General features: G+C 45.2%; 3 protein-coding genes across 3 annotated transcripts; all 3 read left to right on the forward strand.

Moving 5' to 3' along the window:
- Nucleotides 1-31,711: 31,711 nt before the first annotated feature.
- On the forward strand, nucleotides 31,712-38,463 carry LOC146619545 (collagen alpha-2(IV) chain-like). The gene is made up of 8 exons (XM_085370235.1): nucleotides 31,712-31,781; nucleotides 31,854-31,979; nucleotides 32,200-32,298; nucleotides 34,322-34,534; nucleotides 34,703-34,880; nucleotides 34,986-35,103; nucleotides 35,242-35,414; nucleotides 38,382-38,463. Exons 1-8 carry the CDS (start codon nucleotides 31,712-31,714, stop codon nucleotides 38,461-38,463), a joined length of 1,059 nt encoding a protein of 352 aa, XP_085226361.1.
- A 7,479-nt stretch (nucleotides 38,464-45,942) lies between these two features.
- Nucleotides 45,943-47,482, forward strand: LOC146619546 (somatostatin-2-like). Its single transcript, XM_085371126.1, has 3 exons — nucleotides 45,943-46,144; nucleotides 46,223-46,401; nucleotides 47,288-47,482. Exons 1-3 carry the CDS (start codon nucleotides 45,943-45,945, stop codon nucleotides 47,480-47,482), a joined length of 576 nt encoding a protein of 191 aa, XP_085227252.1.
- A 12,733-nt stretch (nucleotides 47,483-60,215) lies between these two features.
- On the forward strand, nucleotides 60,216-63,201 carry sst1.1 (somatostatin 1, tandem duplicate 1). Its single transcript, XM_085370577.1, has 2 exons — nucleotides 60,216-60,356; nucleotides 62,983-63,201. The coding sequence occupies exons 1-2, from the start codon at nucleotides 60,216-60,218 to the stop codon at nucleotides 63,199-63,201; spliced, it is 360 nt and encodes a 119-aa protein (XP_085226703.1).
- Nucleotides 63,202-71,493: the final 8,292 nt, after the last annotated feature.

Consider the following 71,493-nt stretch of genomic DNA (forward strand, 5'->3'; position numbering starts at 1 on the left):
CTCTACCGTGAACATCGGCGGCGCTCTCCTGATTCAGTAAGTGCGGCGCTGCAAACCTCCTCTGGCATCAACATCAGCTCATAAGCTGTCTGCTGGGAGCTTCATGAGCTCGGCTGGTTGAGCAGCTCCTGGAACGTCCTGGACTTGTATCCATGTAGTGCAGCAAAGACCTGGATCGTGGAGCCGTGACCAGCCACCAGTCCACCCAGATTTATTTATTCAGACAGAGATCTCGACCTCCCCCCAATGTTCAGCACAAAGTTACGCCGATGCTTCAGCTGGATCAGAAATGCTCAACAACCCTCAGCCCTGACGAGTCGTTTGTTGAATTTGGCTAATGCTAACACGAGTAACATTATTTGATTGGAAGCCAAACATCCATGTTGGCCTACTTCAGTATCACGCTGGATGTGAGCGAGCAGCAGCAGGACCGCAGCTCCCGATGCTGCAAAAAGGCTGTCAGTCACACATTAGTGTCACATGATCAGGTGTGCCCTGATATTTTGCTTTCCCACAGGTACAAAACCTTTAAAAGCCGTTGCTGTAAGGGAACAGAGAGAAACTGTCTGTGACCTGAGAACTTCCTCGGACTGTTACAGGAAGCGGGTCGTGTTAGAGTTAGCCGACAGGTTTCTCAAAGTGCTTCTTTATTTTGTTTCAGACACGTGCGTCAGACATACAAAGCACCGACACGGGGCCACGTGACCTCGATATTGCTGCCACGATAAAATCACGGAGGAAAATCTTCCTGAAGCGCACAAAAAGCAGTCAGTCAGATTACCTGTGAACGTCTGTCGGTCTGCCGTGATAAGACCGTGCAGGTGGTTCAGGTTCACCTCCAAATGGAAATAATCTGATATATTTTCAGACACTTAGTCTGCAGCTCTGCGTCTGATCGCGGCGCTACAGGACATTACCCACCATCCCCTGCTCCAGAACGTGTCGAGGCATCTCGTATGGAGGCAGTCTTGTAGATGTGAGACAGGAATGAAAGATAAGATGATATCGGAGCTCCCCCCTGCTGTCTGCTAGTTCGGGTTATCACAGGAAGACCACAGTTACACCTGCAGGTTACATGAAGGTGTTTGGGTTTAACCCCACAGAAATATGTCTGACTGATAAAGAATCAGGCGGGACATGCTCAGCAGAAAGACAAAGGCTTCAACCCGAGTTTAAGGTCAGGCCAGACTAAACGATGCCGAGCTGCAGGACACATGATGGAGATGTTCCTGAGTGTGTGAGTCACTCAGGAATCACTGCAGACAAATCAAGACGGTGACATCACAGGTGATGGGTTTGGCTGCGGGTGTGACGACGTCCTGAAGAACAGTCACAGCTGCACTTTATAACACAGCTGTTTACCCTGTTATTAGATTATTACCTATAAATACTCACTGAATACAAGCTGGTAACAAGAAGACACACGAGGCTGTGGCAACATTTTATGTAGTATTAGAAGTGTAACTGAAAGAAGAGATGGTTACACTGTAAGCAGTTTAAAGTACTGAGTAATTTCTGATGTTTCCCCTTTCTTACCCTGTAAGTACGCTGGAGTCGACTAACTTTGCCTAACAGTGACTGTGAAAGAAAAACCGCAGGCCGGCAGATTCTCAGGGTAGGAAACAGAGATCAGGCCTTCAAACATCGTTAACTACTCCTCTCATATCTGTGCAGGTGTGCCACTGCAGCGGGAAGGCTTTGTGTCACTGCGATGGGGTCAAAGGTCAGAAGGTGAGGTCTCCACCTGAACACACTGACACAGAACCAGGACCAGAATCAGTCTCTTGTGTTTCTGCCACATGCAATTTAAATGAAGGTGTTACTGAAGTGCATTAAGTAGGTTTAGCCGTTTTTACACTGAGGCTCACAGGTAACATGTGACCAGCAGGTGTCCAGCTGAGGGCTCTGCTCTCATGTAGGGATGGGTATCGTTTAGGTTTTATCCGATACTGGTACCAAACCGGTACTTTTGAAACGGTGCCGGTGCTTAAACGGTGCTCAAACCGGTGCTTAAAGAATGGAGAACACAAAATTGGTCCAAAACCTCTCATGTTTAACTGTTTTCCACTTTTTCTTTGGTCATTTTAGCCTTTTTGGCCAGGGTGAAGGGAGTATCTGCCATCAAACAAGAAGACAGCCGCATGTAGCTATGATGATGTTTGCTAGTTCACCTTACATGCATTAATGTAATAACGTGGTTAGCCTACTCAACGTAAATTACACACGAACAACATTAAGCTACTCACGCAGAGAAGAACGGCTGCTGCTGCATCATCATCCTCATCATTTCTGCTACACTGGCAGGGCTAGGGGCCAGGACTCTCCTCTTCGGGTTTTTGGGGATGTTGCTAACTCCGGGTCCAATAACAGGCACCACACCCGCAGTAGATGTGCTCGGTGTGAGGTCTCGCAGCAAGCTATCAAATACGGCGCATTTCTGGGCTTTTAAAAAAAACGCTATGCGTCGCCAGGTGTTTCATCAGATTCTTGGTGTTACCTCCTTTGACAGTATCACAGTATCAGCTTAAAGCACTTGTTGCTGCTGAGTTTGCATCTTTTGCTGTGAAGTACAGCCAGACTTTGACCGCTTCGCCTTGGACATTTTTAATCTGTAGCTCTGCTCTAAAAGAATGTACGTACCTGGACCCGCCTACTATCCTTGGAAACGTAAAATGATTGGCTAGAATCCAAAGTGTGTCACAGCTCAGGAAATAAAAGCACCGAAATAAAGCACCGAAATGTGCGCTGCTTTTCGGTCTGGTTACTACCGTTTATGTCAGAACACCGGATACCGGTACCCATCCCTACACTCATGGTCTCGTGGCAGATTAACTCGAACTCAAGTCCAAACTGTTTAACCTTGAGTGACGACCAACAGACTGAAGGAGGCCGTCATTAGGCTGAAAACCTAAAAGAATCCAGTCAGAGAAACTCTGGGAAGAATGAGCGCTCTGAGCAGCGACACCAGAAGATCTGGAAGATGACAGAAGGGATGCAAAACAAAGTGCACAAGTATCCGCAGAGTTTTGCGAGGTACAGAAAAGACGGCCACGTCAGTCAGCTGATCCTGGAGCAGCCTTTCAGCCACAAACACGCTGCAGCTGCTGCAGGACCTGCAGAGCAGCTCAGGAAGCAGCGGTGATGACTGCGGGTTTAGATATAAACTTTATATACTGCATATAGATATAAAGTTTGATCTAAAGTGGCCATACACACTTACAATAAATCCACACCTGAGCACACACCTGTCATATTCAATCATTTTATGAAACTGATGCTGACCAGTCTGACGGGTCTTAGATCTACATCCCTGCTGGTTCTTGCAGCTCTGAAGTGGCTTCATTTTTCATCTTTGGTGAAGTTTTGTCTGTTGTTTCCGACCAATGAGTGCAGCTCGCTCTGTGGTTTTTGTATTCCAGCTGCGTGCCACGCCCCTTTTCAGTGTCCATGTTAGAACGACCTGCAGATAGGACACACTTGTGCATCCTCCTGCGGCCTCCTCTCTCCTCCGGATGCATTTTGGAAACCGGGACGTTCCCCATCATGGAGCGCCGATGTCAGATTCACAGAGGAGGCGTCGGCCAATCGCTGATGAATATCTTGCAGTAGCCCCTCCCTCTGATTATTATGGAGGAAAATAGAGCGGAGCTGATGGATGTGCCAGGTGATGAAGGGCTGCTGATGTGGTCTCTGATCCTCTGATGTGATCAGTTTACCAGTTCCAGCTCGGATCGGGTTGTTTTTCATGATTTTGTGATTTCGCCTGAAACAAACTTTTCAGTTTTTGCTGCTTTAAATGGCGTCAAGTCTCCGAGCTGCGGCTCACCAGAGCGTGCAGGTCGGAGCCGGGCTGCAGGGAACTCTGCGGTCCTTTGTGTCTCACGCACCTGAGACCACCCAGGTGTGAGCTCTGCGATCACGGGCGTGTTCACGAGGAGAAAGAAAGAAAGGCCGGTTCCTCTCTGCTGAGCGTGAAATGTCCCTTTGTTATTCCCGGCACCTGAGTGCCCGGAGGCCACAACCAGGATCGACTCTGCTGCTCTCTGCTGCCCCTCTGTGGACAGCAGGTGAGCTGACTTACCTGAACTCTCTGATTCTGTCAACAGGGTGAAAAAGGTTTCCCCGGGGAAACTGGTCTTCCTGGAAACGTTGGCTATCCTGGAAAAGAGGGCGATCAGGGCAAACTAGGAGAAAAGGTAACAGACATCTCCTCTTTCTTCTTCTTATTGTCATATCGAGTCCCTGCACAGTCCTCTTTACACTTGTTTTTATTATATTACATTTTATCACAAAGTTTCTTTTTAAATGGAAATCCCATCATTAAACATCCAAGTTTGTAGGTTTAAAATCACATTTCAGTACGTGGTCAGTTTCACACTCGTGAAAATAAACGCTGTGTTTTAGTGTAAAACTGAGGAGGAGGTGAGAGTGAGTCTGACTCAATCACTACTTTCTGTTTGGAGCAGTCACATGACAGCTCAGTCACATGACGTGTCAGGTCCTGATGCTGCTCTGATTCCTGATCATTGACCATGTCACAGCTTTCTCACTGTGAACCCAGAGTTGAATGGAGATCATTTAATGTTTTCTTCTTCTTTTGCTTAGGGTGAACTGGGACCTGCAGGAAGTCCGGGTCTGAAGGGTTCCCGGGTATGACGGCCTTTACTGTTTATCCCACTGAACCTTTCCTGTTTTGGCTGCTTCCACGTCAGAGTCATAGATGGGACCGTATCTGGATGAAAGCTCAGTTATCAGATAAAACAAGCTGGCACAGATGCTAATGCTAATCAGAGCTCACTACCATCCAGATAAATGCTCAAGCTTCACCTAAGCTCTCGCTCAGCCTTCGTAGACGGTCTGTTGCTACAGTAACCTCACAGCGGCCGAGTTATTGGTCATTAAAAATGCTCCGATAGGTTCCAACAGCACAAACACGGCCCAGAGGTTCAGGTGAAGCCAGCTGGCAGCTAGTAGTGGGGGAGGTCATTTTGATTTTTTTAAGCCTAAACTTTCCCTGATTTTAGCATCATTTCAGACACATTTACCAAAAAATGTCCTGCTGACGTTGTTCTGAACTTCTCAAACCATCAGGGTTTGCAGGGAGAACCAGGTTTCCCAGGACCTCCGGGACTGCCGGTACGGACGCTCACCACACACAGAACACATTAAACATACAGCACAGTAGACTGTAGGCTCCATACCTATTAGATCCTAGTACGTATGGAAGTAACATGAAGAATATGTAATGATGATAATAAAGTTTAACTTAACATTTAATACATTTCTGGATGCATTTATTTCTCAGGGACTGCACGGACACGAAGGACCGCTCGGTCAACCAGGAATCCCAGGATGCAACGGGACGAAGGTAGAAATGATGGCTTGGCAGAAGGCAGATCGAATAATCTTTTTTTCTCTCATCTCCGGAGTTTTATATTCCTCTCTTCCTGTGCTCGCCGATGTATAACCGCCTGAGCCTCACACTCTCATCCCTGCAGCTAGTTATAGACCAGCTGTGGAAAACTGTAAAAAAACAGTGATTTGCAAATGTTACAGATGCACATTTTATTCACAACAGAGCAAAACTAAGAGAATTTAGCGTTTTCATTTTGAATTTGTCTGAAAAAGGCAATAAAAGTCCGTCACAGCCGCTGATACTAAAATGAAACAGCTGGAGGGACAACAGGCAAAGAAGAACGTTTTGCAGATGCAGAGGTGCATCAACCTGCAAAAAACTAGATCTGCAAACTATTTCACAATGTTTGAATGTCAATGAAAACAATGATGCGGATGTTAAATATCTCGTCAACAAAACGTTAAAAGATTCTAAGGCTGAGAATCAGTGTTGGATGTGCGTGATCGTCAGGCCTTCACGCAGCACGGCATTAACTGCAGACACGATTGTGCGCTGGAAATTAGTGCACGCGCTCAGAAACGCTTCCAGAAATCAGCCACCATCCACACATGCAGGTTAAAGCTGCAGAAAAGAAGCCGCGGTGACCATGATTAATCCTGTGGTGGCTTATTATAAACACAGAAGCTGGCTTACCCAGTATGTTCAAGGCTGTTATTCTGAAACCTTTACAGGAACTTGCCAACAATTAAATTGAACTTTTTCATCTTTTTGACAAGCTGTTTAAAAAGCTAGTTACGGCAATAACACTGGGCAGGGAGATATACTTGTGTAGAGTCACGATCATTTTTGAACAACACATATCAAGGACTTTCAGGTTTTCCAAAGCTTTCCAGGCTGTGATCAGCATCAAAAGCAGTCTCGGAGAGTGTTTCCTATCAAAATGAATCATCCGATCGTACCCACACACACAAATGTGACTCATGTCTTTCAGGGGGATGCTGGTTTTCCAGGGCATCCTGGACTTCCTGGACCTGCAGGCAGGCGGGTGAGTCACTGTCTATACACAGTTAAAAATAGGCTAAGCTAACTGTGTGTGTGAAGCTAAAGCTGTGAGTGTTCACGTGTTTCAGGGGCGTGATGGTCCTCGGGGCATGAAGGTAAGCATTGACACCTGAATGCTGTAATGAAGAAGATGGATTTGAAGATGGCTGATTTGATCTGTGATGGTTTCTTTTGACAAAGGTTCCTCTGACTCTGTTTCAGGGAGAGACGAGAGTGTTCCCCGAGACTCAGGATATAAAAGGAGCACGAGGACCACCGGGACCAAAAGGCGCCACAGTCAGATATTTGATTTTTATGAAATAAAGAATAAAATCAAGTGAAGTTCATCGTTTTCCAAATGAATGTCTCCACCAAACCCTTTATAGCAGGGGTCAGCAACCTTTCTGATGACGAGTGCATCTAAAATTTGCTCAGCAGTCAGTGTGCCATATGATGCATTAGCAACAAATTTAATAATGCTCTATATTAACAGTTACACACTATATAGAACAACTATATAGAATCATGTTTGTTCGCAGATGTTGGCAGCTGTCAGCGAATAGTTATCAGCTATTTTGAAACAAAAAAAGACTTTTTATCCATAACAGCAAATGAACTGAACAACAGAAAATACAAATGCTATTTCTGGTCTCCTCACAACAATGATAAGAAAAATAAAATGAGCCAATATGGCATGTTTGTTAATACAGAGACACACATGTTACTGTGATCTGTGGTCTCCGAGTGTCCAGCATTCAGAGGCTGCCTGAAGAAGAAGAGGCAGCTGCAGCGTAACGACAGAATAACTCCAGCTCTGTGTCTGTTCCATTGTAGCTGAAGTTCGGGACAAACTGTTCCTTCTCAGCTCAACACAAAACGCGTAATAATTTCTCTGAATACGAGACGATTCCGTCTTTTTACAGGACGGTTGGCAACTCTACTAACTGACCTTATGAATAAAATAAAGTTCACTATCAGTGACATCATAGCACCCACCCAGCTGTATAAAAACTCGTCATGCTAGCTCACGCAGTACGAGTTATTGTAACTGACTGTAAAAAGTCAGCACAATGAAAATAAACTAAACTTGGTTTATATCTGACCCAGACAGACTGCAGGTCATAACTTCTTACCTGAAGTTCAGTTCACCTGACACTCAGAGCGGCGGCCGCCTCGGGTCTCTCCTCCTCCTCCTGCCTCCCCTTCCCTCATCCACCTGTTGCCTCAGTGGAAGCTCCGCCACAGCCACCAGCAAACAACTGAGTTATTGTTACACATCGACCAGCATCTGGCCAATCCACCACCTCTCACTGTTACAAAAATAAAATAAAATAAAAAAAGTCATCGGCCCATAAAAACGAAAAATCACCGTCGACCCACCGAGCAAATACCCGGTATGCCTGATGGCCAATCCAGCTGTGGTCATGCCATCAGTTAACCCTTCGGCAATCCTGGGCACGCGTGCCAGGGCTGCCGATCCCTGCCTTGCTTGATCATTTTGAACAGTCTGATCAGTTGGTTCGCAGACTGAATCCAGCCGGCTGGACCAAATTCTGTTCAATCTTAAGATGCTTTCTATCATGAGCATTATCATCAGATTAGCTGGTATAAAGTTTGCTCTGACTGGCTGTGGAACTGTTTGTGTGTTCCAGGGGCTCAGTGGGGATCCAGGTGAACCCGGCGTGACAGGATCACCAGGATTCGATGGATTTCCTGTATGCTTTGAACATCCACCTTATTCAAACATTAATTGTGCTCAGTAGTTCAGGGAGCTGACATCTCATGTTTTTTTTTTTCCAGGGAATTCCAGGTCTTCCAGGGTTGAGAGGAGAAAAGGTTAGTGGGGTAACAGTAAACTGAACTAGGAGCAGTTTCTGATTCAGAAAAACGATTCTTACACACTTGGCTTGACGTCAGGATTCGCTTTTGGTTTCGTTTTTGTTTTTTGGGAGAAGCTGCTGTGGTGGTTCATGTGACAGCACCAGTCATACGTTAACACGGAAACCATGAAGTAACTTCTGTCTCTGTTTTTGGTTCAGGGTCAGGAAGGTCCCAGTCCAGTGATCCCAGGTCCACAAGGACAGAAGGTGGGGATGGGAGTATGGTCTGCATTTACAAACTACGACGTGCTCTGGTTTTATACTGTGTCTAACCTGTGAAACGCCATCATCTTCATCACCATCCCTTTCACCTTCACCACCATCAGCTGTGTTTGGTTTTAGGGTGACCGGGGACCTCCAGGAGTTCCTGGGCCAAAAGGAATCAAACTGTATGCCGAGGGACCCAAAGAGCTGAAGGTCTGTCTGTCTCTGAGGGGGTCTGTCAGTCTCTCTGTGGGTCTGTCAGTCGCTCTGTGGGTCTGTCTGTCGCTCTGTGGGTCTGTCTGTCGCTCTGTGGGTCTGTCAGTCGCTCTGTGGGTCTGTCTGTCTCTGAGGGGGTCTGTCAGTCTCTCTGTGGGTCTGTCTGTCTCTCTGTGGGTCTGTCTGTCTCTGTGGGTCTGTCTGTCTCTCTGTGGGTCTGTCAGTCGCTCTGTGGGTCTGTCAGTCTCTCTGTGGGTCTGTCTGTCTCTCTATGGGTCTGTCTGTCTCTGTGGGTCTGTCAGTCGCTCTGTGGGTCTGTCAGTCGCTCTGTGGGTCTGTCTGTCGCTCTGTGGGTCTGTCTGTCTCTCTGTGGGTCTGTCTGTCGCTCTGTGGGTCTGTCAGTCGCTCTGTGGGTCTGTCTGTCTCTGTGGGTCTGTCTGTCTCTCTGTGGGTCTGTCAGTCGCTCTGTGGGTCTGTCAGTCTCTCTGTGGGTCTGTCTGTCTCTCTATGGGTCTGTCAGTCTCTCTGTGGGTCTGTCTGTCTCTCTGTGGGTCTGTCTGTCTCTGTGGGTCTGTCTGTCTCTCTGTGGGTCTGTCAGTCGCTCTGTGGGTCTGTCAGTCTCTCTGTGGGTCTGTCTGTCTCTCTATGGGTCTGTCTGTCTCTGTGGGTCTGTCAGTCGCTCTGTGGGTCTGTCAGTCGCTCTGTGGGTCTGTCTGTCGCTCTGTGGGTCTGTCTGTCTCTCTGTGGGTCTGTCTGTCGCTCTGTGGGTCTGTCTGTCTCTCTGTGGGTCTGTCAGTCGCTCTGTGGGTCTGTCTGTCGCTCTGTGGGTCTGTCTGTTGCTCTGTGGGTCTGTCAGTCGCTCTGTGGGTCTGTCTGTCTCTCTGTGGGTCTGTCTGTCGCTCTGTGGGTCTGTCAGTCGCTCTGTGGGTCTGTCTGTCGCTCTGTGGGTCTGTCAGTCGCTCTGTGGGTCTGTCTCTCTGTGGGTCTGTCAGTCGCTCTGTGGGTCTGTCTGTCGCTCTGTCTGTCTGTCACTTTGTCAGTTTCTCTTGGGCTTCTCTGATGTGCTTTTGTTTTACAGGGAGAACCAGGTGACAGTGGAGAAAAAGGTTGTCCTGGTCGTCGCGTAAGTGTCAAATTGTTGGCCTGGGCTAATCATAAACTTTTTTTAAGCCAAAAAAACTATAAATTATTATTCTGTGAATTTTTATTTTTAAGTGATGAGCGCTTTTGTTTTCTCCTCCAGGGTAACCCTGGGAGGTTGGGGATTAAAGGAGAGAATGGGGAGAAAGGTGACACTGGCTCCCTGGTAGGAACAACAAAGACATGTAGTCCCGTCTTCAATTTTAAGTCACATTTCTTTATAGGAATATAAACCTGGAACATGTTTGTGTTTCAGGGTAAACCAGGGAAGGATGGACTCCGTGGAGAGCTTGAAGAACAGGTAACAACCCGCTGAGTCAGTTTGTTTTCAACATTTGGCCCACTTGAGACTATCAAAATAAAACAGGAAGGCCTCCATCTTCATTATACCATCCACTGTGTGCAGTGTACCAGAAGCACTGGCAGCAAACAGCCCACAGCGTGATGCTACCGCCACCATGCTAATCCTGTCCCTTTATCTACCAGCTCTAGTTAATTTGCTGGACTTGTCATGATAAAAGACATCAGAACTTTCACTTATAAAAACATTTAAGTTTATATATCTGTGTTTAAATCTGTATGTCTACAGGGAGACCCGGGAGATCCTGGGTTTCTCGGACCTCCAGGTGTCGATGGAGACATGGTGAGTACTGGATGAGACACAGAATGCATTACTGCATTACTGCAGTGCTGCAGCCAGCGCGGTGTCATTTTACGGTACTGTTTATGTTTCCAGGGAGAGAAAGGTGACCGTGGTCCTCCGGGCACTCCGGGAGATGTGAGTCTCTTTTTTCTGTACATATCACAGGAACAGTTGCCAGATCGTCTAAAGTTAGTGCAGTCCTTCTCAAATAGTGGGGCAACCACCCCCTCCACCCCCACAGGTGGGATGCCGGTGTGATGATGCGTGTGCAGCGCTCGCCTTCACTGCCAAACTGATGCACGTTAAATGTAGTTTAGAGAGCTGCAGTACTAGTACATGCACTTTCTAATAAAGGTACAGTTTGTTTTAAGTTGATCAGTTTTTCTTTCCTTTTTCTTTTTTGTTGTCTTTAAAGTTAATAAGGAAACAATGTCATGCAGAGATGTACTTAAAATAACAATTCAATAGAGAAATGATACTATTTCAAGTCGCGGGGGTGGGGGGTTCCTCTTGCTAAGGGGGGCGGGGCCTGTGAAGCACTAAGTCTTGAGTCCATGAGGACTGGCTCCGTTTTGGAGTCAGCCCCAAATGGACATTAGAGGAACTGCAGGTTTTCAGACTTCATTTTTCAGCCCTGAAGGTTGATGCTTGGTTTTGAATCCATAATCTGTGTTTGTGTTACTTTTAACTTTTTTATAAACCAGATGGTGTGGAAGAGGATTTATCTGAAAGGCCAGCCTGGTTTTCCCGGGCCCCGGGGGCCCCCAGGAGCTTCTGGAGTACAAGGTGAATTTAATTTCCCAAGTAATGTTTTACTTATGAAATATTATATTTATATTATACTGTATGTTATATACTTATATTCTGTGACTGTCAAAGCAACGACCTGAGTTGTGTTTGTAATCAGATTACATTGAGAGGTTCATGCCGCTATCATTTCAGACTTTTTCTCTCACCTGTTTCAGGATACATCGGTTTACCTGGAGAAAAGGGCGAGCCAGGTAAAGTCTGACTATTCTCTCTCTCTGTCCCTCATGTAATCCATCATGGTGTTAATCCAGAGACCACCTTTGTATCTAAGCTGCGTTAGTCTGGCTACAGCTTTGCTCTGCTGGGGTCTCGCTCCAAAACAGGCCTGTGCTGCCGAATATGACTGATGGTGAAAGTAACAGTGTCTTTTAGTTCAAGCTGGCTAAACTGCAGTGGATGGATTACACCCGACATCCACCAGATTTCCTGCAACTTTATTTGATTGCTGATATTTTTGGAATGTTTTGATCAAAATGAAAAAGGTTTCAACAGAGAAACCGTGAGACTTCACTTGGTGGGAAACATATATTATTATTATTATTATTATCTATTATATATATAAAATGAAAATTTATTCTGTTTTCGTCAGTCTTGTCTGATATTGTCTGTTTAGCTGCAGCTGAAAAAAAAATAGCTGCTGGTGCCCGTTTCCAAAATAAAAGCCTTTTTAAAGGCTGACACTTTACTCAGGCACAAAGAAATATAAATTATATAATAATTTATAATATTCAAGGTTATCAGAAGCTGTTCTTTGGTGACAGTCTGCCATCCTCCACTCCAGGTGTTCCTTTACCTGGTCCTCCGGGGATACAGGGACCACCTGGATCATTTGGACCAAAAGGAGACCGAGGAGAAGAGGGCCCCTCCACTGCTGGCCCCACAGGCCTGACTGGAAAGCCAGGACTTCAGGGTGCTATCGGAGAGCCCGGAGAACCAGGAATACCAGGTGATGTTTCATTTTAAACATGTGGTGTCCCTCAGGGAAGCATCCCGGACCCTCTGACGTTTGTCTTTGAAGCTTAAAGAGAATAAAGACGAGAAATTAAAAGAGTACATTACTGAACCGCAGCACTACCAGCTGCTGAAAGTCCGTCTGGTTTAATGTGTCTCTTGTAACTGCCAGACTACCTCGAGGGAGGCGCAGGACTGCCAGGACCTAAAGGTTTGAAGGGCTCGATGGGACCTCTTGGAGAAAAAGGCACGAGAGGACAGAAGGGTGAGAGAGCTGGAGTTGTGCATCATGTAGGGATGGGTATCGTTTAGGTTTTATCCGATACCGGTGCCAAACCGGTACTTTTGAAATGGTGCCGGTGCTCAAACCGGTGCTTAAAGAATGGAGAACACAAAATTGGTCCAAAAACCTCTCATGTTCAGCTGTTTTTTGTAAAAAGATAACAATGTTAGCCTTTTCTGCAGCTATGGGGCATATATGGTATCACTCTTGGCTGGAAGCAGTGCTTAAACAATGGAAAAAAACACAAACTTTGTCCTAAACCTCTCATGTTTAGCTGTTTTCCACTTTTTCTTTGGTCATTTTAGCCTTTTTGGCCAGGGTGAAGGGAGTATCTGCCATCAAACAAGAGGACAGCCGCATGTAGCTATGATGATGTTTGCTAGTTCACCTTACATGCATTAATGTAATAACGTGGTTAGCCTACTCAAAGTAAATTACACACGAACAACATTAAGCTACTCACGCAGAGAAGAACGGCTGCTGCTGCATCATCATCCTCATCATTTCTGCTACACTGGCAGGGCTAGGGGCCAGGACTCTCCTCTTCGGGTTCTTGGGGGATGTTGCTAAATCCGGGTCCGATAACAGGCAACCCACCCGCAGTAGATGTGCTCGGTGTGAGGTCTCGCAGCAAGCTATCAAATACGGCGCATTTCTGGGCTTTTTAAAAAAACGCTATGCGTCGCCAGGTGTTTCATCAGATTCTTGGTGTTACCTCCTTTGACAGTATCACAGTATCAGCTTAAAGCACTTGTTGCTGCTGAGTTTGCATCTTTTGCTGTGAAGTACAGCCAGACTTTGACCGCTTCGCCTTGGACATTTTTAGTCTGTAGCTCTGCTCTAAAAGAATGTACGTACCTGGACCCGCCTACTATCCTCGGAAACGTAAAATGATTGGCTAGAATCCAAAGTGAATCACAGCTCAGGAAAAAATACAGCACCGAAATGTGCGCTGCTTTTCGGTCTGGTTACTATTGTTTATGTCAGAACCGGTGCCATCATGGCACCGGATACCGGTACCCATCCCTAGCGTCATGTGATATAAACGTCATGTTTGTTTGGCCCGATGTGGACACGTGTTTCACATCAGGGTTTAATGCGAAGAATTTCTACATGGAGGTGGGAATGAGATGTTTGATTTTTGAAGACCCAAAATAAAACTTGAGAAATCTCTTCCAGTACAGCTGAGCCAAACCAAAGACATCAAAGTCGTCCTGTTTATGTTGAGACAAAGCCAACCACAAAATAAACTCGGGTTTTTCATCCAGACTCATCACAGCTTCATTACTACTGATACAATAAACCTGTTTAAATAAAATCCAGAAATATTTTCCATAGTACAGTTTTTTCTTTGTTTATTTTCTAAGAAGTTTGACTTCCTGGTGCGTTTGTCATGATTCATTTAAAAACCGACTGCTTGGTGTTTACTAGGTGAGAAGGGGCAGATGTGTTTTACCTGTCCTGTTAATTCCACTGAGCCTGGACCCCCAGGTACAAAAGGAGAGAAAGGGGATATCGGGCTGCCAGGTAAGAACAGCAGCACCTGTGTTAGCCAAGTTAACAGATGAAATGTTAGTTTTTAGTTGTTTGATATAATCCTAGCTGCCACACAATGGAAACCATGATATTTTAAATACATAATAATGTCATAAATAACTCATCTTAACTGTCTACCTCTGTGATGTCTGGTTCCAGGCTCAGCTGGTTTTCCTGGATTTAAAGGTGGCAAAGGAGTGAAAGGTCCTGGAGGACAACCTGGTCCACAGGTGAGGGAAGCATCGCCTCAGCGTGTACAGATTTCATCCCCTCATATGGGCTGAACCCAAACCTTCTGGGACCCTCAAACTTTGACTGTTGCCAGTAGATCCTGTAATTATGAGTAAGTGTGAGTCAGTTTCACATACTGTTTGAACCTCACTTGTTATCAGGGTTCACTGGGGTTCCCTGGCTACCGGGGGTTCCCAGGACCTCCTGGTGACCCAGGCATCATGACGAGGGTGGGGCAGAAGGGTGAGGAGGGATCACTGGGAGATCCGGGACAACTGGGATCCCAGGGAAGTGATGGACCTCCAGGAGTTCAAGGATCAAAAGGTCTTCAGGGAGCAAAAGGAGACGATGTGAGTAATCACGGTTTTCTTCAGTCTGCCGCAGACTCGAATGTATTTACTCAGTACTGTAAGTAACTGAGGGAGTTTACTTTACTTTGTGTGGATCAGATGTACAAGTCTTGTGCCTCAAGTCTCATTTCTTTTGATTTTGTTTGCAAGGATTCAGACTTGTACATTTTAAGCCAGTCGTGTTGGAGGTTTGTCAGAATTGATGAAATTATGAGTCCAGAAAAGTACCATCAGGTTTCGATTCACCACAAAATACCCTCTGAACCATCTTTATGGCCACAGCTTCATTGTTCAGCACGTCAATGATCCCAAACCACAGCAAGCTGATTCAACAAGACATGGATCGGCCTCCCCAGAGCCCGGACCTCAGCATCATTGAAGCAGCGTGGGCTCATCCAGACAGGCAGAAACATCCAAAGATGTGAGAATGTCCTGGAGAAGCCTGGAGAACTATCGGGGCGACTGTGGTTCAGGGGCTTGGGAAGCTCATCTTGTAACCGGTTCGATCCCCAGCTCTGTCTGTCCTGGTCGTTCACCTGCCGCCTGCTGGTGCTGGCCAGAGGGGCCGACGGCGCGATATGGCAGCCTCGCTTCTTAGAGTTCACACTGCTGAAGAATAAAGGCGGTCATAACAAATATTCACTTTCAAGCTCGTTTCAATTATATTGGAATTTTTTGTATGTTTGCACAATTCAATAAATCTCTGCACGTATTTTCCATTTTCCTGCAAAAACAAGGAAAACAACAGGGAGTGACTCAAGACTTTTGCACAGTACTGCTTTGCTATATATTACAAAATAATGTATCAGTTAACCAACTGAACTGATAATAAGACTGCGTCTGACTATGATTCTCTCCTTGTTCCACATTCACAGATGGATTCATAAAATCATAAAGTTAGATCCCAACTACAACACAGGCGTCCTTCCTGCAGGTTGCATGAGGGAGAATATAGCCTCCACCCTCATCTAGTTTTACTTGAAACACTATTTTATAGTAAAACTTTATTCTGACTTAGAGTATGAAAATCATTGGTGTGTAAAGATGGCAGAACCAATAACATTTGTTGTATTTAGGCTGCTAGCTGGCAAAAAGGCTCTTTGTGGTGTGAGGGGAGAGCCCACAGTTTGGTACAAGTCAGTAAATTTGGATTAGTCGTGTGCGTCTTTGATCAGCTAAAACATTTGTTCTAAAATCCGGAGCCTTAACCACAGCGCAGAGCGCAAACACCTGCTGTTTATAACGTTTTTACATTTTATTTATTTAGTGCCGACTCACAGCAACTGTTGCCTCAAAGCACTTTATGTTGTGTTGTTATGTTCAAATTCTACCACTAGATGGAGCCACAGTTAGTGCCTTGTTGATGGCGGCTTTTAGGAAGAAACCATCAAGTTTTAACCGTTTCTGGGGTCAAGTGTGATTCTGTGAAGATGGTTTGTTGTTCTCTCCTTCAGGGACCGCTGGGGCAAAAAGGAGACAGGGGCTTGTGTGGGTCCCCTGGTCCCAGGGGACCCACAGGGCAGATGGGACCTTCAGGACCTCTTGGTATTGGCGAGCCAGGGCCTCCAGGAAGTAAAGGCAACATGGGAGACCATGGAGAGCGAGGACAACCTGGACAAAAAGGTAAATCTGCCCAGGAATAGTCTGAATTTGAGAGGAGGGGGATCAGATGCAAAGCTAACAGTCTGTTTCTTGTTTCAGGTGAAAAAGGTGCACAAGGAAATATGATCGCCTCTCCAGGAGATCCAGGTCAGAAAGGACAGAAAGGTTTATCTGGAGTCTCTGGACCAGAAGGTGAGACAAACAAATGTGTCCATTTATGTTTTAGTGACAAACCCAGAGAGCTTTATATAGAACCAAATCACCACAACTGTTACCTCAAGGTGCTTTGTGTTGGAAGGTAAACGCCCTACAGTAATTCAAAGAAAACAGAAAACCCCAACAATCATATGAGCCAATGTATGCCAGCGCTTTGGCAACAGTGGGAAGGAAAAAACCCTTAAAAAACAGGAAGTAACTGGGAAAGAAACAGACACGGAGACACGACAGACTGGGGAGACGAATGAATGAAACACGGGAACGTGAAGGGAGGAAACACAGGGACGAGGAGAAACCAAGGAACCGGGCTCAAGGAACGCTAACACAGAACTTAGAACATACGTCAAGAACGATCTTACAAAGGAGGAAAACGGGATAAAGACATGCTGTGGAAGAGAGACAGAGATCAAAAACCGATATGATTCAATGCAGAGAGGTCTGTTAACACCCAGTGCATCATGGGAATCCCCGGCAGCCTACATCTATTTTTCAGCAACAAATCACAACAACAGACTGAAGGCTCTGCCTCCCATTCTACTTTTAAATACTCTAGGAACAACAAGTAGGCCTGCAGAGCGAGAGCGAAGTGCTCTAATAGGGTGATATGGTACTACAAGGTCATTAAGATAAGATGGGGCCTGATTATTTAAGACCTTGTATGTGAGGAGCAGGATTTTGAATCCTGGATTTAACAGGAAGCCAAAACAGGAGAAATCTGCTCTCTCTTTCTAGTCCCTGTCAGGACTCTTGCTGCAGCATTTTGGATCAGCTGAAGGCTTTTCAGGGAGTTTTTTGGACTTCCTGATAATAATGAATTACAGTCGTCCAGCCTGGAAGTAATAAATGCATGAACTAGTTTTTCAGCGTCACTCTGAGACAGGATATTTCTAACTTTAGAGATGTTGCACAAATGGAAGAAAGCAGTCTTACATATTTGTTTAATATGAGCGTTGAAGGACATGTCCTGGTCAAAAATGACTCCAAGGTTCCTCACAGCGTTACTGGAGGCCAAGGTAATGCCATCCAGAGTACGAATCTGCTTAGAGTTAGGTTGGCACGTGGCACTGAAGGAGATAACAGTGGATGAATTAGATGCGTAAATGTGGTTACAGCGTTTCAGAAAGAGCACATCACGCGATTCCACCTGCTGGAGATGCACACTCTGATTCACCTGTCCTCTGCTGGTCTCAGGTGCCGTGGGACCTAAAGGACCAAAAGGAGCTTGTGGTTCAAAGGGAGAAAAGGGAGATAAAGGATTTTCAGTCCAGGGACCTCCAGGCTTCCCAGGGGTCAAAGGTCAGTTCAGGAACAGTTTTTACATGAACTAATCTTGAATTATTCTGAATGTTGAGAATGAACCTCCTTCCTAACCCTAACTCTATGTTTTACAGTTTAGCAAAGAAAAAAACAAAAACCATGATGTCATAGAGTTAGATGCTCTGAGCTCAAAGGGTTACAACAGCTATCATCATTTTAGTGAACAACTTCTATATTATCTCAGGAGTGAAGGGTTTCCCAGGAGCCCCCGGTCTACCTAGCTTTGGCATTAAAGGACGAGCAGGACCATCAGGACCTCCTGGGATACCGGGACCAAAGGTAACTCAATCAAACAGAAAGTTGTTATCATAAACAAACATCCTCAGCAAACTGTGTGATCCAAACACAACACAGCTGGTGAGAGATAAAGACAACTCCAGGGCAACAGTGCTGATCGTCACAACACTTTTTTAACAAAACCCATAAAGGTACCAAAAAGTGGTTGTTGTCATCACCAGTGACCACTGAGACCTCAGGTTGGTTGTTCTCCAAAGTTTTGGCAGTTGGAGGACAAATTAAAAGCATAGAGTCAGGGAAACGTTATCTGAAGTGATTTTGTGAGTTTGCCACTAACAAAGAAATGATCCGTCTATAGTTTCAATGGTAGGTTTATTTGAACAGTGAGAGAAGGCAGAAAAATGAATTTCAAAAAAGTTATAAGTTAATTTGCATTTTCATGAAGGAAATATTTGGAAGTATTTGAACCCTCTATAAACCAGTAAGATTTCTGGCTCCCAGGTGTATTTTATACACTGGGAGCCTCAACTTGTTACCTGTATGAAAGACAGCTGCCCGTAGAAGCAATCAATCTATCCAAACTCTGCAGCATGGCCAAGACCAAAGAGCTTTCCAAGGATTTCAGGGACAAGATTGTGGACCTAGACAAGGCTGGACTGGGCTACAAAACCACCACAAAGCAGCTGAGTTAGAAGGTGACAATACTTGGTGCGATTATTCGCAAATGGAAGAACCATAAAATAACTGCCTCAGTCTCGAGGTCCACGCAACATCTCACCACGTGGAGTTTCAATGATAATTAGAAGCTTGTGGAACCAGCCCAGAACCACCTCGAAGAAAACAGTTGGTAGAAAGGACCGAAATCCTGCAGTGTCTTCAAGGTCGCCCTGCTGGAGAACGCACACACAGGCCTGTTTGAAGCCACTGAATATCTCAGTGATTCAGAGGAGGCGGGTGAAAGCATTGTGGTCAGATGAGACCAAATTCAAGCTCTTTGGCATCAACTCAACTCTCCGTGTCTGACGGGTCGTTTCTTCGTCACTGGACAAACTTATAAAATCAGCAGGGGTTCAAATATGTTTTCCCTGACGGTACTTCCCATGTTTATGTGCAGGGTGTAACGTGGACCTCAGAGGGTAAAGTTCCCAACATAAAAATCATAAACAGATGATGGGTCAGCAGCTAATCCCCAAACAAACATTCAATTCAAGGCAGACGTGTCACTCATACGTTGTCTTATGTGGGTTACATATACACACACCAACACAGTAAGGAAGATTACGTTTAATATGAATTCAGTAAGAATGATCATTTTGATTTATATCCATTGATGGGAAAACAAGCTAAATCTCACTTGCACTCTGGTGGTCAAGGGCGGTCAGCACAGCCGTGGAGAAGTAACAACACCAGAACTGATGCTACGGTTTAGCAAGGAAGACGGCGTCAGCGTGGAGACTCTGAACAGAGACCAGTGATTTGAATAAGCAACAGTACTGCTGTCATCGTGTCAGGAAGCTGGTTTTCTGACGTTTGTAATGAACTATTATCTGTCGCGTGTTGGTTTGTTGGGCATTCAGACTAATTCAGCTCACGCTTATTAAGAGCTGATTAAATAACTTCTTTATAAGGTGAATATATCAGAAGAAGATCAGAAGATTATATGAATCATTGTTTGTTTGCCAACTGGTTAGAAATGTCATTTACTGGTTTCCTGTCCTGCTGCTCTCTGTGGTCTCAGGGGGAAAAGGGTTTTGGTTTTCCAGGCTCAAGCGGTCAGTCAGGACTTCAGGGAGAAGATGGCTCTGTAGGACCTCCAGGTGACCCTGGACCTCAAGGAATAAATGGAGAGCCAGGACCACCAGGACAAGCTGGTCTGCCAGGATCCAAAGGTAGTTAACCCATGAAGTGATCCAACTCGAACTGGTTAGCAACAAATTATGTTTCACAGCAAGATCAAGAGGAACTGTCCGTAGATGATTCTCTGTGGTTCTCTAAGAAACGGGAAAATACTCAAATGAATGTCCAGAGCCAGTTATTATGCTGTAGGGTAACCTCCAAAAAAGAAATACAGTCAGTTCATTTACACCTAAACTGAGGTGAAGTATTTCTCAGGTCACAGAGGTCTGTGTGGTGCAGCTGGTCCCATTGGTGCTATTGGAATCTGTATACCTGGACCTCCTGGACCTGATGGAGAGCCAGGACCGACGGGCTTCACTGGATTTCCAGGTATCACATCTGACAGCTAGTCTGGGTAGAGTTGACGTCACCAAACAGAAACAGATTTGCTCTGATACTGTCCTGTCCTTTAGGGTGCCGAGGCCCAAAAGGTTTGAAGGGAGATGCTGGGCGGCCTGGCACAGGAGTGTTGGGGATTCAGGGGCCATCTGGGTCCAAAGGGGATGCTGGAAAACCAGGACCTATAGGAGCGATGGGACCACAAGGTCAGAGAGGTAGTGATGGGGAGCCAGGAAGCCCAGGTGAGGAGGCATAACTCGGTTCTATCTGTGATATGAGTGTTTCTGGGTGAGTTCAAACTTTCTGACAGATTCATGGTGCATGTTTCAAGTTTAGTTTAGTGTCTTTTGTCAGTGAAAAGTTTGATGGGAAAAAGTAGTTTAAAGATGGACTAAAACTACATTTTTGATCTCCACCTATACCAGAGTGCTGGTGACCCGCTGAAGGGTAGGGTTAGATTCAGAAAGCAGACGATGTTCCCTTTACAACGAATCGTTTTAGCCTCACAGTTCAGTTTTCATAGCGTCTTTATTTGAGTATGTCCCATTGGTAAAAAACTCTAACCCATGAACCTTGTGCATGTTTAGACTGGTAGTAAAGTTTTTGATTGTTAATATAAATGAAACAATAGTGTAAAGATAGATGTTTGGGCAAATGAAACAATATTGAATAACAATATCAACATATGTTTGTTTTTTAGGGATCAGAGGGGACGTTGGTCCTCCGGGACCACCTGGGATTCCAGGGGATGACGGGAAACCAGGAGAGCCTGGACGACCAGGACCAACAGGTTTCATTTAGCCACCGGCGAGTCGGTTATTTTCACCAAAAGTCTGTCTGTCTGTCTGTCTGTCTGACCCTTCTCTGTTGCTCTGCCTCTCAGGCCAGACGGGTGCAAATGGGTTCTGTGGCTCTCAGGGGGCTCCGGGGCCTCGGGGGGACCAAGGAGAAACTGGACCAAAAGGACTTCAGACAAACATTGAGATCTTTGGAGAGCCTGGAGAGAAAGGTTTAGCAGGTAATCTGTTCTGTTCTACTGAGCATCACTCTTTAGTGTTGAAATGTTATTTATGGTGTTACGATCTCTGAGTGGTTAGCTGAGTTTACAACACTAACCTGCAAACACTAACACGAGTACTGCTACAGCTCACTGATTAACACATTTGCTGTATATGATTTCTTTAATTTGTCAGATGATGTGCCTTCATTACACTGACCTGCCTTCTTCCTTTCTTACTGTCAGGGCTCAGAGGCCTCACTGGTGATAAAGGAGACAAGGGCTTCTCCGGGCCACGAGGCCAAGATGGAACCAAGGGTCGAACTGGGAACTGTGGGCCTCAAGGTGAACTGTCATGTTAGGAAGTTTGTGAGCGTTGCAAACAAAGTGTATTCTCTCTGTAATTCCTTTGTATCTGAAAGAGAGAGGGGTTAGGTTAGGGTTAACCCCGACCCTAACAAGGTGATCTCGAGTTGCCCAAAATGAGCATCCAGTCAATCATCACCAGCTTTAACACTGACTGCTGGAACCACTAAGCCTAAATCTTCTCTTCCAACACTGTGTGGGAGCCCGTGAAGGATATGCACCTCACTCTGTGTTCCAAAAATGGTTTTTAACATGACACTCATGCTGGCATGTTGTCGCTCCCTGTCATGCAGTCTTGAAATGTGAAGCCGTGTCAGACACCAAAGAAAGATTCTTCTGATTCTGTATGACTATCAACAACAACTGTGTGTGTTTATCAGGACTTCCTGGTGACCCTGGTAGAGATGGAAGCAAAGGTCCTCCTGGTAGCTGTGGACCCCGTGGTGACAAAGGAAAAATAGGGGCACCGGGTAACGTCCCCCTGCCTGAGTGAAGAAACATAAACCATCTATTTTTCTGTTGCAGTGTTTCTCAGTTTTAATTAGGAAAGGAGAGGAAAACATGATATTCTCTCTCCAGGTTTGAAGGGTCAGAAAGGTTGTGCTGGACGCTGTGGTCCTCCCGGTGCAGTTGGAAGTCAAGGATACGATGGACCTAAAGGGTGTAAAGGAGAACCTAGTCCACCTGGACCAGGATCTAAAGGATATCCAGGAGATAAGGTGCATATAATTTGAAGTTCATATGATATTGGTTATAGTATAAAATATTTTCCTCATAAAGCCGTTTATGATGGCAGTTGTTCTTATCCCAGGTAAGTGCAGGGTTCGCTGCAGTGGGCGTCTTCAACTGAAACGATCATACACATCTTATTATTCATGCACTGCATTTCTTCCTTAACCTCCTGGGACCCGGGTCCACATATGTGGACATTACACAACATTAGACCACAACAAACATGTTTCTCTGCATGAGCTCGATGTCCACTTACCAGGACGTTATGCTGCCACTGTTCTATCAAAATTTGAAATGTCCTCAGATGTGGAGCTAATTTTTCTCAGAAAGTTTAGGAAAATTAGGGAAAAAAAATCTGGTGATTCTTTGTTTTTACGTTCATCAGGTCCCAATCAGCCCAAATATCAAACAGAAATTAAAATTATGCCATGGAAGAGTTCAGGTCTGACGAGGTTGGTCGCGCCACTGCTTCATTAGGCTCGCTGCTTCAGGATCGCAGCGTGTCTGGCCCATTGCTACGAGCCGGTCGGTCCCAGTGCTGGTGGGGGTCGGGCCATGCCAGGGCTGCCCCTTGACGCTGATTGTGGTCATAGTTTTTAGAGACGCGACCCATAATTAGACGTTAATTATAGAACTCAAAAACAAATCTGGGGCATTACTCCAAAACCAGCTGAGAGTGGTAATTTATGCTTTTCATCATTAATGTGAAAGTTTTTAATAGTCTGTTTCTGTCATTAAGGTGTTCCAACATGTACAAGTTAGCCTGTATGTTAAGCACATAAGCAGGTCATTTACTCTTGAATCCTGAAGACTAACATAAAAAATAAACTTTGGTTTTGTTTGTGTTTCACCTCAGCGGCCTAGAAACTGTACACACACAGAGGAGACAATGAGCGGCTAAAAAACAATCAGTGTTTTCATATCCAGTATTTTACAGAATCGATTGGCTGATTCTCTTTAGGAAAATCCATACAAAAAGCAAATTATAAGCGTTTAAAAAAAACCCACCCCTACAAAGCTGACATATTTATGTATTTATCATTGGGATAATACTTGCCAGAGTGAATGATCTGTCCTTTCAGGGAAGTCCAGGATTTCCAGGACCTCCAGGTAGTAAGGGACCACCAGGAAACAATGGATTGTTCGGTCCCCCAGGAGTCAGTGGCCCCTGTGGCCCTATAGGACCCACTGGACTACCTGGTAGCAAAGGTGTGATTCATGGATGGAGAGATGGAGAGATCCACATAGAAATTCTTGAGTCACTTTTTAAATAAAGTGTTCTAAAAGACATACATACATGCATGCATGTATGTATGTATGCATGCATGCATGCATGCATGCATACATACATGCATACATGCATGCATGCATGTATGTCTTTTAGAACACTTTATTAAAAATGCATGCATGTATGTATGTATGTATGTATGTATGTATGTATGTATGTATGTATGTATGTATGTATGTATGTATGCATGTATGCATGTATGTATATATGTATGTATGTATATATGTATGTATGCATGTATGTATGCATGTATGTATGCATGTATACATGCATACATACATGCATACATGCATGCATGCATGTATGTCTTTTAGAACACTTTATTAAAAATGCATGCATGTATGTATGTATGTATGTATGTATGTATGTATGTATGTATGTATGTATGTATGTATATATGTATGTATGTATGTATGTATGTATGCATGCATGCATGTATGTATGTCTTTTAGAACACTTTATTAAAAATGCGTATACATGTATGTATGCATGTATCCATGCATGTATGTATGCATGTATACATGCATACATACATACATGTATACATGCATACATACATGCATACATGCATGCATGCATGTATGTCTTTTAGAACACTTTATTAAAAATGCATGCATGTATGTATGTATGTATGTATGTATGTATGTATGTATGTATGTATGCATGCATGCATGTATGTATGTCTTTTAGAACACTTTATTAAAAATGCGTATACATGTATGTATGCATGTATCCATGCATGTATGTATGTATGTCTTTTAGAACACTATTAAAAATGCATGCATGCATGTATGTATGCATGTATACATGTATGCATGTATACATGCATACATTACTAAAAGCTACATCAAACCCTGACTGTTTGTTTCAGGTCCTCCTGGGTCCACTGGTGAAAAAGGTTGTGATGGTCCTAAAGGAAAACCTGGCTGTCCAGGTCCCCCTGGCCTCAAAGGTACATCAGCAGTGTTCCAATATACACTTTGCTGTCTGTTTTTATTGCCTTAAGCCGAAGAACAGACCACTGTGCACGAATTATGTCTTCATATTTAGGTAACACTGGGCCACCTGGAGTTTCTGGCCCATCTGGTCCAAGAGGAAATCAGGGACAGGATGGGATACCTGGACCTCCTGGAGAGAAAGGAGCGATGGGAGGTAGGGGAAATTTTACCCTGCCACCTCCACACAGGCGCCAGACCCAAATGCACAGCAGGTTATTCAAGAAAACGGCACTTTCACTGAAGCAAAGAATGCAAAACATGAGCGAAACCATGAACAGAAAGCAACACAAAGAAAATAAACATGGAAGAAGACTGTTATCCAATGAGAACACAAGAGGACAAAGACAGAGACAAATGAGAGAGCAGCAAACCCAGAAGGAACCAAATCCACAGGAATGAATAGAAATGATGAACCAAAACACAGGATAGTAAAACACACTCATTACTAGAAAACCCATCAAAAAACAAGAATAAAAAAGTTCTACAAATTAATTTGAGAATTGTAGGAAAATAGATGGTGAATAATTTCTTTATTACTATTCCAACCCTTTATAGTTTTGTTAATACTGGCAGTTGTTATATTTGATATAGGCCATCCAATTAAGGTAAATGTCATGTTTTAGTCTTTATAATCTGATGAGGAAGATTTTATTTCAATTATGGTTGTTTTATTTTTCAGTTTGCCCCCTGACAGATTGAAACCTTAACATGGTCAGGCGGGTTTGCGTGCCTCAGTGACACTAAGAGCTACGTTGGTCAGATTTTAGGGTGGAGACCTGACAAAGTGCATACATGACAAAAACAGTTATCCAGAGCAGCGTGCCCAACCCGCGGGACATGGAACGGTACGGCCCGTGAGTCGTTTGGTACGGGCCCGCAAGAGTTGAGGCTTTGGTGTGAAATTTATGGTTTTTATCGTTAACTTGGTTTCCCTGGTTCTTTTCCCGTGTTGTAGTTGTGCGTCTTATTTTGAAAGAAATATTTATGCATTACCATAGCAACCAGAGAGTATTAAAGGGCAGACAGGAGGACGTTACTCTTAGTGTTGTTGGCGCATTTCAGGAGGACGCTGCTAATAAAGTTACACAGTTACACAGTGAATTCACGTTTATTAGTATTTTTACAAAACAGCAGTTTTTGTCTCGTCGTTTTATTTTGTTGTGTTTATCTGCGACACCTTAAAGGCCGGTCCGTGAAAATACTGTCTGACATTAAACTGTCCGTGGTGCAGAAAAGGTTGGACCGATGACCTAGAGCACCCCACAACCACCCCCACCACTTTCCTTCCTCTGTTGCCACCATTTGCCCCCTTTACATTTCTATCTGCCCCCTCATATATGCCCGTCTAGAACCGGCCCTGGAATGAACTTTTAACAAAACCCCCAAAACTCAGAGACCAGAATCCAGGGACCAGACCTCAGAGATAGTAAACAGTCATACCTTTAATTCTCACAGAATCAAACGCATCAGTTTCGGTGTTACTTCCTAACCTGTTTCTTTTCCCAGCATCTAAGCCTGGACCTCCGGGACGAGATGGAGAGAAAGGTCCACCTGGTGAGTCCTGTCATCAAATCCTGTGTTTAGTGTTCAGTCAGAGCTAAAGAAGAAGAAAAACACGGTGCTGTCTCCTCTGGTCTCTTCAGGGTGTACCGGGGAGAAGGGTCCTCCCGGTCCCCTTGGACCTCCTGGGCCATTTGGTCCAACAGGAAATCCAGGCTGCCCCGGACCTCCTGGACCACCTGGCCCTCCCGGTCTTCCTGGTACGGAAGGAGTCTGCTTTCCAGGAGGCAAGGGTGGAATAGGACCGGCTGGATGTCGAGGACCAAAAGGTGATGAGACACATTAGAAGTCTCGTCAGGGAAATGATTTAGAGGCTACTGTGGGGGATTTAGCATTTTTTTCTGTGTTTGAGAGTTGCATTTTCTTCAAGTGCGACTAATTAGATGCAGCTATAGTTTCCCACAGTGTGGAGAGACAAACATACTCAGAAGTGCTAGATTTGCAGAGGACTTTCAGGATGTCTGCACTTCCCAGATTACTAAACTTGGTGTAAACAACATCTTCTGTCCTTTTGTAGGTCCACCTGGCTGTAAGGGCCCTCCTGGTCCTCCAGGTCCTGGTTTCAAAGGGGATAAGGGATGTAAAGGAACACCAGGTATCGCAGGAAAACCTGGTTCCAATGGAGACAGTGGTCCAAAAGGCCAGCTGGTCAGTACACAGAAACATTGCGGGAAGCAGTTCGTTCAGAATCTGTTTGTCAGCAGTCTAGTGTCCAAATCTGTGTGATGCTAGATACCAAAGGGAGCTCGAGCTGCTTTCATTTGGGCTAAAATCAGGTGATACAAACTGTGAGAATCAGTAAAAACGTTATAATCACCACAAACACGAGTACCTGGGTTCACTCAGCATTTAACCTTGACATTCATTTTTAGCACTCAAGATCCAAATTGACCTTAAAAACATTCAAGAAACCATATCAAGTGATATATGAAAGTGCACAGAGAGAGCTGTACGACACATTTTTAACATTTTTTCAATGTAATGTCCTCTGGCATCACCATGACGTCGTAAAGTTTCACAAAATCACATGCTGCATGAATACAGTTTAACATCTGTGTTAAAGCTGTTTTTAAAGCTTATAGCCAGGCCAAAGGTTTCAGCCAGTTCTGTTCCAATCATGTGGGTACAGGTAATAACTAGGGGTGCAACAATACTCGTATCGATATTGAACAGTTCGATACAGTGCTTTCGGTTCGGTACACGATTCGGACAATACAAAATTTTAAATTTATTTTATCAACTTTTCTTCTGACGATGCTGTCTTTGTTGAGAGCTCAGTGAATCTGCGTTCGACTACTCCGCCTAGGCTGCACTGTCGAGCACAGATCCACTGAGCGCAGCGCAAGCTAGCAAGACAGAAGCTAAGCTCATTGCAACATGGCAAACTGAACCTCCCCCACCCTCATTCAGATCTGGCCTTTGGAACTATTTTGGTCTTCATGTGACGACAGTATGTCACATGAAGACCAAAGGTGGTGTTATGTCAGATGTGCCATGCAATGCTCAATTACATGGGTGGGAACTAGTGTGTTAGCGCAGTTAGCTCGTTAACGTGTTGACGCCGTCTAGCCCCACGCACGGGGCGATCCGCGGTAGCTCGTTAACGGAGATTTTCCGTGTTGTGGCGTTAATGTCATTTCAGATTAACGCTGACAGCACTAGTGGGAACACAACGAATATGACTGCACATTTACTCCGACATCATCCTAGTGCAAAGACAAGTGGAAGCAGACAAAAACAACAAGCACGCATGCTACAAACTTTACCCGAGTCATTTAGACAGCCGTTAGCACATGATTGTCCTTATGGGGACCTGATATGTTTAATATGCTGCTGAGAATATAGCCCAGAAGAAGCGTATAGTAGAGCTTTTATTTTGGAAAGAGACATTTCTCTGTAATAAACTCTCTTTTCCAAAGATGAGGGATTCCTCAATCAGATAGATTTATTATTTTATTACTTTGTTGTTTCAGCAACATTAAATTTAAAAACTGTACTTTTGAGTTAAAATATATATTTATAATTTTAATAAATGACAAATTAAAAAGGCATGAACATTTTTTTTGTATCGAAAAAATATCGAACCGTGACACCAAAGTACCGAAACGAACCGTGAATTTTGTGTATCGTTGCACCCCTAGTAATAACATACAATCTTATTATGCAGCGCTTCATGGTCATAGGTCAGATGTTTTTAGTATAGCCCTTTCTTCAGGGGGACCCATGCTAATGCCTGTTATAAATGAGGAGTTAGCTAGCTAGCATACCACATGCTTGTTTTTTGAATAGTTTATTACCCTAAATTTACATTTAATCAACAAATCAGAAGTCAGGGACACGCCCACGACAAATGGAAACGCAGTTTGAAGTGTTCTCAGTCCACCCCATCTTTAACAGCTCGCTGAGGCTGACTGTTACCAAGCAGAGACTGCCCCCATGTGGGGTTTTCTAGCACTGCACTACAAAGAATTCAAATTCAACTTGTCTATATCAAACAGAGTAAGGAGTGTTAATATGACAGTATTAAAAACCATCAGCTGCTTTTGTGGTTTTACAGGGTGCATGTGGCCCACCAGGCTCACAAGGACCCAGAGGCAGGAAGGGCGATGTAGGTGTCAGAGGACCTGTTGGTAAGGACTGAAATAATAATCACTCCACGTTTGCTGTTTGCAGCTTCACAATGCTGTTTCATTTCATGTCCTCAGAGTGTGCATATATCTATGGAATTATATTTATGTCATAACAAATGTGCAAGTAAAAAATAATTTTAGCAAATAATTTCATTTCATGGGTGCAATTAAATTCCTCGCATGTAAATGCTCAACGCGTAGCAGCTGTGCGCACAGAGAAGTTATCTCGAAACTTCTTTTATGATAAATGATTTGCTCTGATTATTTTTTAGCTCGTGCTTTTATTAAGACGTAAATATAATTCCACATATATCCCAGAATGAATGTGACATTAACCACAGCTGTAGGTTTTACAGCTGCCCTTTCACCACATTAAAGTAACTGTTTAGACTTTTTCATTTTTGGATGTTTAGCCTTCCGTCTACTTTCAGTCAGTGTCCACAGTTATCATCTGGGCAAGAACAGCTTGGCAGCATAAGATGAGATCAGGTAGGATAAGATAACCTTTATTAGTCCCACACTTGGGAAATTTGTTGTGTCACAGCAGAAAGTGGCCACTGCAAAGTTACAGCAGCAAAAATTAAGAAAACACTGGAACAGGATAAGATAATAAGAATAAGATGGTGTACACAATACAACAGAATAAAATGCAACATTGTCAGAAAACACTGTGGATATGAGATACTCCTGACAACCTGACATCTTCACTTTAACAAAGTTTTTCTGCTTTTTCTTCTTCTTATATTTACATGTTCAAAATAAACTCTATTCTTTTGTATGCTATGTCTTCTAATGATGCTGCCTAAGGGAAGCATGTATAATGTAAACAGAATTGGTCCTAGCACTGAACCCTGTGGAACTCCATAATTAACCTCAGTGTGTGAAGAGGACTCTCCATTTACATGCACAAACTGGAGTCTGTTAGATATGATACAAACCCCTTCCTGTAGAAAGAACAGAAAGTTGCAGTTCCTTCTGTAGGAAGTGGGTTGTTTAAATTCACACAACACTCGCGCACCAGTTTGCTGATGATACCACTGTGGTAGGTCGTATCTCTGACAGCAACAAATCTGCATACCAGAATGAGGAAGAAGAGTTGGTGCATGGACACCAATCTGGCACTGATGTTATTCAACTCTTAAATATGCGCTGAACATCGTGTTAATTCAGTTTATGATTCTAGAATCTGAAAGTTAAATGCACTTTAACCTCCGTGTATGGATCATGCATTTGCAAAATGAATTGAACCTCCTGCACCGCTGACTGTTCCCCTCTGGACTCTTCCTCATTGCACTGAAAAGTACTTTTGTCAGGGCTCTGTGTGCGGGCAGGCAGAGAGGAGGATCCAAATGCAGGACTCGGAAAACGGAATGCAACTCAAAAACCTCAGCTTTATTGCTGGCCAGAAAACAAAACATGAAGTGAGGACTGAACACCGAAACCAAAAACACACAGGCATAATCTGAGGGTACGACGCGACACTGGGCATGGGAAAACACAGGGCTTAAATACACAGGGTAGTAATGAGGAAATGGGCCACAGAAGGGAGACACAGCTGGGAGAGATCAGGGCTAACGAGACATGGGGAACAAAGCTGCACACACTAACATAAGACAAAGTCTTTCACAATAAAACAGGAAACATGAATCACAACTCAGAGACATGGACTCAACACAGAGACAGAAAATGAAACATGGAACTAAACTATACATGAAACCACCATTCCTAAAACATGGATAATAGAAACATGAAACTCTAATAATAATAATAATAATAATAATAATAATAAACATCACAACAAGAGAATGAGAAACAATCCAAAACACCAAGATAACTGAAACACAAAGTACCAGAGAAACAAAGAATAATCCATGATGCAAAAGTGAACCAAAACATAATAAACTCAAAATACTGGGTCCAACGGACCCAGAACCGTGACAACTTTAAAGATCACTGCTCTACTTTTATAGGCTCGTCAGTTACATCCTGTATTCATGTCTGCTGTGTGTGGATCTGTCTTGTGGTATATGCAACCACACCAAGAATAATTCAACAATCAACTGTATTGCAGAAATACTTAGGTCAGGTTCTTTCTATGCAATGACTGAAGGGTTTGGAAGGTTACAGTGTTCTGACAAACCATCCTACTTTGGCAAAACGTCCTACCGTAAGTAGTTTATGCACATTTCTTCTGTCAGAGTAATTGCAGCACAAATTTCAGTAGGTATGACGGTTTGCCACTTAACGTTGCCCATCAGAGTATGCTTGTAGCTCATATTCATAAAGCCAGGACAGTTTGCCACTTCATTTTACCCGTTAAAGTATGCTTGTAGCTGTTATTCACAAAGGTGGGATGGTTTGCCACTGAATTTCGTGTTGTGTGCATACACAGACACGACGGGTAGGATGGTTTGTCAGGTAGGATGGATTCCCAGTACAACGGCACTGGTTTTAAAGGGGTTTCCAGTTACCTCCTAAGTTCAGTCCATCAGAGATTTCCCACATCCTGAGATATGTCCACATTAGTTTTATTAAATGTAGTTAAGCTAAAGGTGATTTGTGTATCTTATAATAAACAAAATGACATCATCAGCATACGGTGATAGTTTAGTCCGTCTGATATTTCTTTAATTTCTCAGATTGAAACATACAGTCATAGCAAGAGGTTCAGCAAACAGGCCTTTTTATTTCATGCAAGCAAAGTCTGCTTCGGTTAAATGGTCAACAGAAGCTGTGATGGGAAGAGAAAGCGCACCTTATTGTACCAAAACTCTGTCCCTTATCTATCTGTGTGCTAATGCTCTCTTATATAATCATGTTATTAAAAGATCTAATATTGATATCTGAAGGTGAAGCGATTAATAGAGCTGCTCTTCGTTTGTGTTTTGAGGGATGAATGGGAACAAAGGCCCGCCGGGTGGATGCGGCGTACCAGGACCTCAGGGCTGTCCTGGACAAAAAGGTAACACACAGAAACACACACCTGCATGGTGACACATGTATTGTATGTAATACTGAATGTTACTTCTTGCAGGAACAAAGGGGCTAAATGCAACCAGACAGTTACTGTTGTTTCCCGGAGACAAAGGCTCACCTGGAGAGCCAGGGCCCTGTGGGGAAAAAGGATTTCCAGGTTCCCCTGGGAATCATGGCCCCAAAGGTGAGTGTGGAAAAAGTTGGAGGAGATCTGCAACTTCTGGTGCCTGCAAACCCGGCCTGGTCAGTCACACTAGCTTAATTAAAAACAAAGGAATAAAACTGGGGGAAACTTGTGGGGGTGTTCCATGATCCTGGAGAGTCCTGAGAGATCCAGAGGACACAAGCTTCAGGTACGAGCAGTGAAAGTGTGAACTGAAGCAATGTTGTGTTTGTGGCTGCAGGTATGAAGGGTCACTGTGGGAACGCGGGTAAAAAAGGACAAACTGGAGGCCCTGGGATAAAAGGACAAAAGGGAGATGGAGGAGTGCCCGGAACAAGAGGTAAGAAATGTCCGACATTAACACTGAACACAAGTTTAATGCTAGAAATACTCAAAATGCTGCAGAGTGAATGTGAGTGTGAAGAGTTTGTGGCATAAAACAACATTTTTCAGCAATAATTCAACTGGAAAGAATCCTGATGTTTTCTACACTGAATGGACTTTCTTGATGTTGTTGCTCTCGCTGTGGTGTTGTTTCACTCGCTGATCCTGTTACGCAGCTGTGGTTTGTGTCACTCGGTGAACTTTCACACAGTTCTTCATTGTATATGTTTTACAAGTCACACATATAAGACGAGCAAATCGTTCATTTGAACTTCAAGACCTTGGTGGATGTAGTAGATGGTTAACATGACCCCACTCTACCCTTCCACAGCGTTTTGTCAAAATTCAGAATTAGCCGCAAACAGCGATGGGCAGTAACGCGTTACTGTAATCCGATTACTTTTTTCAAGTAACGAGTAAAGTAAGGGATTACTATTGCAAAAACGGTAATTAGATTACCGTTACTTTCCCGTAGGAACGCTGCGTTACTGCGTTACTAAAACCGTGATTTTTTGCGAGAATGTCTCATGACAGTGACGTAAGCGAGTGCGACGTTCGTGACAACAGCTGTGTGCAGATCAACAATGGATCACATATCGAGTGCAGAGAGAGTATGAGCGTGCAGCGTTTAAAGCGTGGAAGTACTGACCTTACTTTGAGTTTGATTCCATAAAAAGTGACAAAAACATTAGTGTCCGCTGTGCGTGGGAAGAAAACTTCTTTTTACAGCGAAAAAACCCCTAAACTTCCAACAAGCACCGAGTAGCTACGACGTAATGGGAAACTCACAGAGAAACTCGCGGATTCTTCCACTGACCGCGGCACACCTGCACCAGGGTAAACCTCCGCCTACCCCACTCCTGCTTTACAGGTGAAAATAGAGCAACAGGACTGCTGAGTCTTTGACTTTATTTATTTTCTGCTGTGTTTTACTTGCATCTATTTGAAAGACTGAGTGTAAACACAAAAAATATTTTATTTTATGTGCTGGAATGTGCAGAAAATAGGTTTAAATATTAAACTAATTTATTCAAGTCAGAGAAAGTTGCATATAATTAAATGTTTGTTTGATGCATAAAGTTAAAAGATTAAAACTAATAAAACAAGTTTTAAAAAGAGGCTTTTCCATTTGATTACATTTTGTATGATGGATTATGCAGAAAAAGTAGAATTGGGCTGAAAGATCGTGTTTTTAAAAAGTAACTAAGTAACTAAGTAATTAATTACTTTTGAAAATAAGTAATCAGTAAAGTAACGGGATTACTTTTTTGGGGAAGTAATCAGTAATTAGTTACTGATTACTTTTTTCAAGTAACTTGACCAACACTGGCCGCAAACAGGAAGTCTGTGCTGGCCAAAACAGCTTAGCTGCCCTTAGCGTTCCCAGCAGATGTTCCCGAACAGTCGGAAAATCAGCCGGCTAAGTTAATGTGATGTAATGGGGAAAATCTACACCTGTGCCTCCAACCTGTTCATGATTCAAATAGACTTTCCTCACGCAGTGATATACCTGCTGAGGAAACGACTCTGGCAGGAGCAGGCGAGGTTAACAGAAACTTGAAACTGCCGGTACAGGACGTACATGGATGCGGTGTGGCTGTAATCAGCAGTAACAGAGGTCCCTACAGTTAATTAATGTTGCGTCTTGTTGCTGTCGTTTATAGAAGGTGAGCGGATAAAAAACAAACCCAAAACAAATAAACGTAGTGATGTAATGGCACATTTCTCTCAGTCTACCTGAAGGACCTACATAGTGAGTGGTGAGGTACATGTGAATGTGTTGTGATTGCTGTCTGCTCTGTCTGTAAGGAGTCTTTACTCATATGTGCCCAGAGGGACAGAATCCTAATTTTAATTTAAGGTTTGGTGGCTTTACCACCGCATACAACGCACTAACATCTCTGCCCATGTATCTACACTAAGTGCTGCAGATCACTGCTGTGGTGGGTCTGAGACTGCTCACTGCCTCTGTGTTTTAGGTTGTCCAGGCCCACAAGGTCCAGTTGGCTTTAAAGGTTCTCGGGGTACACCGGGTACTATGTCAGCATCACCTGAAAAGATCAGCTTCCTGTTCACCCGACACAGCCAGACAACCGACATCCCAAAATGTCCTGAAGAAACAAAACTCATATACGAGGGTTACTCGCTGCTGTTCATCAACGGCAACAGTCGAGCTCACGGACAAGACCTGGGTAATTCAAGACCCTGCTTACATTTTCTATCATTCATATGAAACATTGTGGGAAAAAACCTGTTAAAGTTGATGGGTGTGCCGACCTCATCCAGAGTTTGAATACTTTCAATCTGCAGCACAACTGGAGACCCAAGAGGGATCAAATAACACGTCCTTCTCTCTGCAGGTACGTTAGGTAGTTGTCTGAGGCGCTTTACCACCATGCCCTTCCTGATCTGCAGCCCTGGGCAGAACTGTCTGTATGCCGCACACAACGACTTGTCCTACTGGTTGTCCACAGATAAACTGGTGGCAGAAGGGCTGCCCTTCGTCACTAACGAGTCACTGAGCAACTACATCAGCCGGTAAAACACAGCCGCACACTTCACCAACACCGATGTTTCTCTACTCGTGAACATGTGACGCACCGGGCGACACGTGTTCACGGGGCGCTGCTTCTCGTGTCGCAGGTGTTCTGTGTGTGAGGCCAGAGCTTCCACAGTGATCGCCGTCCACAGTCAGACCAGTATGATTCCCACCTGTCCCATCAACTGGGTCTCGCTCTGGACGGGTTACTCCTTTGTGATGGTGAGCTCATGTTTTCATATCTGCAGCTTTTTAAGGTACAAGAAGCAAATAAAAACAGTTCTCAAAAGTACCAAACCAGCGTTGCAGTGGATGAACCATTGCTCTGACCTTTGACCCCAGTTGTGACTGATTCCCCAGGAAACAGGAGCAGGGGCGGAGGGGTCGGGTCAGCCTCTGGCCTCGCCCGGGTCCTGTCTAGAACACTTCAGGAAGCTCCCCTTCATTGAGTGTCATGAAAGAGGAACCTGCAACTTCTACACCAACTCCTACAGCTATTGGCTGGCTGCTCTGAACCCCAGCAACATGTTCAGGTATGACACACCTTTGCTAAGGTCACTGCTGTTTTCCTTTGTGTCACCATGTTAACACAGCTCAATGCTCCAGACTAGCCCACTGCCAAAACTCCACCTGCTGAGGACCACATGATTTTTCTTTAAGAGTTGAAATATTGTGTGTTTGTATACACCGTATTTGCGCAACACCTTCATGTGTGTACAGCCTGTTGGGATATACACGGCTCAGAATTTAAGGAACACATCAGATCACAATGGGAAAGAAGTCATGCTGGGTAGTTCCCCTGATATCGACTGCTTCATCAGTTCCTAACTTGACAGCAAGGAACTCACAATCTCCTGCATCACAGTTTGGTTCCGTGGTAGTTAGACAACAGGAGAAAAAGGCCCATGGCTGCAGCTTACCTCGTAGCCCGGTTCGCTGAGAGAGCACGGCCCTGACACCTGAATCATCTGCTTGGTGATATATAGGTAACCGGGACAGGTGCAGAGGTGAAGAGTTGTTTTAACGTGATGAAGGCTGTCTGGGCTTCAGGGGACTGAGTGAAAGGAGTTTTGTTGAAGCTAAGGTGAGCAAGAGGTCCGTTTATCTGACTGTAGTTTCTGATGAATTAGCGTCAGAGGTTGGCAAATCTGAGAAAACATTGCAGATGTGTTCGAGACATGGGACAGACAGATTGTACGTCTTCACCTTACCTCCTGCCGAGCTATAACCCAGGAAGGTGACAGATGGAGAGTGAAACTCTAATTCTTCTGCCTTCATGTATTGGCAGCTCTCTAGAAGACCAGTAGGACACTTCAAACGTGGATCTGACGTGTCTTGAGGATATTATCCTGATCTTTTCCACCCAACAAACATGTTAAAAAAAATCCCTCAATATGTCATTGTGGCGTGGGTGTGGTCCTTGGCCAGCTGCAGAGGAGGCGTGACGCAGTGAGCTCCCGGGGCGGCGCAGGGGCGGGGTGAACAGGTGTGCTGGGATCTGACAGTGATTGTGTCTCTTTATGTGTTGGCAGTGACAGACGGAGACGGGGGTGACAGCAGAGAAAGAGAGCGCGGAGTATATGTGTCCACGTTACCCCGAGTTTAATAAAAGGTTTCTGCATTGTCAAAGTCGCTCCGGCTGGTATTTCTTGGGTCCACCGTTACAGTCATTAATGAGGCTCTGGAAAACCACGGGAGCATTGGTGAGGCCCAAAGGCATCACCAAGTACGCAAAGTGTCCGGATGGTATATTAAATGCTTCCATTCATCCGCCTCCCTGATACAAATGAGGCGATGAGGATTCCAGAGAGTTCATGAAAATAGTGTCCCTGTGGACGGTTAATGGGAGGTAATCGCTACTAGTTTTTGAATGTCATTCAGTGCTCTTTAATCAATGCACGGTCATAGTGTCTTGTCTTTCTTGGGAACGAAAAGGGAACCAGAACATACTTGGTTTGAGGGATGGATGATGCCGGCAGCTAACAACTCACCAATGTAACCCTCAGCTGGAAAGGGAGGCAATGGAGAGGTGGCTTGAGGGTATCGGGGCTCTGGAGAGAAGGTCACCACAACCATAGCGACGCGAGAGGCTTGATCTTGAAAACTTCTTGAAGGTTGTGTTACTCAGTGGGAATGGAGGACAGATGGTGAGTCGGGTGGTGAGGGAAATTCGTGTGAGCTGGACGGTAGCGGCAATCTTGGGCAGTTGATCAGACTGAACAGACTCCAGCTTGCGACCTCATCACTGGGCCGGTCTATAAGTGCTTCTTTAGCCATGGATAGCTGAAGATCAGAGGGGTCTCAGGGGGAAGCAGAAGTGTGGAATGAAAGAGTCTCTGCGATTACCAAAGAAAACTAAGTGGACTGGTTCCACTTGATGAGTGATCAGGGTTAAACTTTGGTTATTAAGAACAGTTGCAGGAATGGGAGGTTGAAGAGGAACCAGTGGGAGAGCTGGTTGTTTGTTCAAATTTCAGGAAGAGGCCAGGGTGAAAGGAAAAGTATGCTTCAGCCCATGCCGGTGCGTTTCCTCTCAGCTGTCCAACAAAACAGGAGTTTCAAAGCATCGGCCGAAAACAAGCGAGCACTGTAACAAATCCACACACCAACCCAACTCACCCAGGAGACAGCACTGTGGAAAATGGGCTTGACAGGGGAAAAGGCGGAGCAGCCCCTATGGTGGCGGTGGATGGAGAAGGATAGGTAGGTGCACGTGGCTGACTAGGACCGGGAGTGCCTTCAGAACAGAAACTACAGTTTGTGGATAGAAATTTTACACTGATTACTTAAAAAGTCAGGACATGTTGACCGAACCACGACTGCCTGCTTAGAGATTTCCGTCTGAATTGGGTCCATTTCTTCAGCCAGTTCATACTTTCAAGGTCAGAAGGATCCAAGTGCAGACACAACACAGAGCAGTAATAAGATTTCCCAAGTTTGAATGAAAATGCAGAATAACCAATGGCGAGACGTGAAGACGTGGCGGGGGAATCTCTGACGAGGAAACGCTGAAAACAGAAGAAGAGCGAAGCGGTAGTGGAAAGATCCTGGTTATTGATCTGTAGCTTTAGGTGGAGACATAAAGCTGTGGAGGGAGGGTGGGGTAGCCGGGTGGGCGTCCAAGTGGCGAGTGAGTGAGTGGAGTTCCAGTAATCCAGAGGATTGTGACAGGCAGGAGAAACAGGTCAGTCGTTCAAATCCAGGAGAGCGAGTTACAGAATGAAGCGGAGTGTTGACCATGGACGCCGTGTCCAGAATGCGGAGTTGTGAACGAGTCACGTGGTGACTTGACGAGATGCTGTGGGACATGAGGTTAAGAAACAAGAAGTTACGAGGCCTGGTTATCACCATGGCGATCTGGTGAAGAACTGACGGCAGTGCTGGTCTTAAGTATGGTCCTGCTGATTGCCAGAGATGGCTCCGCCCCCAAAGGGCTGGGCTTTGACAGAAAAACATCATTACACTGACTACTTCCTGTTTGTATTTCTGTCTGTGTGCAGTCGACCGCAGCTCTGGAGAGACTCGGGACCCCTTCCAGGGAACCGGATCAGCCGCTGCCGCGTCTGCATGAACCAGATATAACTTACTGCTGCGCCTCCTGCTGGTGCTGCTGCTGTAAATACGGCTGCTGTTCACATCACTACTGAGTCATACTACTGATAATAATAATGACTATTCATATTTTAAAATATGTGATCATATATGATACCATAATAGTCCTGCTGATGTTGTCTGTGCAGCGCTGTGCTCAGAGAGGCTCCCCTGCTTTCTCATATTCAGGCAGAGCTGTTTATACTTTCATGCTGTTTAAGAAAAAGAGCAGATTCTTTGGGTGAATTTTGTGAACTTTATTCTGTTTAATAAAAAATGTTTTCTAGAAGTCTCCTGTGAGCCGTCCTGTTTATGCACTTTCTCACCACATGCACTATATGCAATACTCCTTCACCTTTTTTCTGTTTAACATCACACTGATGGATCAGAGAGATTCAGTATCTTGCCCGAGGATACTTTGGCATGCAGACTGGACCCGCTCCACCTCCTGAGCTGCAGCCATCACTGTCAGCATCTTTAGACGTCGCTCTGTCTTTAAACATGAAGATAGATCGTTTAAAATAAAGAAACATGTCTGACTTTCTCAAACTGTGAGAGAGGCAGACGCTGCTTCCTCAGATGTTTTGGTGTCGACGTGACATTATCACAGAGCCGCTGCAGATGTGCGGAGGCCGTCTGAGTGCAGTGAACTCATCCTCATTCTGACTGAGCATTGAGACATCGTGCTCAGCAACAACACTCGGGTGGTGTTTCGACGATACAAACAATAAAAACTAACGTGATGTGAGATTAGAAAATACTGAACTACAGTAGCTGATACACACACAGCCCCAGTCTTTGCACTGCAGGTCCAAACACCTGCACGGCATAACAGCTGCGATGCATCTGCTCTGAAAGAACGACAGATGGGAGGATTTGGGCTCTTTTACATGTGTTTGGTGGAAGAATACTCTGCTTGGCACAGCATGCATCACTGTGAAACGCCACAGTCCTTTAAATCCTCCCATTTTGCTGAGAAAAGGTGAAAACGACCTGATCTTTCAGCTGAGGGTTGTTATTCAGCGTACGCCTGACTCGTCCTCCCGACTCTATAAATATTGGAGGCTTACAGTCTGTCAGAAACATGCAGTCGTGCTGTTTGACCTGTAAAGACGTCTGTGCCTCTTGGTTTATTTTGCATTTCCACAACAGTGCAGTCCTGATGAACTGGACCGTCAAAAGTCCTCCAGCGGTCTGAAGTTTGAAGCCTAATCTTGAAAGTAGAGATAGTGTCTGTCTCCTGAATCCAAACTGGAAGCTGGTTCCACAGAAGAGGGGCCTGAAAACTGAAGGCTCTGCCTCCCATTCTACTTTTAAATACTCTAGGAACAACAAGTAGGCCTGCAGAGCGAGAGCGAAGTGCTCTGATGGGTCTTTGCTTTACAAATGGTGTCAGGGTGTCGGAGAGGTTTTGTGTCTCTTGGGGTTTTTCTAAAAATTGTCTGCATGAAAGAAACATGTGACCGATGTCCCAGCACTGATTAATGAACTTGTTTTGTCTGATATTTGTGTGGCTGCAGGAGGCTGTGAGCGGCCCTCTAATGCATTTTCATATCTAAAGATTAGCGCAGCAGATAAGTGATTTCTCTTATTAATGTTGCTCAAAAACAACAAGACGACTCATGAAATTTCATTTTAAAGCTTAAATCTGAGGCGTTGGCGGCGGCGGTCGAGTCGGTTAACGTTCCCGCTCACGCTGAGGGCGTGATGTGAGCGCTCGGCTCCAAATTAAAGTGTAATCGTTGTGTTTGTGACTTCACACAGTGACTCAGGGTGGAAACAAAAACATCACAGGGGGGAGCGTGATGTCATCGCTTTCCATCGTGTGTGTGTGTTCGTGCCAGCGGCTCCTTAGCAATGGCTGTTCGCTGTTAATGTGTTGCCACGGCAACCGGCGGCTGATAATGCGTTGTTCATTATCCTCCAGAGAAGATGATGAAGACGAAGACGGTGAAGGAGAAAATGTGTGTGGAGCCCAGAATCACAGATTGATCTCAGATTTGTCGGCTCTTCCTGTGACGAGCCAGAGCACAGGACGAAGGTCCATCAAAATGAAACTGACTCTTACAGACAAAATCGCAACATGATGGGAAAATAGATGTGGAAGGACGTGCACGTAGTCAGCATCAGCTCCTCAGCGATGTGGAAGTGCAACAGCAGAAAGAGAAGCAGCAACATATCAGACGTGTCCTTCTGAAAAAGATAAAAGCAAGAAATAAAATCTAAGTGAACTTTTGTTCAATTAGAACAAACGTTTTCAGTTCTAAACGAACGTGCTCGGCTCAGATCAGTCATCTGGAACACGAACAGAGCAAAGGGAGAACTTTTAAAAATCGCAGTGTTCTGTTGCCTGCTCTGGTTAAAGTGGTGCAGGAACCCTGCAATGAGCTGATGTGATGCTCGTGTTCGTGCTGTCTTTCTACACGGCTGAAGGTGGAGTTCAGTCAGTGAGTCTCTGCTACACTTGGTGTAAACTAACTGTGACCATGAAACCAGGCCACTGTGCAGCAAGCGAACCTGTTTATCCTGCGCGAACCTGCAGAGGGCTTTCATGCAGCCTTTAAATATCACAGTTAGCCTGCAGCAGCTTTCACAACATGAAGAAACATAATGTGACATGTGCAGATTGAAAACAAGAGGACTTAATGTCTTTGAAGCGAGCGAAGCTAACGTTCACCTTCCTGATGGCTGGTTGTGTAAAGCGCTTTGGGGTCCTTAGGGACTAGAAAAGCGCTATACAAATACAGGCCATTTACCATTTTACCATTCCTCTCCCTGTTAAATCAGCAGCTGGACCTTTAGCTGCAACTCACCGTGAGACGAACTGCACACACACAAGCTGCGTCTCAGTGCGTGGGCTGCAACCTCCTGAGGACCCGGGCCGAGAAGACCGAGAAGGCCGGAGATGAGCGTCTGTGAAATTGGACGGTCTTTTTTTTGAAATTGGACCTTCTGATCTGCGTCACCGCTGTCTAAATATAACAGGACACCGGAGTAAACTCTCGACCATCTCACACTTATGATAATCAGTCTGTTTGACGTTTATTCGGCTGTGTGAAAACTAGAACTTTAATCTCAGCCAAACAGATTCACTCAGGAACAAATCAAACACTGAAAGAAGCCAAACAATAACAGTTTTAAGTTATCTGAGTGACTCACAAGTCTGAAAACGACGTGCCGGGAGTTCGCTGTCCTCGCCCGGTCAGCTATCGAGCTGGTGGGTAACAGACGTCTCTGAAAACATCGGAGCACTTTTGCAAACATGTGATGTCCTGATAAATCTGCAGATATTTGAAGTTTACACAGCTACTGTCTCGCCTGAAACTACCTTAAAAATGTATTTTGCGACACAGAAAGAGTAATAAGAGTAATATTAAAACTAAGTAGCGGCTGATATCGTTGGAAACTGGACTTGGCTGGGCCGCGCTATGAATTCTGGATATGGTGGGCCACGAAGGACACACCCGACCCATCCTTCAAATTCGGGGAAATGAAGGACACATTGATATCGTCGTGTCGGTGTTGTTCCCAGATCAACACCAACATGACGATCAGATCATCCATTTTGCACAGCCTTTGTCGCCTCGCTGTGACGTTAAACCTGCAGACACCTGCACTCCTTGTGGCCCATTTTAACCTGGCTATAAATGATGCATACAGTTTTGCCTCTTTTATCTCTTTTCGTGACTTAAATGTTGGTAATTATGACCCATTAGGACTGCCTTTGCTGCGTTACTGTTTAGGCTTGAAGGTGCACAGTTGATGTGAAATAATAACTTCCCTCAAATGTGTTAAAGTAACGAGCCTGTTTTTAAAATGTGAGGAGTAGAAAGTTCAGATATTTGTGTTAAAAAGGAGTAAAAGTAAAAGGAGTAAAAACAATACTCCAGTAAAGTACAGATACCAGAAAAATTCTACTTAAGTACAATAAATAAGTAAGAATGCAAACATTGATGTGCTTTATTAGTTTTTAAAAATAATTTCCTGAATGTGTCGTATTAATGTTCTTCGTTAAAATAATCCTATTTGTTCCAGTCTCGAAAGGAGCCAGCTGAGGTGGTTCGGGCATCTGACAAGGATGCCCCCTGGGTGCCTCCTGGGTGAGGTGTTCCAGGCATGTCCCACCGGGAGGAGGCCCCGGGGCAGACCCAGGACACGCTGGAGAGATTATATCTCTCGGCTGGCCTGGGAACGCCTTGGTGTTCCCCCGGACAAGCTGGAGGAGGTGGCTGGGGAGAGGGAGGTCTGGGCCTCTTTGCTTAGGCTGCTGCCCCCGCGACCCGGCCCCGGATAAAGCGGATGAAGATGGATGGATGGATGGATGTTCCAGTCTCCTCTGCTGAGGGTGGAAGCAGAAACCTGTCTAACCTCCATCCACACAAAGAAAATACTGTGGCAATAAATTCTCAGTGATTCGGTTTCCATCAAAAGTCTGCCAACTTTTAAAACCATCTCTGACTGACATAAGAATACAAAAATAAATAAAAAGACACATTTTAATGTCCAAAGTTTGAAGCCTAATCTTGAAAGTGGAGATAGTGTCTGTCTCCTGAATCCAAACTGGAAGCTGGTTCCACAGAAGAGGGGCCTGAAAACTGAAGGCTCTGCCTCCCATTCTACTTTTAAATAGAGTCAGAACAGGGTGGGGGACACGTGCCCACATTATGTTCATGGCAAGAGAAGATGAGAGCTTTTACCCCAGGGTGCGTTCTTCATTCTCAGCTCACTACAGGTTTCCCAGCCTCAGAAACAGCACAGCTACATAGAAGTTAAGACTCACTAACACTATAAACTAACATGAGCTGTGAGCTCAGTTTCATGATCGTTAACATGCAAATCGTTGTTGCTAAGATCAAGTTCTTTCTCTCGTTCCTGAGAGGAAGCTCCAAGAACTACGTATGATTCACACGCTAGTTTGGTGCAAGTGTCCATCGCTAGGTTGGGGAAACGCAGCGGACTCTGAGGATGAACTCTCCCACTGAAAACATTACATCATCTTTATTGGGTCTTCTGGATTATTGAGCATCAGGACAACTAATGCTGGCTATCCGCACAGCAAACTGTGTAGGTGTGATCGTGGCTCAAGAGTTGGGCGTTCGTCTTATAACCGGAAGGTTGCCGGTTCGAGCCCCGGCTCGGACAGTCTCGGTCGTTGTGTCCTTGGGCAAGACACTTCACCTGCCGCCTACTGGTGTTGGCCAGAGGGGCCGATGGCGCGATATGGCAGCTTCTGTCAGTCTGCCCCAGGGCAGCTGTGGCTACACCTGTAGCTGCCTCCACCAGTGTGTGAATGTAAATCGCTTTGAGGGCCCCGGAAAGCACTATATAAATGCAATCCATTATTATTAGGTACATCACACACAGATACTAATAAGTAAGAAGAAATACCTGTACAGTAACCTCACAGCAGCCATATTATTGGTCAGGTGATCCCTTCCACTGCCGATGTGGCAACAACAGAGCCGTTTCCCCTCCTTAAGAAACGTGTGTGAACCATCCAAAAACCACGACTTACCTCTGTTTCTATCATTGTGTCGTATCCCACCTTTACGTGTCGTCTCGGTGTGATCCGGCTGAGCCAGAGCAGCTCCACCGGGCCACTTTAAACTGTTGTTGACTCTGTCATATTTTGTGTTCTGTTTTTTCTCTAAAAGCCAATAACAACACTACAAAACTCTCCACACCTGTACAAGCGCGGCTGCTGTGAGCAGAGGAAGCTGAAGGGAAAGCAGAAGTAACCTGTTAAACGTCCTGTGAGTGTTTGTGTCATTCAGGCCTGAGAATGTGAGTTTGTCCTCAGCGAAACCAGGGGCCGCAGTAAAAATGTCAGAGCACTGCGGAGTGATAATCAGCTGCAAAAGGTCCCACAGCAGAGAGAGGTCAGAGGTCACAGAGGAACAATGAGGGGAGCTGCAGTGTTTGTGCAGATAATCCATCCCGCAGCACCAGATTGGATCAGGCTGGGTCAGGCTGGATTGGATAGCCTTTATTGTCCTCAAGGGACAATTGAGTTACAAACTGTGGTGACCAGCCAGCGAGATAGCATTAAACAAATGAAAGACACAGACACGGGAACTTGGTGGGTGTCTGCACTCATACGTTGGATCTAGCTTGTTCCGGCGCATCCCACAGATATTCGATCAGATTGGGATCTTGGACGTCTAGAGGCAGAGTTGGCCTCTTTGTTGTTTCTGGAGTGGTTTTAGCAGAATGCTGGCCTCTGATGGGGGAGAGTGCTGGGATTTTGTAGATGTCATCAATAAAACTGTCAAATAATAATGTGGGTGCAAAAGAAAACATGCAGCACTGCTCCTGATTCACTCATTCATCCTTCAATTTGCAACTCAAATGTACTTAAATAGCACAAAATCACAGCAGCTGTTTGATACTGTAAGGTGAAAACTCTACAGTAATACAGAGAAACCCCAACAACCAGACCACCCCAGTGAGCAAGCACTTGGCGACAGTGGGAAGGAAAAACTCCCTTTTAACAGGAAGAACCAGGTTTGGGGTGGAGTGAGGAGGAGCTGCTTTATTTCTTTTCTTTTGCGAAGCGTCCTCGGGTTAAAGGAACTGCAGAAATCAAAGTTTCTGTTATTATTATGACTACAAAGATGGCCGTCTGAAAACAGCTTCAGCCATTCTGAAACTTGAAAGTAGAGCACTAGTCATCAAATTCAGTCCACCCAGGTTTTATTCACCTGGAGTGATGTCATCAGTTTTACTTAAATCCTTAACAAAGAGGCAGAGGGGTCACTGCTGACCTGGTGCTGGTTAGATCCACTTTGCTGTAGCATTAGCCAAACTGCTAACAACTCATCCAAACAGCAGGAAGAAAAACTTCTTTCCTCTTTTTTGTTCTGCTCTTTAAACTGGACACACTGGATTCGATTTAGCACACAAATAAATATTTGAAAGTGTAAAATGTGAACATTTAATGCTCCTGCATTTATTCCCCGTAGGAAGATCGGTTGTGTTCCTCCTGAAATATAATATCAGGATCGGTCCTCGCGGCGTGTACATCGTGAAGAGCTGCGCTGCTTATTGCGAGCCGTTATCTAAAGTGCTTCCACTGAAGTTGGACTTGAATCGAGTGTTATTTTACGCTCTGCTGGGACTGCGTTGAGTCATCCGTGTTGGTGGGATTCCCTGATGCCATTTCCACTCTGTCTGCCTGCAGAAGAACATTTGAAAGCAGCACAAAGTGTTTTCGACAGTATAAAAGTCGTGTTTGTTCTGACTAAATGTTGAGTGGGCGACTCTCTGCTGCTGCCTCTTTGTTTAATGGAGATATCAGCGAGTGCTAATGAAGTCTGCTAATCCTCTGAACGCTCCGTTAATTCCTGTCCTCTTCAGCCCGACGTTCCGCTGTTGTATTTGTCGGAGATGAGCGGCGGCAGCCGCGGCGCGCTGCTGCTGATAGGTTTATTGTTTTATTGCTCGGCTTCCATTTAAAGTCAATAAGGATTAATGGACTTTTGTTTAACTTGTAAGTCAGAGTTCCTTCATCACCTTGCAGCTCGCCGGCTGTCAATCAGCCACGCGGCATCATGTGACCCACAGGAGGAGGAGCACCAGGCTTCAAAAGGGCAGCACCCACAGCACCAGGACCAGAGAGAGCCAAGAACCAGAACCAGCACCAGGACCAGCAGAAGAAACCAGACCAGCACCAGTAGGAGCTTCTCCTTCTCCTCTGCTCTTTTTCTTGGTTCTTTTCCTCTTTTAACATCTTCTTCTTGCTCTCCTCCAGGTATGCAGTGTGTACGTTGTCCCGCCATTTTGGTTCTCATGGCACTGGTTCTGTGCAGTACCGGAGTTTCCTCTCAGCCAGACAGAGACCAGCTGCAGGACCCGGACCTGGAGCTGGAGCTGGAGCTGCGCAATCATCGGCTGCTGCAACGACCTCGCAACGCAGGGTTCCTGTCACAGGTGAGACCGAGCACCCTGACAGCTCGCAGCATCGTTTTAGTGCGCCATTACTTTGAAGGAACAGTGGGGAAACAGCTCCCTTCAGATTAAAGCGTCGCGATGATAAGGCTCTGTTAGTGAGATGCTTTATTATCTTTGGAGCCAGGCTAGCTGGTTCCCTCTTATTCAACATGTTTTTATGCTAAGCAAAGCTCACAAGGTAGCAGAAAAGACAGTTAGAGGGTTCCAAGTATTTCTTCAAAGTTCTGCTTCAGCTCCATATTTCTATTCTTTAACTCTGCCAGAGCAGCTTTGCATGATTCACAGCTCAGAATAATCCTTCTTTATCTGATCCAGGGCATTTCCCATCTGCCTTCACTGAATCAAACTCTGATTGGCTGCTGAATGTGTGGGTGGGACTTGTGTTTGCCGAGATGATTATATCAGGATATTTGCTCTCCATGACATCATAGAGACACAAAAGTGGAAAAAACAAAAATACAAACAAAAAGTGATTTACAACAGAAGCCGAGTTACCTCGTTTCATTCTTCTGCAGTTAAAACTGGACAGTTTGTTTCTTCTTATGATTTCTTGCTCTGTTCATCCACATTAATGTTTTGGAACAGCAGGTCAGTTCAGATCAAATGTGTCTTCTTGGGAAGATCCCAGAAAAACTTGGTGCAGTTCCAAGTTGCTCTAAACAGTTCTGAGCTCTTCTGTTTGGTTACTATTCGATGTGTCCTAATCCGTGCTGAATCATTCTGACCTGCTCTAAACTCGTTCATCACTGTTGCCAAACTCCCAGGTGTACCACATGGTTCCAAAAAAGTGATCTAAACTGTTCTAGCTGCTCTTAGCTGTGCTAAAGGGTCTGCTTTGGTGCTAAACTGGTTTCTGGATCCTCAGGAGTGGAGTAAACGTGCGGTGGAGGACCTGCTCGCTCAGATGTCTCTGCCTGAGGCCGACGTCCAGCGGGAAGCTGAGGCAACAGGCGGGAGGATGAACCTGGAGCGGTCTGCCGACCAACCCAACAGCATACCCCCCCGCGAACGCAAGGCCGGCTGCAAGAACTTCTACTGGAAGGGCCTCACTTCCTGTTAAAGCCCCCCCAGGTACGTGACCACCTGCTTAAGCTACACCTACAAACTATACCAGTTAACCTAGATACCAACCTGCTGTCTCACCTGTCTTCTTTTTTGCTTCCAGATGAGGCCACGCCTTCCTAAGACCAGTGGACCGATCCCCTATCACCTGGCCTTCACCTGAGAGATTGGATGGACCAATCAGCAGCTGTCTGGCTGCATCATACCTGAATAATTAATGTAATTATCAAATAAAGAGAGAAATCTGTGAAGTCTGTGTCCCCGCCTCCTCTGTCTGTCTGAACTGTGAACACACATCCAGCTGTGCAGCAGCTGTTAGCATCCTGACAACAGACTCCTGCATGCGTGACCGGGAGGAGCAGTGGGAGCACTGGGAGTGATCGGTGTGTTTGTGTGGAAACAGCAGCAGGCCTTAGTGTTTGAACAGAGAGCGAGAGGGGCGAGTCTAATTAACCTTAAATGGAGAGCAGCGAGAGAGAGCAAATATTGGCTGAAGACATTAAACGGCTGAGAGAGAGTCGGAGTGATTGCAGGCAGACACTTTAGTCCATTAAAGGGCACAACATCACTCACACACATCTTTGAAAGCTTCACACTAATGTGCACACTCAAGCCCCGCCCTCTTCCTGAACATAAGCCACCGATTGGCTGCTATGCAGCAGCGTGTTCGTGTTTCACTTTAGGAGAACGAATACGTCCGCTGTTATTTCAGCGTCTTAGACACTGATCTGAGGCAAGGTCATGTCAGCAGAGCGAGGGTCACATTTACAGCTCGACTCACGCTGCTGATCTGTGCTGGCCTTTAATTATTAAACCGAACGTGACGACCACATGCAGTGGCGGTCCTAGCCTGTTTGGCGCCCTGGGCGAACACTCCCTCTGGCACCCCCCCCCCCCCCCCCCCCTCCCACACACACATGCACACACAAAACATATTAAGGATTGTACATTAACATAAAGCTGTTGTACACACACACACATATATGAAGAGAGAGAGAGTGCATAGTATGCAAATGGCCACCAAACAGCCATCATAATTCCTCACACAATGAGAACAGGACAAATCAACAACTGACACTGACTCATTAATATTAAAATCTGTAACATAATGTATTGTTTGGAGTTTAGTCTGTTACTGTTACTATTTTTACCATTTCTTCTTGGAGCAACTGTAACCCACATCATTTCCTCAGGGATTAATAAAGTATTCTGATTCTGATTGGTTCAGGATGACCTGCCATTATCCAATCACACATCTGCTTACCTGCATCTGTTGCTCGTTTCTCCTCCTCTTCTTTTCTCTTTTTTCTAAACTGAGCACCTGGTGGCTTTGAACTTTGTACAGAATTTCGAAAAAACATCAGTGCAGATTATAAGTCTGTATCATGTCTGGTGTTTTCGTGTTTGTTGGTTTGTTTTTATTTTGTGAGTTGGTTATTAGACGCTGCTCCAGCCACCAGAGACTCCCCGCCGCCCCGCCCTCTCCTCCCTGTGCCGCCAGCAGCAGGCGCAGCTCGCAAACGGAGGACGCCCTTACGCCCAGCAAATGGGCGACAGAAAACCGATCGGTGCCTGTGCCATTTCCTGGCTGACGTCGGGGCAGCATGACTATGAGCTTTTTTTTTTTGCCGCCCCCCACCACGATGCCGCCCCGGGCAACCGCCCGTGTCGCCCGTTTCTAAAACCGCTACTGACCACATGACGTACTGACGTCTGTCCAACCTCCTTACAGCTGCAAACAAACTCGATATGTTGAACTAACAGCCTGCAGGTCGTTTGCTCTTCTTCACTGCAGTAAAATAAGAGCACAAAGATAAGAGGAGGATGCAGGACAGGACGACCTGCTGCACACGGCGAGCTGTGGGGCCATGTTTCTGATCTTGTGCTGCGAGGCCACTGTAGCACGTCTGCAGTGCTGAGGTAACTTTCAGGTTGTTTCACCATAACATTAGGTGCACCTTGCTACCACTAGGCTGGACTCCCTTTGGCACAGATTGAATAAGGTGCCAGAAACACTACATCAGGTTACGATGCTGCTGCATCCATCACGTGACTGTCCGCTTGCTCTGCTGAGCTGTGACTGTGGAGACCGTGGGAGTGCAGTGAACGCATCATCAGGTCCGAGAAACCCGTTTGATCTGGGCTCTGAGACGTGCTGCATCCTGTCTTCATCGTGAGCAGCTCCAGCAACGTCTGCGTCACTAAACAGGGAGTGGAGTAGCTGTACCTAATGAAGTGGCTGGTTAACGTGCACTCTCCATCATACCCCGAACTTCACGTGGCCGGTGAGAGCCTGGGCCTGCGCGTCTCACAGGAAGTCAGCATTATGTTTACAGAGGAACCCTCTGTGAGCTCAGCAGGGGTGAGGGCTGGTGGTGAGTACGGGGAAACTCAGAGGAGGAAGGACGGCGTGTTTGTTTGCTGCAAAATGAAAAAGTAAAAGCAGCAGGTGCTTCAGGCCTCTGGTGGATTAAACAGCCCCCTGCACACACGCAGCCTGGTTTATTCAAATATGAGATAAACGTGGGTGAATAATGAGGATGTTTCAAAAATAATAATCAAGACAACAGCTTCAGCAGCACAAAACACCACCAATTATATCTTGAATGATGCTCAGGAAGAAACCCGGCAACTCGTTTAAGGAGGAGCTGAGCGGGAACAGAGTCAGCTGATTTATAATCAGCGGGAGAAATTATCTGTACACATGCAGCTCCCTCAGTGTGTGTGTGTGTGAGTGTGTGTGTGTGAGTGTGTGTGTGAGTGTGTGTGTGTGAGTGTGTGTGAGTGTGTGTGTGAGTGTGTGTGTGAGTGTGTGTGAGAGTGAGAGAGAGAGAGTGTGAGAGAGTGTGTGTGAGTGTGTGTTTTTTTGTGTGAGTGAGTGTGTGTGTGTGTGTGTGTGTGTGAGTGTGTGTGTGTGTGTGAGTGTGAGTGAGTGTGTGTGTGTGTGTGTGTGTGTGAGTGTGTGTGTGTGTGTGACTGTGAGTGTGTGTGAGTGTGAGTGAGTGTGTGAGTGTGTGTGTGTGTGTGAGTGTGAGTGTGTGTGTGAGTGTGAGTGAGTGTGTGTGTGTGTGTGTGTGTGTGAGTGTGTGTGTGTGTGTGTGTGTGAGTGAGTGTGTGTGTGTGAGTGTGTGTGAGTGTGTGTGTGTGTGTGTGTGTGTGAGTGTGAGTGAGTGTGTGTGTGTGAGTGTGTGTGTGTGTGTGTGTGTGTGTGTGTGTGTGAGTGAGTGTGTGTGTGTGAGTGTGTGTGAGTGTGTGTGTGTGTGTGTGAGTGAGTGTGTGTGAGTGAGTGTGTGTGAGTGTGAGTGTGAGTGAGTGAGTGTGTGTGAGTGTGTGTGTGTGAGTGTGTGTGAGTGTGAGTGTGTGAGTGTGTGTGTGTGAGTGTGTGTGAGTGTGTGTTTTTTTGTGTGTGTGTGTGTGTGTGAGAGTGTGAGAGAGAGAGAGAGAGTGTGTGTGTGTGAGTGTGTGTTTTTGTGTGTGTTATCTCTGCCCGTCAGCTGGGTGGAAACAGCCTCTGTGTGTTTCCACAGTGACAGATCCACGATGGTCTGGTTCCTGCTGACCTGCCGGCGCTCAGCATCCGGTCAGTGATGGAGGATGAAAATATTCCCAAATCCATAAAATAAATGAAGAAGAAAAACAAAAACAGGAGAGAATTTACGGAAGCCCCGCCCCCCTGGGGTGGCGTGTTTTTATCGTGTAGATGTGTGTACACCGACTCACAGTGATGTCATCAGGAGGATGTGACAGTATGATCGTGGTTTCAGTGAAGGTCCGGCCTTCATCAGGTGGCACAGGGACTGAGTAACTCCTACAGACGAATCTCACGTCAGCATCATTTCATGTGAGAGATGAAATGTTTGTCCAAGCGTCCCCGTTAAGGACACGAATCGTCCCTGACTTTGCTCTGCGGACGTCTCTCACAGCTCAGGCTCAGCACAGAAGCACCTGTTTAAGAATTAAAACAGTATAAAACTAAAACCATATGAAATCAAACTGATTTCTGATCAGATGATAACCACTGCAGAAACGTAGCTTCAACATTTTCCCCATAACTTCCTCGTTTCCTAGTTTTTCACTGGTTGTATCTCCAGCATGAAACTGCAGCAGCCCGAGGAGCCCGCAGGCACGAGGACGAGCCTGCTCGCTGTCCTCGTGTGTTTGTTGCTTATTGAAATTAACAGCTTTTAAACTCGTGCTATTCATTGTGATTTTTTTATCTAAATTATTTATGACATATAAAGCACAACATGTAAAAATGAAATCATGTCGCAGCGCTTTATTTTTAATTTATTGTCATTTTAATCTAAACTAAATAACAGCGAGCAGAGACGTGAGCGACTCCCGGGGTCAGCTGGATGCTGCGTTATTGGATACTCTGTAATTCCCGCTATGATGCTCAGAGATTAATGTGTGATATCAACAAACAAACAAACATCACCATCATCACTCTTCCACAGACAATAAATTCAAAGCTCAACACATCATTAAAGAAGAACATTTTTATTCCACTCTTTAAATTTAATCACACACTGAAAGCCATATAAAAAAATGGGAATAACACAAGAAGAATCACGTGACCTGCGGAGCAGCCGGGGGCGGGATTATGAAGAGCCGTTAATGTGATTCGTTTGTCTTTGGTTTCCTCTGAAATGACTTCAGTCACTCACGCGTGCTGTTTGTGACGCGTTCAGGCGACGTCTGTAAGTTATAGCGACAAAAAGGCAGGATCCACTCGTGTGTGTGTGTGTGTGTGTGTGTGTGTGTCTGTGTGTGTGTGTGTGTCTGTGTGTGTGTGTGTGTGTGTGTGTGTGTGTGTGTGTGTGTGTGTGTGTGAGCGCCATGTTCATTAAACACTGAGTTACCAATCAGAGGGCTGGATTCCCCTCTGAGGTTTGTCCTGGTCTGTCCTTTTCCTTGTCTCCTTGCACTCTATCTCATTTCCTTGTCACTTTTCCTCTGCTGTTTTTTTCTTTTCTTCTCTCGTTTCCTTGTCTCCTTGTTTCCTTTCAATTTCCTCTCTCTCTTTTTGCTTCATGTCCTCTACCTTGTTTCCTCTTCCTTTCTTACCCTTCCTTGTTTCCTCAGCAGCTCTTTGTTTTCTATGCTTTTTCAATTGTTTCCTCGCCTCATCCCCTTGTCCTCCCTCTCTTCCTCTTTTTACACTCTTCTTAGGTCTCCTTCTTGTCTTGTCTCCTTGTTTCCTACTTCTTTTCATTCCCCTTTCCCAGGTTCTTCTTTCATTTACTTCTTTTTCCTTTTTCCCTTTTGTCTCCTTGTTTCCTCTCCTTTAAACTTACATTTACTCTTTTATTCTATCCTTTTATCCTTACTCCCTTCTCTAGATTTGCTTTCCTATTTCCTTTTCGTTCCCTGTCTCCTCTACCTCTGTTGTTTCCTCATCTCCTCGTCCTCTTTGGTCTTATCCCCCCCCAAACACACACACTTGCTGTTATAATCTCCTCTCCCCTTGCATTTGTTCGTGTCTCCTTGTCTCCTTCATCCTGTCTGTTCTTGGCTCCTTGCTTTGACTTTTGAGTTGTTCTCTGTCGCTCTCCCAGAATCCCGCGGTGGAGATGCACGATGTGTGCTGACCTGCTAATTATGTGGACGACAGAAACCTGTGTGTGTGTGTGTGTGTGTGTGTCACACACACCTGCTGTGTTTCTGCTCATTGATTAGTCCAGACTGACAGACAAATTCACCTCCAGCCGAGTGTCTGATTGGTCAGCCTGCAGCGAGGTGTTTTAGTGGTCCGCTCCCCCGCGGGGTGTCGGTGTGACGCTGAACCCCACCACACCTGCACCAGCTGGACCTTTGAACCCATTAAGGGAGCAATTCACACATATTTCCACGCTTATTATGGGAGGAAGGCGAGGACGGGAACAACGACAGAGTCAACCTGACATTAAACATAAGGAAATTTCCATCAGTGCGGGATTTAAAAACCAGGAAGTTCCAACACCATGCCATAAAATTAAAAAATCTCATACGATTTAAATTCAGGGGGTCAGCACTCACCTTTCCTCACCTGCTCCACCCACTCCCACTTCCCCATCCTCCAGTCAGAACCTCTCAGTGCAAAGAACGGAGACTGTGTTGAAACAATGTGAACGTTGCACAGGAAACACAATACTACCAAAAGTATTCACTCACTCATCCAAATCATTGAATTCAGGTGTTCCAGCCGCTTCCATGGCCACAGGTGTAGGTGTGCAGACTGCTTCTACTAATGTTTGTGCGACAGTGTTCAGCTATCAGCATCTTCTTCTCTGAATTTCAGCTGTAGTCAGCTGAGGAGCTGGCAGGATGTGACTCCACGAGCAACATGTTCCCTCTTCTCTCTTTCAAAATAAAACTACAGGAATTTACGGTGTTCTGAGAGAAGAATGGAAACGTGGTCGTTTTGAAGCTTTGAGCTTGTATTTAACGTTCCTCACACACATGCAGAGATGGGCAGTAACGCGTTACTTGTTACTTGTAACGCGTTACTGTAATCTGATTACTTTTTTCAAGTAACGAGTAAAGTAAGGGATTACTATTGCAAAAACGGTAATTGGATTACCGTTACTTTCCCGTAGGAACGCTGCGTTACTGCGTTACTAAAACCGTGATTTTTTGCGAGAATGTCTCACAACAGTGACATAAGCGAGTGCGCCGTCCGTGACAACAGCTGTGTGCAGATCAACAATGGATCACATATCGAGTGCAGAGAGAGTATGAGCGTGCAGCGTTTAAAGCGTGGAAGTACTGACCTTACTTTGAGTTTGATTCCATAAAAAGTGACAAAAACATTAGTGTCCGCTGTGCGTGGGAAGAAAACTTCTTTTTACAGCGAAAAAACCCCTAAACTTCCAACAAGCACCGAGTAGCTACGACGTAATGGGAAACTCACAGAGAAACTCGCGGATTCTTCCACTGACCGCGGCACACCTGCACCAGGGTAAACCTCCGCCTGCCCCACTCCTGCTTTACAGGTGAAAATAGAGCAACAGGACCGCTGAGTCTTTGACTTTATTTATTTTCTGCTGTGTTTTACTTGCATCTATTTGAAAGACTGAGTGTAAACACAAAAAATATTTTATTTTATGAGCTGGAATGTGCAGAAAATAGGTTTAAATGTTAAACTAATTTCTTCCAGTCAGAGAATGTTGCAGATAATTAAATTTTTGCTTGATGCAAAAAGTTAAAAGATTAAAACTAATAAAACAAGTTTTAAAAAGAGACTTTTCCATTTGATTACATTTTGTATGATGATTATGCAGAAAAAGTAGAATTGGGCTGAAAGATCTATCACTTTATCACCTCTTCAGGTTGTAAATCGTGTTTTTAAAAAGCAACTAAGTAACTAAGTAATTAATTACTTTTGAAAATAAGTAATCAGTAAAGTAACGGGATTACTTTTTTGGGGAAGTAATCAGTAATTAGTTACTGATTACTTTTTTCAAGTAACTTGACCAACACTGCACACATGCAAAGGTGAGTTTGGCAAAGTGTTTAGAAATCATCTTCAGGTAAGTGTGGTTCAGGTTCTCTCTGTGCTTTGCTGGACAGCTAGCTGAGCGGCTAGCCTTTACTTGTTGCTAACTCAACTTTTTACATCAGGTTTGTAGGGACGGTTGACTTTTCCAGGTCTCATTGGAATTAAAAACAAAGTCCATAAAGTGCCTTAGCTGTAACACAGACTGCATGAAAGCTAGGCCAATTATTTCTGAAGCAACAGATAAGAGAAAGTCTTACTGCTAAAACATGTTTCCACTCACACCGAATGACGGGGGGGGGGTCTCATTTCTGTTATTTAAAATGATAATAGAGTCAAGTGAGTGAATGACTCCATGCTTCTATTCCTACAGGTTATCCAGATCATGGTGGCAGCTGTCAGAGCTGCACAGGCTTCCCTCTCCACTTCCTCCAGCTCTTCCAGGGTGACAACAAGGCATTCCCAAGCCAGCTGAGAGATGTAATCTCTGCAGCACGTCCTGGTTCTGCCCCAGGGCCTCTCCTGCTGTGCCTGGCGACTCACCTAGGGTTGCAAAGCAGCTTGCAGAGGCAGTGGTAGACAGGCTAAAGCATGATTTATGGATGATTATAAGCAGAGGCTCTGGAGACGAGCTTATGTGGAGTCCAATTAAAAACCACAAACTCCACACTCAGCATCACTGAGAGATGTTCTTTAGCCTTTAATGTTATTTTAATGTTCTAAGGACCTGAAACACCAACAACATGCATGCATGAGTCTGCACAGCTCGCTGTAGCACCTGCAGATTACCGACCTACAGCCGTACACGTCGCGCTTCTGCGGCCGAGCTTCTCTTCACAGCTGAGCTCTGCGAACACACTGAATGTATCAGCTGGAGTTAATACTGCACAGCGGTCGGGGGAAATCATTTGCATCATATTTATGTGAGAGCAGAGATGAATCAGCCTCGCGAGTCTGTAAGTTGCTGTTCCACAGGGCACGGGTTCACACGGCGTGCAGGAAGTGAAGACCTGAATTTATTTATCCAATGTTTCCGAGCTGGGATGTTCTGATGCTCAGTGCAGGCTGTTTAAATGTGTATGAGGTCGGTTCATTGTGCTGTCGCACACATGACAATATCTGATTTGTTGTTTTTTATTGTGTCTGAATAATTTCGCCTGAGCAGACATGCAAATAAAATCAGGGACACGATGCTCCAAATTGAGACTGTGCAGAAGGAAGCAGACGAATCGCAGCAGGCCGTTAATCCACAGATCGCCGCCTCGCTCTGTCTCTCCGTCGGGCTGTCGTCCTCTAACTCGCACCAACAGGCCGAACCAATCAGCTGTCACGACAGGAAGCCGCTGTGGTCCGAACACTCACAGAGGCTTTTCTCCGTGACCGCGTTGGACAGGTGTGGAAAGTGTCCTGTCGGTCGCCGTTAGCATTCTGACAGCTGAAGCTTTCGGCACGCTCTCCTGCGAGGCGTGCTGGACATATCGATGACAGACGACCTCTGGAGGTCAGAAGATCTTCATGTGTTTGTGCATCTCTGTCATAAAGCTGAAGTCTTTCTTTGTTGTTGTCCTGAACTTCCTGCCCTGAAGACTTGAATCCATATGAGATCCTCATCACCTCGTAGGAGTCAGGATGCTCTGTGAAATAAATGCAGTGATTTTATCATAAATTATATTTTATTCATAACAGAACATAAGAACATAACAAATGTGGAAACTGGAAACAACAGACATCTCTTGGTTTTGGGGGGGTGATAAAAATATGAGCTCCTCGTGAACATGATGGCAGCGACACGTCTGTAAAAGTAGGACAGGTCCATGTTTGCTCTCTAACACCAGTCTGTGACGGTCTGCTTCGTGCTCTCGTTGCTTTCACGAAGCTCCAGATGTTGTCAGCTGGTCAGAGGTCTGCTCCTCTGCTTTAGTCTGAGTTTGGATGGATCTGACCTGTATGGAAGCCCGTTTCTAGTATCCATAACTCGAAATTTCGACTTATTAACTCGAAATTTCAAGAAATATAACTCAAAATTTCGAGTTACTTTTCTCAAAATTTCGAGTTAGCTCTGCCAATCAAAAATCTACGTGAATGAGGTCGCTTTCTTGTTACCTGGAAGCATATGGCGCAGAGGAACGCGCACTCAAAAACGGATCCCAACAAATTGGCGCTTTCATGAGTACGTTTGCTGACAGAGACTCCTCCAGGTTCTCTGAGATGCCGATGGTGACGTGCTGTGGATGTTCACAGATGGTGGATGTCTGCCCGTCTTTACACCAGAGAAACTCCGCCTCTCTAAGATGCTCATTTTATACCCGATCACGTGACTGACCTGCTGCCAGATGTTTCTGATTAGCATCACTTACTTTTCCAGACTTTTGTTGACCTGTCTCGACTTTTTTGAGACTTTTACTAACATATAATTCAAAATGAGTTTATTATGAGTGTGGGTGTGATCGGTTTCCTCTCGTGCTTGGATCAGAGCTCAGCTCTCGTCAGACAGATGCAGCTTCAAATGCTGCTGCGACCTTTTCAGAGCGTTTGATGAACAATAGCAAACACACTGGATGTGTTTGTGTCATTTCTGAAATGTTAGCATCATTTTTAGTCCTGCTCCAAAGTTTGGGGTCACTGAGAAACGTCCTTGTTTTTGAAAGAAAAGCACATTTGCTTTCACTTAAAACAACATTAAATTAATCAGAAATGCTCTGACAATTAGTGATTAATGAAATTATTAAAGATGAACAACAGTAATACCTGCGTAGGCGTAGAACGGCTCTTTTCCAGCAAATGTCACTGCAGAGCTTCAGCAGCACACGTGTGAGGAGACGGGCTGACTGCAGTCATGTGAGCGCCGCTGCAAACACACTCAACGAAGCTTAAAGCAGCGAAAATGTCCTTGACGTGGGTCAGAGTGTGTCAGGCTTCGGTCCAGGCAGGTCAGCGTCCCGATCGATAGATTTCCAGCCGATCAGCTGATCTCCAACAATGACGCCGTGGAGCTCCGACCTCGGCCCTGTCAGTCCAAACACCGACTCGTTATGAAGAAGCAGCTGACTCACTGTGTTACTGTGCTGTGTTTCATCTTCCTTCATTCACGCCAACCTGGCCCCGCCCCTCCCTGAGCCTGGTTCTGCCAGAGGTTTCTTCCTGTTAAAGGGGAGTTTTTCCTTCCCACTGTTGCCAAGTGGTCCAGGCCCTGGTCATATGCAATGTGAGTGTATTAAACAGCGGTGGCTGTGTGTGCACGGCCATGTTTCAGGTTTTTCTGCTGCAGTATTAAAAGAGGAAAACGAGGCTGTGAGGGGAGCAGCAAACAGCGACGCGTCTGCAGCTTAACAGCAGGACACTGTTGGTGGGAAGAGCCTCGCTGCTGCGACTGAAGCTTCGTTACTGAGACTCCCACAGGTCTGAGCACATTAGGACCTCGACAGGGGTCAAACGTGAGCTCGCAGTCACAACGGACCAAAGAGCCGCTTGAGCTCTGCAAATAACCCCAAACGCAAAAATGAGCCCATGAAATGAACATGTTTCCTCTGCCTGTACGTCTGCACTGCATCACGTCAGCGTCGGATCAGCTCTCACACGAAACTAAAGTAAAACAGCCTCAAAGCCGCGACGCACGAGCTCATCGCATGTCAGCTGACTTACAGGCACAAACTGTACCACACAGATTTCAATAACCACTCAGCTGTGTGTGTCAACAGGTAAATGGTTTTTCATTGACAGACCTGCAGGCAGCAGCACAATGATGCGCTCGATGTGAGGAGGGCGGAATAATTATTTCAAACCAGAGCTGATGCTTCACTGAGCACACGACATTTATCAGCAAATTGAGTCAGAGATGGAAGAACGAGAAGAAAGAGACGTGGCAAGAACAGTTACCTCACGCTCACCTGGACCCTAAAAATAATCAAATCAAATAAGCATCAGCCAGAGCATCATCCTGCCCCTTCACCTGCTCGCCATCTCACCAACACACGACTGCTCAGTGAAACAATCAGTAAAGCTAGACTGAAGTAAAAATGAAAACTGGCTTACAAAACTACTTAAACTGAAGTAAAAATGCCCAGAAAATGTCTTCAGCTTTAGTCTCTACCAAGCAGCTGCAATTCCTTCAATGTCCAGCAGAGGCAGAAGTGAGTCAGCCGCAAAGACATGTTAATAAACCCGTTTACAGTCTGTCCATCCAACTGTTTGCTCCTTTTCAGGGTCGCTGGAGCCTATCCCCGCTGTCTCAGGGTGAGAGGAGGGGTACACCCTGGACAGGTCGCCAGTCTGTCGTGTTTTGTGTTTACTGTGATAGAATAGAATAGAATAGAATAGAATAGAATAGAATAAACCTTTATTATCCCACAGATGAGAAATCTCGGTGTTACAGAGCTCTTACAGCACGGGAAAAGAAAATATAACAGGAGGACACAGGGTGGTCCTATATGCAGGTAACAATGTACAGAATACAGTAAACAAACAGGCTGGTGAGTAAGACGACCAGAACCATGTTAAGCTGCATCATAGAGTCTCGCTCCTTCCTACACTGAAATGAAGTGGACTGTGAAGTGGGGTGCACCCCCAAAACCAAGTGAACAACACGTTCAGCCATTTATGTTCACAGTGTGTTCACAGAAATACCTCAGGATTCATGACGACATCATCACACATCATCTGTTTAAGCTCACGGGCGCTCGCTGCGCCGACACAGGAGGAGCAAACGTCAGCGATGCAGACAGAGGAGGCTCTCTCCACAAAGTTTCACCTCCTGTTTACTCTCTGAGCTCCTCTCTGCCCCCCCAGTCCTTTGGTGGAAGTGTCCAGATTTCACGGACACTTCCTGTCGATCACACAGCATCAGTGACTTTAATAACGCGGCTCATGGTTCTGTCTCTTCGTTGACGTTTGTTTCAGGCAACCTTATTTGACAACAGCACGATCAAACTGGAAATTCTGGCCCCATTTGGTCCCCTGTGACAACATTCTGGACACGCCCCTGTGCTAAATCTGATCATGTGACCGCCTCCTGTCCGCGAACCTCCGGCTGAGAAACAAAGTGAGTGGGAGGGAGGGAGGGGAGGAGGGGAGGAATTTGAAACCGGCTCATTTCACTAACAATCATCATCATCATCATCAGTCACCCCCCTCCACCCATCACCAAACCCACCCCACCGCCCTGGGCAATGACGTCAGCGGGGCTTTAAAAGAGCCGCCGTGACGGGACAGAAGCAGAAGATCCTCCGAGCCGCAGACAGACACACACGTGACGAAGATGAACTCCTCCTCGCGCCTCCGCTGCCTCCTCCTGCTGCTCGTCTCCCTCACCGCCTCCATCAGCTGCACCTCCGCCGCGCAGAGAGACTCCAAACTCCGCCTGTTGCTGCACCGGACGCCGCTGCTGGGCTCCAAACAGGTCCGACACGCGCACACGCACGCGCACACACGCACCCATTTCATTTGATTTCAAAAAATCTGTTTGAACTTTAATCGGAGTCTAAAAAGTTTGAAAATGATTTTCTGTGAAAGTTTTGTAGAAAAATGAAAAACTGCAGGAAAAAGTTTGAATGTATTAAATGTAATGAAACTGTAAAGGTGGAGGAAACATCACTGAGTGCAGACAAGGCTGAATATTGTCTTTATGAATGAACAGCCATAAACAAATGTACCAGATAACCAGGAAGCAGCTCCTTTAATGAAAAACACAGAAACCTGCAGCTGATGTAAAAATCACAGCGGTTTGTTCTCTGTGAACGTTTGAGGGCTTCAGCTCTGATTTCAGCTCTGTTCACTCCTATCAAAGAAATCAGAGGCTGAAAACATCATCATCATCATCATCATCACTGAATAAAATCAGACAGGAAGCAAAAGGATGCAAATAAAAGCTTCAGTCTTTATTAAAAACCCTGAGGCTTTAAATCCAGAGAAACGTTTCCCTCCATCACAGAGCGCTTCAGCTTCACTTTAACTACACACGTCCTGAACCAGTCTAATACCTGACAAACGAGCTGAAATCACACCTTCTCGGTCTGTGAGGGCTTCTTTTATTTCTTCGTCGTGACCTGCGTGAAGCTCTCCTGACGATGACGAGAGGGCGAGGAAAGGTTTGTTTGGCGGCTGTAAATCAGCCGATGATTCATCTGCTCATCGCTCCTTTGTGGATTCTTTATGGTCGAGTCTGGAAAGCCCGAGCGACCGATGAGGACAACGTTACTGCTGTGTGATGTTTCAGACGCTTTCAGCAGCCACTCGCGTCGTGACTTCGGTCAGACACGAGGTGAACGTTCTGAAGAAGCTCAAACAGCTTCTTCTTCCATCAGTGAAGGTTTGCAGCAGAGATCATGCAGGACTGTGACACTCTGCTGCAGGCGCTCAGCTCTTGCATCCACATCTCGACTGACGTTTCCACCTCGGCTCCACATCAGCTGCTTCTTCTGCAGCTCGACTTTCACCCATAAACATGTGAACACAGCCTCCATCTCTTTACATAGAACGGTCATTTCATCTCAGTGTTATTCGTACAGCACCGGTTCACACTGTAGGCTAAAGACTCTACAGCAAGAATCAGACGACCCGCGGCGACAGTGGGAAGGAAAGGAGAGAGAGATGGGCAGAGAGGACAAAACTAAAATGTGATGACACACAGCAGGTAGAGATCAGTGCAGACGGTTGGTGTTCAGAGAAGGGCGCGGCATGCTTTTTGAGTAAAACGGAGGATGTGGTTCCTCTCTGCAGCACCGTGACGCCATGAAGACGCCACGCAGACAGGAAACACGACGGCGTCTGACCTCTGCAGACTCACAAACACTCAGAAACTATGACATAAAACCTCTTTTTCTGTTTTGATGTGTGCAGTTTTCTTCAGCATCCCACAAACTGCTCAGCAGGAAGTGAAGGAGTCACAGCTCACCCTTTCACAATAAAGCTTGAGAGTTTTCAGAGCAGGGCTGCACGCTCCAAACTTAGTTTGTGGTTTTCTGCCCCCTGGAGGTTTAAGTGTGTTAGCATCTTTCGCTGATTGGCTTCAACCTCGAGATATCCTGCAGGTCACGGCGATGTGTTTAGAGGAATCGTCTTTGGAACAACTTTACAGATTACTGTGAAAAGTCTTTAGTTACATTAGATGTTTTCAAAACACAACTCATAAAATCTTTAAGGAAAAAGTCAAAAACATGTTTAAACTAAAACTTTAATATTTATCCACCAAATAACAACTGAACGCGTGTTGTTACAGCCGGTGTTTCAGCGACACGCTCGAACCTCAGAGAGAAATCAAAACAGCGAAACAAATTTGTCTGTTCAGAAATGTCAATAACTAATTTCACCCACATAATAAATTGTTTGTTTGTGAAACAGTAAATACAAATGAATGGATAATGAAAATATTTTGCTATTAGCATTGAAAACTATACCTTGATCATTTTTCAAAACTACTTATAAAAAAAATTCACTTATAATAAAACAAAACCATTTATAAAAATTTCATTATTATTTCATTTAATTCTCCTCAGGAAAGAATTTATAGTAATATATGAATTAGATTTCAAACAAACATAAACTCACAAAGAAAAAACTTCTGAACATCAGAAGCTAAATTTATTTAAACTAAATCATCATGATCACGATTTATTTTATAAAATTTGTTTTGTTTTTTCACAGTGTTACTACTGTCAGTCAGTTTGTAATTATACATTAAACACAAATAACTTCATTAAATCACAAAATAAATGTCATTTTATTATGTTGTGCAAAAAGTAAAATCTTCACTTTATCAATTTTGTTTTTACTACTGAATCTGGGTGATGTCACAGACAGGAGATGTCCCTATATGGTCATCTCTGGCACCAAAGCCCCGCCCACCACCTATTTAAAACAGTTAGACGGTGGGAGATAAAGATCATGCAAAGCTCCCCTCCCCCCTCCCTCACAGAGTAAAAACAGGAACTTCGTTTCACTTTAAGCAGCCGACGCTGAGCTTTGTTGGGCTCCTCACGTTCCCGCACTGAGTTATTCGTGTGTTTTTCATCTTGACGTGTTTTCAGGACATGTCGCGGACCTCGCTGGCAGAGCTGCTCCTCTCTGACCTCCTGCAGGTGGAGAACGAGGCTCTGGAAGAGGAGAACTTCCCTCTGTCCGACGGTGAACCCGAAGACATCCGCGTCGACCTGGAGCGCGCCGCCGGCAGCGGCCCGCTGCTCGCCCCCCGAGAGAGGAAAGCCGGCTGCAAGAACTTCTTCTGGAAGACCTTCACATCCTGCTGAGAGCCTCCTGCTCCTCCTGCTGTACAGAAACACGAGACTGTCGTGATTAGTTTGGATGAAGTGTTTTGATTTCTCTGAGCTGATTCTTTCCGAATGTAAACTTGATGAAACTATTTTTAATTGTTGGTTTGAATAAAATCAGTTTGAGACAAACACTCGACCCCGTCTGCTGCTCGGGGGGTAAACACCTTCATCACGATGAAGAACTGCAGATTTTATGAAGCTGATTAATGCTGGTGAGGGGAGGGAGGGCTGAACAATAAAATAACTTTAATGATGGTTAATAAAGAGAGGAAGTGGCTCCATAGCAACCACAGGGAGGAATATTTAATCAAACTGAGATAACAAATCAGATCACAAGTTTCCATTTTATTGATCCTCAGAGGCTGGACTGAACATCACAGCAGAGAAATCAATAAAAATCACCTGTGCAGATGTTCAGGCCATAAGTATGTGGACACGTGTGCACTGACACGGAGGAGACGGGGGGCTGTGGGCTTTCTTCACCACAGAAATCAATCGCTTCGCTCAAAAAAGCACATTTCAAAGCCAAACACAATAAGTAGAAAAAGCGACATTTGTGCATGTTTTTTCCAGTTTTAACTTTTCATTTTTTGACATTTTTAATTTTAGGCTGTGAAACATTTCAACACAGAATGACCAAATAACAGAACCTCGGGTTTATATCAGCTACATGTTTCAGTGTCCTCCCGTTAGCGCTCGCACAAAGCTTCTGTTCTTCTTTGTCAAAGACAGATGATCACATCTGTCAACCTTCCCGCAGCGCTGGCGACATGTCCCCGAGCACGCCTGAACGCAAGGATTTGGTTTTGGCATTGGTGGGGACGGATGATTCAACCATCGAACTCTGCCCCGTTTCTTTTCTTTTTTCCATTTTGTCTTTGCTTCTTGATAAAAGGAGAAGTATACTTGCCTACACATGCTATTCTACCTGCTTTTAAACCGTTTAAAATTACAATTCATAGTTTTATATGTGAATTATATAATGTTAAATTCCTATTAAACAAATGACTGACTAAGTATTTTAGGCTTTAGTTTACTTCCATATAAATCAGGTATCATACAAACATAAAAATAGCTTCAAATACAGTCATGACAATAAAAGAATATGACTTTAAGGACTTAACAACATCACTTCAGTTACACCAACATCTCTGACACATCAGCACTAAGGGAACACTGAATGACCTGCTGGTTTTGTCCATAAAACTACTCGTCTAAGATGACCACAAAGTAAAAGATCTCTCAGCAACATTATGCAACATTTTAGGCACTGTTGCCCCGATCAGGTCAGTGAGCTGGGATGTTTTATTCTAAACATGAACTACTGTTACAGCAACACACATGGACTACATGCCCCACACAACAAACACATGCCTGCTCCTCTCGTTAGCTGAAATGAACTGCTGGCATATTGGTTTTATATCTGTACTGTCCAGTCTCTCCTGGTGGACATGGCATCACATTATTCATGGTTACATACAATTTTAGACTGATGTGGGCCAAGCCTAGCGCCTACTTGCCAACCTTGAGACCTCAGAGTTAGGGAGACATTCAAAGGGGCTGGGGAGGGGGGTATACATGTACATACATATATACAAAAAACTTTTTACAGTGTTTATTTATCGGATAAAATAAGTTAAATGTCACCGTTATTATTGTCCGGCCAGAAACAGGCCGGGGGTGTCCTTTGTGGTCTAAGTGGGCCGGGTCCTCCGAAAGCCGGGTAGACCGGAAATGAACGACTGTGAAATTGGACGGTGTAGCCTTCAGAATTACGTCACCTGCCATCTCCTCCTTGCTGTCTAAAATATAACCGGACACTGGTGTAGATGTTCTCACACAGCAGTTTATTCAGCTGTGTGAGAACCCCGGAGGAATCCTCCCGAGGGATTAATAAAGTTTTATTTAATCTAATTTAATCTAATAACTTTAATCTCAGCCAAACCGATTTACTCACCAACAAATAAAACACAACTAAAGCAATGAAAAAGGCCAAACAATAACATGTTTACGTTGTTTGACGTTTACACAGCTACATTCTCGCCTGAAAATGTGTTAAAAGTTTATTTTGCGACCCAGAAAGATTAATAAGAGTAATCCGGTCGTGAAGTCTGACGTCACCTAAACTCCGCTGCAGGTCCATATATCAAACATCACTATGGCATTACTGAGAGTTAAAAACTGTCTAAAGTCTTTCATCTTTAATAAAATGATCAGCGTTCTGCTCTACCAGGTGTAACAATTGAGTTTAACATCCAGGCATCCATGAAAACGGAATTTATGACATTTAACGGAGTTAGAAGTTAGCAGGGAGTTAGCTCGCTAGCTTCTATCTAAATACAATATAGCATGTCCTGACTGCGGGGTTTTGGAAACAAATTAAAACGTACAGCTCTGTTATCACTTCCAACATAAATGAAGACAGAAAACTAAACAGCAGTGACGTTTGTAGGGTTACTGAAGTTGGGCTAGCTGGTATATAATGATGTGCTACGTGACCGCTAGCGACACAGCTATGTTAGCATAATATAAACAAGCTAACTTTTTTTCCACTCGATAAAAGTTAACGTGAGTGTTCTCGGTGGTCAGGAACAAATGTAATCGCATGGCAGGATGCTGTAAAAGGACCAAACTTCAGCCAGGAGAACAACTGAGATAATCCATCCACAATACGAGGTTAGTCATTCATATACTGCTGCATGGGCTGGGCTGTAGTTACATCCTAAGGTTTTAAAAACTGGCCTAATCACATTGGCCATATTTGTCACATGAGGTAGGACTCCAGTAGAGACCGTAATTTAACTCTTTCTGCTCCGCTGGCTGAATGAGACGCTGACAGATCGTTTTTTTCTTACTATTGGGTTTGTTTTTCTTTACTCGAAGAGATCAAATTATTGGTGGGGACAATTCAATAATCGCTGGATGTTGGTGGGGACACGTCCCTTCCGTCCATGCCAAATCTACGCCCTTGCCTGAAAGTGTGGGCTTGGCATGGCTGAGCACAGGAAAGCTAAACGAGGGCCGACAGACAGACTGGTGTGGAAAAGCGTGTCTACAGTCAGCAACAGAGAAATGAATGCAAACATAATCAGAGCACGAGCCTCCAAACACAGAGCCAATAAAGCCCGATGTTCTGTGAACCTGTCCCCAAAACTCTCACCTCCATTTTAATCACAGCAGCTTCTTCAGCGAGCAGCAGCAGGAAGCATTTTAATTTTCCATTCCAGTTATCTTTACAATCACCGCGTGTCACACCTGAGTACAGGCTATCTAGTATGAGCAGCTTTCATACTGTTGCTGAGTTATTTCCACACGTATATTCTGTATAATTACAGCAGAGACGCTGTGTAATTACTGTCTGCTCTCAATGATGCTGGAGGGAGCGAGGATGGAAATTAAACTCGCTGAAAAAAGACTCGACTAAAACTTCACAACTTCAGCCAGACGCTCTCACACTATTCATCACCATGTCCATGAACGAATCGCTGAAATCAGTATGTTTCTGACTACTCCTTACTTTTACTCCCTACATTTTAAAAACACTCTCGTTACTTTATGTGTGACGTATCTGAGTCACAGTGAGGCAGCGCTGTTCGTGTACGAATCACAAGGAGACGTCGCGTCAAAGACGTCACAGAGAGTTGACTTTGTCTCGGCCCAACACCTGAGCGACTGTTTGCGTCAGCGTGGAGCTGACCCTACAGAAGAGGAGCGAGCACAAAGGGAGCAACGTTTTTAAGTGTTTCTGTCAGCTCAACAATCCTCAGCAAACACACAAACTGTGTGCGCGCAGTTTGTCTCATGTTGTGAATCAAACTGATGGAGACTAACTGTGATATTTAAAGACTGCATGAAAACCCTCTGCAGGTTAGTGCAGGATAAACAGGTTAGCTTGCTGCACAGTGGCCTGGTTTCATGGTCACAGGAAGCTTACATAGGTGGAGCAGAGATTCATAACAACAAATCAAGAAGACTGTGGAGGAGCAGACGGAAAACACCGAGCGTTTGTGACACAAACCACCAGCTACACTCAAGAACTGCGAGAGCAGATTAGACTCAAAAATCTAACAGAGCTGGAAACGTTCTTCAGGACGACTGAAAGTGAGAAAGAACGAAGAATGAAGATAAAAATGTTGAAAGGAGGAAGAGAGGAAACGAGCCACAGGTGGAGTTCAGGAGACGTGATTCTGATCGGCCTGATGTTAAACTGCTGCCTCGCCTCCTCTGCCACGCTAAACGACAAGTGAGGAAGGGTGTGTGTGTGTGTGTGTGCGTGTGTGTGTGTGTGTGTGTGTGTGTGTGTGCGTGTGTGTGTGTGTGTGTGTGTGTGTGCGTGTGTGTGTGTGTGTGTGTGTGTGTGTGTGCGTGTGTGTGTGTGCGTGTGTGTGTGTGTGTGTGTGTGCGTGTGTGTGTGTGTGTGTGTGTGCGTGTGTGTGTGTGTGTGTGTGTGTGTGCGTGTGTGTGCAGCAGCTGCTGCAGTCAGATTAGCAGCTCCTTTCACTCATTAGTTCTTTGTTAAGAAAAGCTTTCAGGAGCTTAATGAGAGCTGATGATTGGCAGCTGAGACACGCAGCAGCAAATGGAGAGGGCGTCCATTACCGCCGATCACGCGACGGCACTACGTGAAATCACATGACCCGCTTTGAAAGTTGGTCAGATACTCAAAGTGCATTGAAAACAGTAACTGCCCATTTCTTGTAAACATGATCAGAAACAGATGCAAACCGAAGCTCAGCGGCAATAACACATGACGCCGTGTAGCACGTTCAGGAGGAGCTAGCCTCAGTTCTCACGGTGGGACCGTCTACCCAGCTGGTGATTAAATACATTAACTTCAAAATGATAAGAAATGAATGATGCCAACCAAAAGAAGAATGCAGCCCAGAGGCGGAGCCAGACATTTGAAACACCCGGGGCTTAGCCCAGTAAGCCACACCCCCGCTCCACCACTGATGCAGCCAGAACTGAGCCTTGTGGAACACCACAGGTTAGGGGAAGACCGTGTGTTTATCATATATACGTCATTCAGTGTGATCAGAGACACAAGGTCAATGACTCGACACGAAGGATGAGCCGACCCAGTTTAGACCAGATTGGACTTCATGTGGTGTGTGACCTGAAACCAGTTTAATACCACGATTTAAGCTATCGCTGTTAACATTACACAAACTTACAGACTCTAAGCTAAACGTTTGCGTGAAGCCAGTGTCCTCGATGTCCAGGCTTTGGCGTCCTGAAGCGTCCCGTACTTGCACTTATTTCAGGGACGATCTCAGCAGCTGCGACGCCACACGGAGCTGTGACCTCACTAAACTCTCTCCTGATGACTTTACGGTCTCAGCCGCTGATTTCAAGCCCGAATGAATAAAACATGATTTCTGTTTGGTTTCATTTTGTGGTTTCATTAGAGTCAGAAAATCCCACAAAGCAGGGGCGGGCGTAGGCTTCACAACACGACCCCACAAATCGCATCTTTTACACACAGTCTGTGAGCTCATCTGCGCTTCCTGCTGTGGATCTTATTATAATGTCCGCATGGCCATCAGAAACCTGCTGCTTGAATATATGTGATTGTTTCACAGCGGCGTGCAGCAGAGCGTCTTCCCTTTTTCAATATTAAATTTCAGCATTTAATTACCTTCAATAAAAGACTTTGGCTAATTTGAGGCATTCGTGTTTGCCTTCCAGCCTCAAATCCTAATTAAAGCCTAAAGAGGTTCGAAGCCTCATAAGATAAGATAAGACAAGACAAGACAAGACGAAATAAGACAAGATAAGATAAAATATAATAAGATAAAATAAGATAAGATAAGATAAAATAAGATAAGATAAGATAAGATAAAATAAGATAAGATAAAATAAGATAAGATAAGACAAGATAAAATAAGATAAAATAAGATAAGATAAGACAAGATAAAATAAGATAAAATAAGGTAAGATAAAATAAGATAAGATAAAATAAGATAAGATAAAATAAGATAAAATAAGATAAGATAAAATAAGATAAGATAAGACAAGATAAAATAAGATAAAATAAGATAAGATAAAATAAGATAAGATAAAATAAGATAAGATAAAATAAGATAAGATAAGACAAGATAAAATAAGATAAAATAAGGTAAGATAAAATAAGATAAGATAAAATAAGATAAAATAAGATAAAATAAGATAAGATAAGATAAGATAAAATAAGATAAGATAAGATAAGATAAGATAAAATAAGATAAGATAAAATAAGATAAGATAAGATAAGACAAGATAAAATAAAATAAGATAAAATAAGATAAGATAAAATAAGATAAGATAAAATAAGATAAGATAAAATAAAATAAGAGAAAATAAAATAATCGCTACCTTATCGTGGTGGAGGGGTTTGTGTGTCACAGGGATCCCAGGGGCTATGTTGTCTGGGGGCTATTGCCCCCTGGTAGGGTCTCCCATGGCAAATTGGCCCTGGGTGAGGGACCAGACAAAGAGCGATTCATAAGACCCTTATGAAAAGGACACCGAGGGAACAGTTTACCCTGCCCGGGATAGGGTTACCGGGGCCCCGCCCTGGAGCCAGGCCCGGGGAGGGTGCCCGAGGGCGAGCGTCTGGTGGCTGGGCCTTAGTCCATGGGGCCCGGCCGGGCACAGCCCGAAGAGGAGACATGGGCCCATCCTCCCGCAGGCCCACCATCCGCAGGAGGCGCCATAGGGGTCGGGTGCATTGTGTGCCGGGTGGCGGCCAGGAGCGGAGGCCCTGGAGGACTGACCCCCGGCTGCCAAGACTGGCAATAGGGACATGGAATGTCACCTCTCTGGTGGGGAAGGAGCCTGAGTTAGTGCGTGAGGTTGAGAGGTACCGGCTAGATATAGTCGGGCTCACCTCTACACATGGCTTGGGCTCTGGAACCAGTCTCCTGGAGAGGGGCTGGACTCTGTCTCAGTCTGGAGTTGCCCCTGGTGAGAGGCGGCGGGCTGGGGTGGGTATCCTAATATCCCCTCGGCTTGCTGCCGGTACGTTGGGGTTTTTCCCGGTGGACGAGAGGGTTTGTTCCCTGCGCCTTAGGGTCGGGGAACGGGTCCTGACTGTCATCTGCGCTTATGCGCCGAGTGGCAGTTCAGAGTACCCAGCCTTCTTAGAGTCCCTGGGTGGGGTGCTGGAGGGTGCTCCACCTGGAGACTGTTGTCCTGCTGGGAGACTTCAATGCTCACGTGGGTAACGACAGCGAGACCTGGAGGGGCGTGATTGGGAGGAACGGCCTCCCTGATCTGAACCCGAGCGGTGCTCTGTTATTGGACTTCTGTGCTAATCACAGTTTGGCCATAACGAACACCCTGTTCGAACATAAGAGTGTCCATAAGTGCACGTGGCACCAGGACACTCTAGGCCGTAGGTCGATGATCGATTTTGTAATCGTATCAGCAGATCTGCGACCATATGTTCTGGACACTCGGGTAAAGAGAGGGGCTGAGCTGTCAACTGATCACCACCTGGTGGTGAGTTGGATCAGGTGGCGGGGGAAGACGCTGGACAGACCTGGTGCACCTAAACGCGTAGTGAGGGTGTGCTGGGAACGTCTAGCAGAGGCCCCAGTCCGCGAGATCTTCAACGCACACCTCCGGCAGAGCTTCAACAGCATTCCGAGGGAGACTGGGGAGATTGAGTCCGAATGGACCATGTTCAGCGTCTCCATTGCCAAAGCTGCTGCATTGAGCTGCGGCCGCAAGGTGGTTGGTGCCTGCCGTGGTGGTAATCCCCGAACCAAATGGTGGACACCAGAGGTGAAGGGAGCCACCAGGCTGAAGAAGGAATCCTATCGGGCTTGGTTAGCCTGTGGGACTCCGGAGGCAGCCGACAGGTATCGACAGGCCAAGCGGAATGCGGCTCGGGCAGTGGCTGAAGCAAAAACTCGGGTGTGGGAGGAGTTCGGAGAGGCCATGGAAAAAGACTTTCGGACTGCCTCGAAGAGATTCTGGCAAACCGTCAGACGTCTCAGGAGGGGAAAGCGGTGCTCTACCTGCACTGTGTATAGTGCTGGCGGAGCGCTGCTGACGTCGACTGAGAAAATTGTCAGGCGGTGGAAGGAATACTTCGAGGACCTCCTTAATCCCACTGACACGTCTTCCGAGGAGGAAGCAGAGTCTGGGGATGAGGGGAATGACCCGCCAATTTCCGGGGGCGAGGTCACTGAGGCAGTTAAACAACTCCTTGGTGGCAGAGCCCCTGGTGTTGATGAGGTCCGCCCCGAGTTCCTGAAGGCTCTGGACGTTGTAGGGCTGTCC

Source organism: Diplotaxodon limnothrissa, linkage group LG14, assembly GCF_057381915.1.
Source record: "Diplotaxodon limnothrissa isolate DT_005_m linkage group LG14, D_limnothrissa_male_GT1.1, whole genome shotgun sequence".
Taxonomy (NCBI): Eukaryota; Metazoa; Chordata; class Actinopteri; order Cichliformes; family Cichlidae; genus Diplotaxodon; species Diplotaxodon limnothrissa.

Excerpts from the sequence above, each read along its gene's own strand:
- LOC146619545 (XM_085370235.1), top strand. The coding sequence starts at position 31,712 with ATGAATGGGAACAAAGGCCCGCCGGGTGGATGCGGCGTACCAGGACCT. Across the intron at positions 31,980-32,199 it reads TGGGAATCATGGCCCCAAAG|GTATGAAGGGTCACTGTGGG; the intron begins GTGAGTGTGGAA and ends TTGTGGCTGCAG. Across the intron at positions 35,415-38,381 it reads AACCCCAGCAACATGTTCAG|TCGACCGCAGCTCTGGAGAG; the intron begins GTATGACACACC and ends GTCTGTGTGCAG.
- LOC146619546 (XM_085371126.1), top strand. The coding sequence starts at position 45,943 with ATGGACTTTTGTTTAACTTGTAAGTCAGAGTTCCTTCATCACCTTGCA. Across the intron at positions 46,145-46,222 it reads AAGAAACCAGACCAGCACCA|GTATGCAGTGTGTACGTTGT; the intron begins GTAGGAGCTTCT and ends GCTCTCCTCCAG. Across the intron at positions 46,402-47,287 it reads ACGCAGGGTTCCTGTCACAG|GAGTGGAGTAAACGTGCGGT; the intron begins GTGAGACCGAGC and ends CTGGATCCTCAG.
- sst1.1 (XM_085370577.1), top strand. The coding sequence starts at position 60,216 with ATGAACTCCTCCTCGCGCCTCCGCTGCCTCCTCCTGCTGCTCGTCTCC. Across the intron at positions 60,357-62,982 it reads CGCTGCTGGGCTCCAAACAG|GACATGTCGCGGACCTCGCT; the intron begins GTCCGACACGCG and ends ACGTGTTTTCAG.